Source organism: Pseudocercospora fijiensis (assembly GCF_000340215.1).
Source record: "Pseudocercospora fijiensis CIRAD86 unplaced genomic scaffold MYCFIscaffold_1, whole genome shotgun sequence".
NCBI lineage: Eukaryota > Fungi > Ascomycota > Dothideomycetes > Mycosphaerellales > Mycosphaerellaceae > Pseudocercospora > Pseudocercospora fijiensis.
The window spans coordinates 4,950,961-5,012,614 of record NW_006921532.1 but is presented as its reverse complement, the minus strand read 5'-3'; the positions used below and the strand labels follow the sequence as shown (position 1 = coordinate 5,012,614).

The 61,654-nt window shown below is 42.8% G+C and overlaps 6 protein-coding genes across 6 annotated transcripts; 3 read left to right on the top strand and 3 right to left on the bottom strand.

Moving 5' to 3' along the window:
• Positions 1–26,532: 26,532 nt before the first annotated feature.
• MYCFIDRAFT_26823 (uncharacterized protein) lies at positions 26,533–27,740 on the bottom strand (the record flags this gene model as incomplete). The annotated part of the gene is made up of 2 exons (XM_007921591.1): positions 26,533–27,194; positions 27,245–27,740. Coding segments are annotated over 2 exons (1,158 nt in total), but the record flags the coding sequence as incomplete, so codon positions are not given.
• A 527-nt stretch (positions 27,741–28,267) lies between these two features.
• MYCFIDRAFT_28264 (uncharacterized protein) lies at positions 28,268–30,315 on the top strand (the record flags this gene model as incomplete). Its single annotated transcript, XM_007921665.1, has 4 exons — positions 28,268–28,498; positions 28,569–29,333; positions 29,406–29,968; positions 30,024–30,315. The coding sequence occupies 4 exons, from the start codon at positions 28,268–28,270 to the stop codon at positions 30,313–30,315; spliced, it is 1,851 nt and encodes a 616-aa protein (XP_007919856.1).
• A 114-nt stretch (positions 30,316–30,429) lies between these two features.
• On the bottom strand, positions 30,430–31,418 carry MYCFIDRAFT_192553 (uncharacterized protein; the record flags this gene model as incomplete). Its single annotated transcript, XM_007923246.1, has 4 exons — positions 30,430–30,534; positions 30,608–30,813; positions 30,947–30,969; positions 31,024–31,418. 4 exons carry the CDS (start codon positions 31,416–31,418, stop codon positions 30,430–30,432), a joined length of 729 nt encoding a protein of 242 aa, XP_007921437.1.
• Positions 31,419–32,077: 659 nt separating this feature from the next.
• MYCFIDRAFT_185079 (uncharacterized protein) lies at positions 32,078–34,480 on the top strand (the record flags this gene model as incomplete). The annotated part of the gene is made up of 5 exons (XM_007923245.1): positions 32,078–32,093; positions 32,158–32,283; positions 32,343–33,247; positions 33,314–34,061; positions 34,275–34,480. 5 exons carry the CDS (start codon positions 32,078–32,080, stop codon positions 34,478–34,480), a joined length of 2,001 nt encoding a protein of 666 aa, XP_007921436.1.
• Positions 34,481–34,660: 180 nt separating this feature from the next.
• On the bottom strand, positions 34,661–36,138 carry MYCFIDRAFT_149024 (glycoside hydrolase family 16 protein; the record flags this gene model as incomplete). The annotated part of the gene is made up of 2 exons (XM_007923244.1): positions 35,648–36,138; positions 34,661–35,591 (listed from the first exon to the last, which is right to left on the bottom strand). The coding sequence occupies exons 1-2, from the start codon at positions 36,079–36,081 to the stop codon at positions 34,661–34,663; spliced, it is 1,365 nt and encodes a 454-aa protein (XP_007921435.1). The 5' UTR covers positions 36,082–36,138.
• A 14-nt stretch (positions 36,139–36,152) lies between these two features.
• On the top strand, positions 36,153–56,839 carry MYCFIDRAFT_169986 (uncharacterized protein; the record flags this gene model as incomplete). The annotated part of the gene is made up of 16 exons (XM_007923243.1): positions 36,153–36,187; positions 36,250–36,262; positions 36,293–36,363; positions 36,392–36,446; positions 36,480–36,570; positions 40,078–40,110; positions 40,150–40,164; positions 40,204–40,224; positions 40,264–40,485; positions 40,514–40,549; positions 40,583–40,741; positions 40,779–40,832; positions 40,876–40,904; positions 46,916–47,078; positions 47,121–47,126; positions 56,829–56,839. 16 exons carry the CDS (start codon positions 36,153–36,155, stop codon positions 56,837–56,839), a joined length of 1,014 nt encoding a protein of 337 aa, XP_007921434.1.
• Positions 56,840–61,654: the final 4,815 nt, after the last annotated feature.

Here is a 61,654-nt window from a genome sequence, read left to right as displayed (position 1 = left end):
TATCCGTACTAATAGATCTTAGTAAGTATAAGTAGTACTACTTTAGAATACTCTATCGAAGTATCTTAACGTTTCGAGACCAAACTACGCGCCTAGCTTCTAAGTCGTATAGTTTGTATTGTTTAGTACTAAAACCGATTAGTATAGCTCTTCGTACTCTAGATTCTAGCTTTTTCGGCGTCTTGTTCGTATAGTAAGTAATAGAACCGAACGTTCTCACATTACTTAGGTCGGGTTTCTCCTTATATTTTAGCTCGTAAGGCGTTTTAAAACCGAGGGCACTATGCGGTGTCCTAACATAGATATATTCCGCGGTTTCTAAAGCGAATTGCTAAAATCTTTTGCTTAGTCCGGATTGAATTAGTAACGCCCGTACTCTATATAGTAGAGTTCGATTAGGTCTTTCGATTAGGCCGTTTTGTTCCGGGGTATAAGGAGCCGATAGTTCGTGTCTAATACCGGAGTTCTTTAAGAATTCGGTTGTAGGTTTATTAACGAATTCCGTACCGTTATCGGTTTTAAATCTTTTAAGGCTCGGGCGTTGCATATTATTACTAAACTCGTTTTCGGAGTGTAGTTTATAATGTTTAATAGTAGAGAGTACTTCGGTTTTAAAGCGTAAAGTATACGTAGTAATAAAACGACTATAACTATCTAGAAAAGATATAAAGTAACGAAAGCCGTCTATAGAGATAGGTTCTATAGGGCCGCAGAGATCTGCAGTTACTTTATCTAGATAGCTATTAGCCGGTTTACTTATTTCTCGACTTATAGTCTTAGAGAATTTCGCTTTAAGACATACCTCGCAAGTAAGATTCTTATTACTAGTAAGATCTTCTTTTATAATCGAGGTTCCGGTAGTATTTTCTATTATTTTAGATATAGCAGGATATCCTATATATCCTAAGCGTATATGTAACTCTCGATAAGGATCTCGATAGACGTAAGCTTTGGGATTTATATCGGTAGTTGTCGCTATAGCGGCTAGTTCTCCGGCTTCTATTAGTATCGTATAAATTAACCGGTATAGGTTCCCGATACGTCGTCCGATAGTAAGGGATCTTGCTCGCTTATTATTAACCTCTAATAGGTAGGCTTAACCGTCTTGAAGATGTACTTAGACTCCGGCGGCGTCTAATTTTGCTACAGATACGAGGTTTACTTCGAAATCCGGTATATAAAGGCAATCCTTTAAGATATACGGTTCTTCCGTATCCGTAAAGGTTAATTGTACGTCTCCGTATCCGGGTGATATTATAGTTTCCTTACTACCCTATTTAACGGGTGTATTCCGGGTAGTATAGGTCTTAAAATAAGCCCTTTCGTTTATAATATGCGAGGTACAAGCCGAATCTAATAGAAACTGGACGGTTCGATTCGTGTTTTTAGCTAATATATCGCGAATATAAGACGTTAGGTTCGTATTCGAGTCCTTAGGTTGTTCGTTAGTAGCCTCGTTACTAGCGTAGAGTACTACTTCTTCGTTTAGGTCTCGGTCGGTATCGAGTATATCTATATCGGGATAGCTTTGATTCCTACTAGATAACTCGATATTATACGCGTCCTTAGTCGTATTTAGGTCCCTCGTATAGTAGGCTTCTTGTTCGGTAGCTCCTAAGTCCTTATTCTTAAGGTAGCTTAGTTTTTTCTCTAGGTATTTAATCTAACACTTATTTTCTAAGTGTCCTATACCCGTACGACCTTTTCCGATATAGTAGGTGCATTTTAAATGCGGATTCCTTAATTTGCTAACTCGATTATTACTAATAGGGGCTGCCGGAGTAGTCCGAAAACCGCTATTAGTATAAAGGACCCTAGCAGTTTTATAGGTTTCTAACCGTCGAGATTGGTCTAAGAGGCCGTTTACTATATCGTCTAGGTATAGTATATCTTGGCCATCGTCTCTAGATCGATTCGTAATCGTAGTAATAAAGGTAGAGTAGTTTTCGTCGACTCCGTTTAGTAGTAGCGAAATCAATAGCTTTTCGGGCATAGCTATTCCTCTAGCTTCTAGGGCACTTATAAGCCTAGTATATTCGTTTACGTAGGTCTCTATAGTGCCAGCAATAGCTAGGTTATAATTAAATAGCTTGCAGAATAGTTAGTATTCGGCGGCGAATCCCTTCGGAGATTACCGTTTTTCTAAGATATTCTAAGCTTCAGCCGGCGTCGTAGCGGTTTTTACTTGTAATAGAGGCCCGTCTTTAAGGGTTAACCCTAGTATAGAGAGTGCCGATCTTAGGGTTAACTCGTTATTACTAGGATTCTCTTCTAGGGCCCCTTCGTATCCTTTATAAGTTAAGATATTCTTAACTTTTTCGGACTAGATCTTGTAGTTACTACTACCGACTAGCTTATCGGATTCCGGTATAAGTCGGTTGGCCATTTTGATAGATATAGGTTGTCTTTTTCTAATGATTATAGTTTAATTACTAGTTTAATCTGTAGCTGTTTATCCTAAACCGTATATTCTTACTTAAGAAGCTATCTTAAGTAGAGTAAGTATAAGGAGTAGGTTAATTCTTTAGATTAAGACTAGTAGCGTAGGTCTTTCTTATAGATTAATAGATTAATCTATCGGTTTTTACTACCTTAGGTAGCTTAAGTTTCTCTTCGAGGGTCTTTTGAAACTACAATAGTTTTAATAGTAACCGTTGTAATTACGAAAGAGTCGTTTGTTTCGATTTTTAATAGTAGTCGGGTATCCGTATTTAGAGTATTTGATTAGTATTGTTCTTGTCCGCCGTTATTGTCTTCGTGTAGTAGTATACTCGGGGATTGGTTATATAAGTCGTTTATATATCGATAGTCGTCTAGATTAAAAGTATCCGTTATCGATATATAGTAAGATCGGTAGGGTATTTCGAATAGTAGTCGATAGCGAGTAAGGCTTAGTATCTTAGGTTAAGAGCTAGCCGGGCTTATAACCTCTTGAATTGTATAGTAGTAGTGTAGGCTGAACTGTGTTGTATTCGTTATGTTCTGTCTAAACTAGTAACTATCCTATATATATATATATATTTAGTCCTTCCTATTATCGAGTATCCTTACTATTATCGGCTACTCCGATAATAGTATTAGTATATCCGATAGTTCTAGAGGCGCCATATTACGCCTCGTAATCTTATTTCTTTATATATAAAGGCTGTATATATATAAAGAAGGATATAAGGACAAAGCAGCCTAAAATTATTATTTACTCGCTTTAAGGCTAACAAAGCTTATTTCTAAGAGAAAAGCTAGTACTTCGTCGTAGTTCTACCTTGCGTTAGCGTTAATAATTCCCCGCGCTACCGAGCTCTAATAGGACTGTTACTTAGGCTACTACGGACGATAACGATAATAATAACAACGAGGAAGAAGAGGAGGAAGAGGAAGATTCTAGCAGCTCCTTCCCCTTCCCGACCTCCTCTAGCGGCTCTAGCGGCTTTAGTAACTCTACTACTTCATCTTCTAGTAGTACGTTATATCCGCTATAAGCGTCTCTAACGCGAGCTTAGCCTCTTCTAGTAGCAGCCTCCTAGCCTTATCTAGTTCCTCTACTCTCGATGCCGTCTAGACTATTACCGCTAGCTAGTCTTTCGATAGTAGTATAGTTATATACGACAGCGGTGTCGAGTGTACTAGCTAGGCTAAGGGTAGTAGTAGCGATACTGTCTTCTACCTTAAAGCCGGTACTAGCATTTCTAACGTTATTATCGGTAAGGACAGACTACTTTAGTAGCGAATTTACGCTAATACCTACGCAGGTCTAAACTAGGCCGAGGAAATCTACTACTTCGGCGAATGCACCCTAACTAGTAACTAACGTAGCGGTAATAGTCTATTATAGTAGTCTACCTAAGGCGGAGGTCCTTATCTTAGTCGATAAATCGAGCTAGCTAGTAGACGCTAATAGGAGGTATTATAAGAGGGTTATAATCCGGATCTATAGCTAGTATCTACTCCGCCTATCTACGAATAGTCTTATATTTTAAGTTAGGTAGAAACCCTATTCTAATTATTCTTATAATTATCTCTTTTAATATAGCTTATTATATACTATTTAACTGCTTCTAACCCTCTATAAACTCGAGTATACTGCCGTAGAGTCTACGGACTCGATCGTTAAAGGTTATATATAGTATGTCGAAGTCCTAATAATAGGCTACTTTAGTATCGTATTCGCCGGCGTAGAAGCGTTTAATAGCCCTTCGAAGCTTAGCGTTTTGTTAATAGTTAATAGCGCATTCTATAATAGATATTTAGACCTTATAATAGCGGTAGTTATAGTAGTTTATCTTAGAAGAGAAGAATTCTAATAATATAGTATAGTAAGTATATTGTATACGACCGAGGGAATATTAGCTATCGAGATTCGCGGAAGTTGCCGCTTTCTAATTAATACTAAACTAACTACTAATCGATTAGTATCTGCTAGAAACAGCTAGCGGCGGCCCTTCCTACCGCGCTAACGAAGTAGGTAGTATTACAAAAGCCTCCCTATATACCGTATACGTTAAACGCCGATATACTAGTGCCGTATACTCTTAGTAACGCTATTCGCGGCGCCTTACGTAGTAAGAAGGAGTTTATCTATATAGTTAAGTATATCGGTATTAGTAAATATATAGAATACGAGTATAAGCTTATTATAGTTCGAAACGTGGTTTTGAAGTGTAATAATTTATCTTAAGTCTATCTAGCTACGGAGGAAGTATATACCTATAGTAGGCAGCTAGTAGCAGCGGCTAGGTATCCCCTTCCTCCTATAGCTTCGTAATAAAGCTAGACTTAAAGGATATAGCGGAATACGCTATTACCGACTAGTATTATAATAACCCGCGTATAGATAGCCTACTACGAGGATAGAAGAAGCCGGGAGATTAGGGGCCCGTTACGTTGCCCTGTTTTCGTAGACTAGTTTTCTAGAAATATACGAAAATCGGGTATATTAACTCGGCCGTAGTTTTCGTATCTAATTTTTATCCTATTTTTCTAGCTATCTACGTCTCTCGCTTATATACCTATATAAGGTATAAACTACGAAAATTCGAACTCTTAATACCTCGTAGACTAGATCTACTCTCGTCTTAAGAGTCGGAAAGACGCTCCTAGTTTTCGTCCTTCTTTAGCTTTATATTAGATTACTTAGTATATAGTAAGATACCTATAGCCTACGAAAATTAAGTAGCCTAATACAACCTGTTTTCGTAGCAATATTAGCGCTTTCTAGATACGATAAATAATAGAGACTATCGTCTAGACTTTTAAAGCTATAGGCTTAAAATAACTATAAAAAAGACGACAAAAATCGAGTAACGTAATAGGCCCTAGATACTAAACGAGCCTATTAAACGTACGCTAATACCGATATACCTTATATAATCTCGGTTAGTAGTATAGGACGTTAACCGCACGGCCGAAGTATTAAACTATCGCCGGTATAGCCTCTTATTACTATTTAGAAATATATATATATAAAGGTACCGACTACGAGAACTATATATACCGCTCGAGCCCTATTAGCGTAAGTACCTTCCTACTACCGTACTATCGCTAATAACGGCCTCTATTACTACGGTATACTTAACGACTAGTTCGAAGATTTATAATAAAGATATAGTTTATTATTATTTGTTTTAGCGATTATTATAGCGCTTATAGGCGTAGAGTGTATTTAGAGGGAGGGAGGGAGGGAGGGGGGGGGTTATAGCCTTATAGGTAGACCCGGGCCTTAACTTGTATATAATTAATGCCTACTAAGGTATTAAGGCTTAGCGCGATATAGCTTCTTAGTCTTAGCTTCGCGTATTTCTCTTTTTTACTTCTATATAGACGTACTTAATATAAGAGTTACTTATATACTTGCCGTCCCTATATTACTAAGTACTATAGGTAGTACGTAAAATAACACCTATTATCTATTATAGTTTATTAGTATAGGATTTTTTATAGCTAGTATATAACGTAGCTCGTATTAGCTACGACTAGTACTAATACCTCTAAAATGAAATATTATTAGCTATATTATCGTAGATAGACGATATAAGTCGACTATCGTATTTTATACTATCGACTTTACTACTATCGTCGCTATAAAACTTTTAAATAGAAAGGAAATAAGAGGTTACTTCCTAGCTACCTTCCTCTAGTATATCTAGGCCTTAAAATAGTATATTCTAAACCGTGCACAAAGGGGTTGCGTGCTAACTAAATAATTAGCGCGCAAATGCGCGCTAAGAATAGTAAAGCGCATGCGTGCTGCCTGGGATTAAAGTTCCCTAGTCGGGGTAACCTACCGACCAACCCCGCATAATAGAAACGCTAAGCATAGAGAGGCACTATCTATACGGCTGTTGCAGATCTTTAACACTACCCTACGCATAACCCCTAACGACTGCTCGTAATAGTAGGAGACTAAGCTATACGCAATCGACGGACAAAGGAGCGCTAGAGGGCAAAGGCCGACCGCCTAAAGCAATAAGTAGACAATATCGAGGAACAGTTGCTTAGCCTCAATATTCTAATTCTAGAACGCAACTAGCGCGAGGTTGCAAACTATAGAAATAACTAGAATAAGGCCGGTTGGTTTGAGGATACTAAAAGTCACATTAAGGCTCTAGAGTAGTCACTTTCGAAAGCTACTACGAAGTTACGCACGTCGTAGACGGGAAGCATACGTACTAGCGGAAAGAAGGTTAGTAGCACTTAGGGAGTTAGTATACCCGCTTACTAACACACGGAAGACTAGGCCTACTACGGACGTATAGCGTAATACGCTACCTCTATCTACCGAACTAAAGTAACGAGCTCGAGAGTTAGAACCTACCTAGCCTACCTAGTTACGTAGTACAAACTTTAGGGCACCTATTCGTAAGAATGTTAGTAATGCGGTAGCAGAAGAATACCTAGAATAGTACGGCCCTAATACCGATAAAGAGGAAGAGCAGGCGCCGAGGCCGTCGAGAAAACAGTAGGCGCTAAGGCCGTCGAGAAAAGAGCAGGCGCCGAAACTATCGAGAAGAGAGCAGCTTCCTCTCTAGCAGTCGAAGCGCTACTAAGATTTGCTAGCTGCTCAAGATTTGCTAGCTCGTTAAGACTTTGATGCTCCTTAAGATTTGCTAGCTGCTTAAGATTTGCTAGCTCGTTAAGACTTTAATGCTCCTTAAGATTTGCTAGCTGCTTAAGGTTTGCAGCCTCCTCGACGTTTAGCAGCTCGTTAAGACTTTGATGCTCGTTAAGATTTGTTAGCTGCTTAAGGTTTATAGCCTCCTCGACGTTTAGCAGCTCGTTAAGACTTTAATGCTCGTTAAGATTTGTTAGCTACTTAAGGTTTGTAGCCTCCTCGACGTTTAGCAGCTCGTTAAGACTTTAATACTCGCTAAGATTTGTCGGCTGCTTAAGATTTGCAGCCTCCTCGACGTTTAGCAGCTCGTTAAGACTTTAATGCTCGTTAAGATTTGCTAACTCCTTACGGTAGTACGTTAGCTGCTTACCTTCTAACATCTAGAGTACAAGATGAAATTCCTCGACGCCTACTATTTACCTCTAGTCCTCGTAACGGACCCTCTCTAGTGTCTGCTTACGGTTAGCAGCCGAAGCGATCGCTAGACGGTATAGAACCCGTCTCCCTAACTCGACCTAATATAGAGTTATATCTTAGTTCCGATATAACCGCCCTAATAACAAAATGTCAACCCGTAGTAGCTCTTATACGGACGATTACAGATGAAGTTATAGAGTTGTTAAGCCGCGAAAGTCCCTCTAGTTTATTGTTAGACAACACTAGAGGCATCGATGCCGGTCCCGAAGCTTAAGAGCAGAATTATAGAATAACACTACGAGGTCGCTAGACAAAGGACCTAAAGCCTCCTCTATTACTAGCACTAGAAGTCGCCCTTGATTTGCGGGACAGTCTAAAATTCTAGCCGCCCCCGTTATTCTAGAGACTACGTATCGCTAACACAAACGCCGAGCAAGTTAGCGGCATACTACAAGCTAGTACAAGAGTTCGAAATAATAACTAGTCTTACATTCTATACCTAAAGTAGTAGTAGTCTTATACAACGGTACGAGGTAGGAAACGCGATGTAAACACTTATAGCGAATTGTAGACACCTCCTATAAAGAAGCACAAACAGGATAGCGCTATCTAGGATTGGCTTTACGACGTAAGTCTGTTATCCCTATCCTAGCCGTATAACGAGAATAATAGCGGCCCGTATACTTCCTCTCTCTATAGAGCTACCTATATTCCTCCGTTAATGAAAAACTTAGAGTAGTCTATAACTAACCCTTATATCTTTAGAGTCCTACAACCTCCGCCGCGGAGGCTAGCACGAAAGCCTATAGTAAAACCCTTTTAAACTGCTTACAGAACATCTACTATAGTTAGTAATATACTAGATGTACTAACGAGCTTGCGCATTGCTCCTAGCCGTAGTCGCATTACTATCGGCGGGCATTAGTCCGCTTAACTATCCTTCGGCGTAGCCGCTCGGGTATCCGCTCGGGCATTAATTGCATCTATACAAGCTTACTACTCTAAGCAAAAGATGCATTACAACCGGGCTAGTAGCGATAGTGTCGCTACAATTACTGTACCTACGGAACATTCTCGATAGCACGAGCGACGTAATTATACTACGAGGCTCTTCGTACCCTCTATAGATAATGCAACGCTCCTCGGCGAAGACGTGAATTAGCGACCCGTCTATCCCTCCCGGTACCGCACTCTATAGGTATAGTACCTCGGATATCACTTCTCTAGATTGGGCCTTAATCTGCAATATCGTAGTAAGTATGCGATTGCAGATACCGACTTCGAAAAGATCCAAACCTTCTGTTACGAATTTAGTTTTATACTACTATTAAAAGCGAACGGAGAAGCCTCTATATATATTTCAAGCTGCAGGTAGCAACTATATTCGTAGTGTGCTTTCTAGCTACAGTCACTTAATCTAATACGTATCTGTCGCATTTTCAATATGTCTCTTTATACCTATATAGGAACAATTCTTGTAAGAATCTATTTTATATTGTAAGAGAATCTTATACCGAAAAGCTAGATCGGAAGTACTATTATAATAGAAAGGGTCGCTCTCGTAAAGGAAAGGACTGTCCCTATAACACTCTCTATCTAGACCTATTATAGACAGGGGATAATAAACGCAATAATGTCTATACGCAATTCAACCTTATTGTTATATAGCGTAAACTAGACTACCTCGAGTGCCGAGAGGAGGGCTGCGACTTTAAAGGAGATAGGCCAGCATTTATTCGATATATAGTTATTAATTATATTATATCGGATGAAAGAGCAATATATAATCGCAAGGCATTGTTATACGATAGACGATGCAGTATTAACCTATACGATTGTCTGCCGAGAAGTTGAGGAAGTACTATACTATACGTACTAGTATATATAGAAAGCATCGAGAGCCTAATTGCGAGGTAGACTTAGTATTTAGAAAGGGTAAGGAGTAATATCCAAGGTCTAAAATGCTTATAGTTGTAATGAGGATCTGTTCGTAGTAGTTCTTAGCAGTAAGGCGAAAAAGAAAAAAACTTTTACTCAAGGTTTGAGTAAGGGGAAAAAACCTTGAGTAAAAGGTTTGAGTAAGGGGAAAAAACCTTAAGTAAAAGGTTTAAGTAAGGGGAAAAAACTTTAAGTAAAATGTTTAAGTAAGGGGAAAAAACTTTAAGTAAAATGTTTAAGTAAGGGGGAAGAAACTTTGAGTAAAATGTTTAAGTAAGGGGGAAGAAACTTTAAGTAAAAATTTGAAGTGAAAGTTAGGTAGGGCAAGAACTTTTTTAGTCGCAGCTTCTTATAAGTTAGTAGCTCCAATTAGGATACTGTTACGCCGCTACTAGCTGCAATACCTTAGCGCCGTAACTTTATAGAGGACGATGTCGACATACTCGTCGTATAGTTATTTGTTCCTAATAACGACGCGCTACCCGCAAATCATTCCGACTATACAGTAGGAAATAGCATAACAAAGCATTACATAGATTTACAGCTAATAGGATTCTATAGGTTAGTAGAACAAGCCTACAAAGGAAGCGAAAATTCTCAATCGCTATATAAGAAATTGGGGCCCTTAGAAGGATAATAACAATAAGAAGGAGCAGTATCGCGCCGCCGTAGAATTTTGCCTCCGCTACCTAAGCAGCGCTGTTAGTACAGATGTATCGGAATCTTTAATCCGCAAAGGGTAGTCTGTCTTAATTAAGCAACAATAGACTAATAAAGATACGCCTAAGCGCGAGCCTACTTAAACACCTGCGCTATCGTCTAGCCGCCGCCTAAGACCTATAACATTGCTAGCGAGCGCATTAAAGACAACATCAAATAATTAGGCGGCGAGTGAAGTCTTTCTAACAAAAGCAAACCCTAGCGGCGGGATATAGAGAGCGTGCAGAATTAGGGTAGTTAAGACTTTTCTACTAGTCGAAACTTCTAAACACAGTAGCCGGGATCTATATTCCCTGCATCTACTAGAAGACTCTAGACGCCCTAGGCTAGGAATACCTATACTATTACGCTAGCCGTAGTCGATCGGTTAGACATAGTGCTTGTCGCATAGCTATTCTATAGACCATTTGCGATGCTAGAGGTAGCAAATCTTAGGCAAGCGCCTTCTACGACTCTTAAGACATTTATACCTTTATATAATCGTGGATCGCTGTACGCAAATTTGTCGCACAACAGCCTCCGGTATTAGTTAGAGTCTAAATTTCACATTACTAACTAGTTAGACATCGTAATACTAGTAGTAAACCTAGGCGAGGACGATACGAATAAGATTACCGATAACGGTAAGTTCGAAGCCGCCGTCTCTAAGTATAGCAGATACGATACCGCTACTATTGAAATTCTGCTATTTATCGGTTAGGAGGCGGAGCTATAAGAATACGAGACAGATTTTGTCGAGTAGATAAGCAAGAAATTCGAGAACAAGGCTCGCGCGACATTTAGTCGAGACATTAATAGGCATATCGAGAAGAAGCGGAAAACGAATACGAGCAGTCCGATCGCTATAACTACTAGAGCTTTAGTAGAGTCGGAAGACTTATAGCTAAGAGAGAAGCTGCTATTTAGCCTAGAGATATCGCAAGCTTTACGATAGCAGTATACCGGCTCGCAATCGAGGGCATCGATACCGTCGCCTAACGATAAGCCTCCTATTCTATTCGGTATAGCTCTACTAGGATTCGGCTTAGAGATCTTAAGTTACCGCCTGCCCCTACGCTAGTATCTTTATAGTAGGCTTAAGGTTCTAGACTTAATGTAAACAGTTATACGTCGACTATAGACGCTGCCGCGCTAGATGCTCTAGCCGTGCCCTCTACGCCTTAAGAGAATCCTTAAGAGAATGCTTAAGAGAACCGTTAAAGGAATTATTAAGAGAATCCTTACGGTTCTAGACTTAATGCAAACAGTTATACGTCGACTGCAGACGCTGCCGCGCTAGATGCTCTAGCTGTGCCCTCTACGCCTTAAGAGAATGCTTAAGAGAATGCTTAAGAGAATGCTTAAGAGAATGCTTAAGAGAATCCTAAAGGTTCTAGACTTAAGGAAAATAGTTAAGGGTCGACTGCAGACGCTACCGCGCCGAATGCTCTAGCCGTACCCTCTACGCCTTAAGAGAATTATTAAGAGAATTATTAAGAGAATTATTAAGACAGTTATTAAGAGAATGCTTAAAAGAATGCTTAAGAGAATCCTCAAGAGAAGCCTCAAGGTTCTAGACTTAAGGAAAATAGTTAAGAGTCGACTATAGACACTGCCGCGCCGGCAGCTTTACGTAGGATCGTCGCTCCTCGAGAAAATCATCCAATTCCTCTAGGTTCTTAGCGTTCTATAGATAACATGTCGATGCAAATATATAGAATAAGTAAAGGTCTTAATAATAGTCTAACGAGAAACCGAAGAGGGTTAGGCAGTAGAGAACGTATACGAGATCCTTATACTCGTATTAGGCGGCGCGACTCTAATACTGAATCGGAGCCTATAAGAGATGGTAGGACTGCTAGACGCACTTCGCCTAAGTTTACTTTATAGGTTAACGGTTCGGACGTAGCCCTAAGCCTTTTGTTCTAAGTTGCACCTATTAATAGCTCCTCGACCGTATTAAGCAAACCTAGTCGTCGGACCTCAATTGCAGTTATACTACGAGGCTAGAGCAGATAAAGGGACCGTATATTAAACATATCTGCCCGTGTCTGCAACTAGCACCGCATCTTTTCGCAGATCTGTATATACGTATTCCCCTACCGGGCTTCGAGGTAAAGCTATGCGCCTAGTATGTGCCTAGAGCTGCTTAGCTTGTGTTCTGCCGACCGCAGTATGCTCGAGAAGCCTAGGCAATCTTAGGCGACATTATAGGTCTCGGCAAGACTATAGAGCAACTTATAGTCTTCGTTTTCTATAGGCAGATTGCCGATATAATTAAAGACTACGATTGGAAGAAAATAATAGAGACACACCCTATAACGGGTATAGAAAGTTCGTAATGCCTATCTGCGAATAAGTTCTCTGTCCCCTACAGATGTAAGTAGCGCGACCTATAGCGTAGTCTTAGGCTTCGTAGAGGCATTATAGCTATGTACCTAACTGTCGTGTTAAAACCCGACGCTATAGGGAAATTCCTTACTTATACGGACTTCGAGGAGCTAGGTATTAAACTGTACGGCTTCGGCCCGCCTAATATAGATAATGCGAAACAGGAAATGGATAGTGTTAAGCTTATTAAAACGGCAGACGTAATAGGCTTTAGGCCTAATCGCGTCGCTACTCCTAAGGTAGACGAGTACCCGTATAGAGTTAGCTATCCGGGCTATTCGGTAAACACACCTATTGCGGAAGCGCCTCTCGGTCTATATACGAGGCTCGTAATAGTGTCGGGGAGGGGGGGTTATATTAGAGATTTCTACGAACTCGCGAATTGCCGTATCGTAGCAGTGTAGCTAGCGAGGACCTAAGAAGGCAGGCCTTGCAAGCATAGCTCGATCGAATATAAAACCGCGATCTGTAACGCTCCTCTAGTTGTAGCTATCGCAGTAGACGAGGCTAGCGAGGAGTATAGACAGGGCACGCAGCTTACAACTACGATTCGTAGGTTATAGCAGACACGAAATGTGCGGTGTATTTCGTAATAGGCACCCTAATCGCTAGAATATAGAAGCCGATTATTAAACAGTTTAGAGTCTTCGACATTTTAGGTCGTTATAGTAACAAGGAGAGTCTAAAATCCCTACCTAGGAAAAGAAGTTGAAGCATATAACGAGTTTAGAGGTAAGACTCTAGGCGAGGGCTTTAAGAGGATAATCGGTCGCTACGAGAAAGCTTTAGGCGGAGAGCCTTAGAAAATGATTCCTTTAAGGAACCTAAAATCCTTGTAGCTAAATTACCTATACTAGTGTTAAGGGACCTTCTTATACTGCGGACATGCAAATTAGCCTAGCTATCTAACGCAACAAAACCCTAACAGAAGAAGTAACCCTTAGAGGATGCAGCGGATAACCTTGTAAATACCTAGCTGCCTCGAGATAATATCGATGAATTGACTATACGGATATAGAAGCTAGAGTGAAACATTGCCTAGGGGATCGATTTAGAAATAAACATTGCTAGGGGTTTTAAAAGAATCAAATTCCTCGGCTCTTATAGGACACGAATTAGAACTACCCTATCGACTCTGCTATCTAGAGATAAGCGCGGCCTTACCTTGCCGACTCGGATAAGCGACTAGGTACGGAAGAACTATAGCAAGGCCCTTAACAAGTTTATTAAGGCAAAGAACAATAATCTAGAGCGTAAAGGCTACGCGCCGTTATCTACTAAGGAGTAGGAAATAGAATTTACGATAAAGGAGATTAAGGGTTTCTACTAGCTAACCAAGCCCGATAACGACCTATATACTTACTTCCTTAGTAAGCTTATAGAAAGCCTACGCATTAAGGACATTATCTCGGAGCTTAAGAAGCAGGCGGCTAACACCGTTAAAGATAATAAGGGCCGCAAGGCCGTAGTAATAAGCTATTCCAACGTAGTAGCTTACACTAGTAATCTAGTAAGCTCTGCCTTCGTAAACAAGAGTTGAAGCAATATACTAACATTGAAGTGTCTATATATACTATACTACACCCTACTTAATGTCTCCTAGATATAAGTAAGTGTAAACCGCAATAATGCCGAAGTTCAATAAGTCCTAAGAGTCGTGCCTAGACACCCTCGGCTGCTCTGTATATATAGCTAGGCGTGTTCGTAACGTAATCTAAGCGAACCTAATAATTGTAGCGGGCCTTGATTGTAACATTATAGGGGTTAGCGGGCAAGTGCTAAGGCGACTTAGGAAAACTAAAAGCGCTTAGTAAGAATAGCTCGATACTACCCCTACGGTATATAGATCGAACATTGGATGTTAGTAAAAGAGGAGCTAGGCAATAGGGGTCTAGAATCCTTTAGTGTAAAGGTTAATAAGATGTAGGAGAGCGAAAGAAAAGTAGTAGTAATAGGGGTCGGGAAAAAGTGGGTCTTGTTCATTCTTCTATGTGCTCTACGTGCCCTTAGTCCTGCTAGTCTCGGTCTTCTACTATAGAGCAATGTACGAGGCAAGGCTATAAAGGTCTAAGATTTTTAAAGGTCAAGATTTTTGAAGGTCAAGATTTTTGAAGGTCAAGATTTTTGAAGGTTAAGATTTTTGAAGGTTAAGATTTTTGAAGGTTAAGATTTTTGAAGGTCAAGATTTTTGAAGGTTAAGATTTTTAAAGGTTAAGATTTTTGAAGGTCAAGATTTTTGAAGGTTAAGATTTTTAAAGGTTAAGATTTTTGAAGGTTAAGATTTTTGAAGGTTAAGATTTTTAAAGGTTAAGATTTTTGAAGGTCAAGATTTTTGAAGGTTAAGATTTTTAAAGGTTAAGATTTTTGAAGGTTAAGATTTTTGAAGTCCTTTTTTTTTTTTTTTTTTAAAGGTTAAGATTTTTGAAGTCCATTTTTTTTAAAGGTTAAGATTTTCGAAGGTTAAGATTTTTAAAGGTTAAGATTTTTGAAGGTCTAAGATTTTGAGATTTTTGCTAATGTAACTCCGAGTAAATACGGAAGCTATGTTTGCTATATAGGCTAGCAGGTCTTAGTTTCGCTTTCGCTACTTACACCGCGCACCGCGTAAAGGTGCCTACTGTTCGCGCGGCCTACGCAAGATCTACGAGGAGTTAGGCGGGATATATATAGGGTATGATTTGAGCGTGCTAGGCACGACTTTTAGCAAGATCTATAAGGAGTTAGGCCGAGTATATGCAGGGCATAGTTTGAGCGTGCTAGGCACGACTTTCAGCGATAGCGAGATCTACGAGGAGTTAGGCCGAGTATATACAGGGCATAGTTTAAGCGTGCTAGGTACGACTTTCAGCGACAGCGAGATCTACGAGGAGTTAGGCCGAGTATATATAGGGCATAGTTTAAGCGTGCTAGGTACGACTTTCAGCGACAGCGAGATCTACGAGGAGTTAGGCCGAGTATATATAGGGCATAGTTTAAGCGTGCTAGGCACGACTTTCAGCGACAGCGAGATCTACGAGGAGTCAGGCCGAGTATATGTAGGGCATGGTTTAAGCGTGCTAGGTACGACTTTTAGCGATAGCGAGATCTACGAGGAGTTAGGCCGAGTATATGCAGGGCATGATTTAAGCGTGCTAGGCACGACTTTTAGCGAGATCTACGAGGAGTTAGGCCGAGTATATATAGGGCATGATTTAAGCGTGCTAGGTACGACTTTTAGCAAGATCTATAAGGAGTTAGGCCGAGTATATGTAGGGCATAGTTTGAGCGTGCTAGGCACGACTTTTAGCGATAGCGAGATCTACGAGGAGTTAGGCCGAGTACATACAGGGCATGATTTGAGCGTGCTAGGCACGACTTTTAGCAAGATCTATAAGGAGTCGAGTGCTATATAGACAGTATTCGGCGCGATAAAGAAGGAAAGAAAGAAAGGTGTTTTAGCGGGAGTGGAGGCGGGAGCGGAAGCGCGCAAGGGGTTCCAATAACAAACCCCTATATACTTTTAGTACATTCTTACAGTAATTTGAAATCTATCTGCTATAGCTCTAATCTTAGATTAACTGATATTAAAAAGTGTATATTGATTAAGCTTTAAGCTAGCTATATTTTCTTTAATTTTCTTATATTTAAACCCTAATATTTATAGAATTTCGTCTTATATTACGATTAGTTATACCTTAAAGCAGCTTATACCTAGAATATAGTACTACTATATTACTATATTATAATAGCTCTTTTATAGCCTTAAGAAGTTAAAGCTATATAGCTAGCTACTAGACTAGGGGCTAAGCTAGATTTTATTAGAGAGCGCTCTTTTAATATATTAACTCTTATCTAAGGTAGAGTTATAGCTATTATCTCGTACTCGCTTTAAATATATTCTACTAGTATAACTCTTATCGTATACTTTTTAAGTTTATCTTAAATATCTTCTATCTTACTAAAACTAGCCTAATACTAGTATATAGTATATGCTAGATAAGTAATAAGTTATTATATAGTTCTACTAGTATCTAGAAATAGAAGAAGGCCTGTAGGAAAGTATTATCGCTAAGATTTAGCATCTAAATTAGTTTAGGACCCTATACTAGATTACTAATATAGTAGTATTATAGATTAAAACTTAGGTTACTACTTCGTAATGCTTAGTAGTAGTAATATGCTACTATATATCGCTATAACTATTTCTTATTAAGATCTCTTTTACTATAGAGCCTTCTATAGCGATAATAGTTTTTTAACCTAAATTAGTTTTTTAGTAAAACAAAATACTTCTATAGGTTTATATACTTTAAACGACTTACTACTAAAACAACTAGAACTTAGCTTCTAGTATTTAAGTTATATTATTACTATCTATAAATATAGTACTAGGGTTAGTTTCGTATACGCTATATAAATTATTAAGATTAGAAATTAGATTACTTTAGTTAGGTAAATTATTATTAGGGATATCTATAGAATTTATATTAGATAATAATAATTTAGATGTATAGAAGGCGCTCTAGAATAGTTATTACAAAGTTAAAGAATATAGTAGTGCTGAAACCGAAAACGGACAACCCTAGATTCTAATAGCTAGAGTATAGGTAGTAGGACGGATTACACTAAATTAGGTAGGATCGTAATTAGACTTCCCACACTCCGCCGCTAGCAGTATTACTAGGTATGAATCTCTAAACTGATCTTCCGGAGGATTACAACCGCAACTACCGACAATAACTTCTACGCTGTTTGCGAGCTAGAAGAGATTAACGAGACGTCGTTTAATCCGTAGCTATTAGCTCGCGTAGGACATCGCTAAGCTCCGAGAGCAAGTTAGAGCCTACGGACAGCACATTCCTAGTGCTAGTCAGTACCCACTTATAGAAACAGAACTCGCGTAATAGATCGATAGCGGAATTTAGTTAGCACGTTACGACGATCTAAAGGATGAGTTCGCGAATCTCAAATACCTTAAGGAGTCACTTTCGAAAGCTACTACGAAGCTACGCACGTCGCAGACGGGAAGCATACGTACTAGCGGAAAGAAGGTTAGTAGCACTTAGGGAGTTAGCATACCCGCTTACTAACATACGGAAGACTAGGCCTACTACGGACGTATAGCGTAATACGCTACCTCTATCTACCGAACTAAAGCAACGAGCTCGAGAGTTAGAACCTACCTAGCCTGCCTAGTTACGTAGTATAAACTTTGGCGCACCTATTCGTAAGAATGTTAGTAATGCGGTAGCAGAAGAATACCTAGAATAGTACGGCTTCGATACCGAGGAAGAGGAAGAGTAGGAGCCGAGGCCGTCGAGAAAACAGTAGGCGCCGAAACTATCGAGAAGAGAGCAGCTTCCTCTCTAGTAGTCGAAGCGCTACCTAGAGTTAGAGTACTCCTAAGATCTGCTAGCTGCTTAAGATTTGTAGCCTCCTCGACGTTTAGTAGCTCGTTAAGACTTTAATGCTCCTTAAGATTTGTTAGCTACTTAAGATTTGCTAGCTGCTCTAGGTTTGTAGCCTCCTCGACGGTTAGCAGCTCGTTAAGACTTTAATGCTCGTTAAGATTTGTCGGCTGCTTAAGATTTGCTAGCTGCTTAAGATTTTAATACTCCTCTAGACTTTAATGCTCGTTAGGATTCCGATGCTCGTTAGGATTCCGATACTCGTTAGGATTCCGATACTCCTCTAGACTTTAATGCTCGTTAGGATTCCGATACTCGTTAGGATTCCGATACTCGTTAGGATTCCGATGCTCCTCTAGACTTTAATGCTCGTTAAGACTTTGATGCTCGTTAAGACTTTAATGCTCCTCTAGACGTTAATGCTTATTAAGACTTTAATGCTCGTTAAGACCCTAATACTCCTTAAGGCAGTACGTTAGCTGCTTACTATACAATATCTAGAGAGCGAGATAGCCCCTCTTAGATTACCTATACACTAAGTCCTTATAATAACAGACGCCGCGATATTAGCATGCATAGCAGAGACTCTCTAGTATCTGCTTATAGTTAGCAGCCGAAGCGATCGCTAGACGATGCGGAGCCCGTCTCTCTACCTCGACCTAATACAGAGTTATATCGGGGCTCCGATATAGCCTCTCTAATAATAAAACGTGAACCCGCTATAGCTCTTATATATACGATTATCGATATCTTAGAGCGATGTAAGGACAAGCACGTACAGCTTAGCGAGCTTACGAGGCTCTTAAAGTGCAACTATGCCGCCTAATTCTCGCTATCGAATTTTGTATCCGCTATAAGAGTACTCCGAAGGCATAGGAGAGTAAGAATAACGAGAGAGGATCTTATCTATCTTACGGGAGTTGCTCTAGTTGCTAATAACAGCCTAGAATCTACGACTCCTAAGCTACTCTAAGATACGCATACCGCTAACATTAACGCCGAGCAAACTAGCGGCAGACTACGAGCTAGCATAATAGCTCCAAATAATAACCAGTCTTACATTCTACGCCTAACGCAGTAGTAGTCTTATACAACGGTACGAGGTAGGAAACGCGATACAGAGATTTAGGGCGAATTGCAGACACCTCCTAGAAAGAGGCAGAGGAGATTTATAATATACGAGACATAGAGCCTATTAACACTTCCACCTAACATCCTAGGCATTATTACCTCGTCTAACTATAGTACCTTGCTAGAGATTCTATAGAGCTCGCTAGATTAGATCTAGGAAACCCCGCCGTAGAAGCTAATACGAAAACCCGCGGTAAAACCCTCTTAACCTGCTTATAGAATATCTGCTATAGCTAGCAGTATACTAAATGTGCCGACGAGCGTGCCTATCGCTCCTAGTCCTAATCGCACTACTATAGGCGGGCGTTAGTCTACTCGAGCATTATCCGATATAGTCGCTTAAGCACTCGCTCGGGCATTAATTGTACCTACGTAAGCTTATCGCTCTAATCTAAAGGCGCATAGCAATCAGGCTAAGGGGGATGGTATCGCTACAATTACTGCACCTACGGAACATTCTATATAGCACGAGCGACGTAAGCATATTAATACATTAGCGCTAGGCGAGATATACGGGGAAGAGTTCGCAAGACTCAACAACGCCCCGAAGTATATAATATAGATGTTCTCGTAAGACATCGTACAACGGCGCTATAGAAGCTTCGTCTAGCAATACTTCACTAATCTAGGCCTTAATCTGTAATAGCGTAGAGAGCATACGATTATAGAGGCCGACTTCGAAAAGATCTAAACCTTCTATTACGAATTTGGCTATATACTACTACTTAAAAGGGATAGGAAAGCCGGCAAACGCTTTACAAGCAATTCCGGATCTTTCACGTTTTACGACTTCTAGGTATAGCCGTTCGACCTAAAATGCATTTATAGTAGTTTTTATATACTAACCGCTCCGATACTTAAGATGTTCTATATAGGGCTGTCCCTATATATAGCTATAGAAGTCTAGGACCATCGTGAGCATTTATACCTATATAGGAACAATTCTTATACGAATCTATTCTATATTAAGAGAGAGAGTTATGCCGAAAACTTGGATCGGAAGTACTATTATAGTAGAAAAGGTCGCTCTAGTAAAGGAAAGGACTGTCCCTATAACCCTCCCTATCTAGAACTACTATAGTCAGGAGATAAGGAACGCAATAATGTCTGTACGTAGATAAACCTTATTATTGTATAGCGTAGACTAGACTACCTCGAGTGCCGAGAGGAGGGTTGCGACTTTAAAGGAGATCGGCTAGCATTTATTCGATATATAGTTATTAATTACATTGTGTCGGATAAAAGAGCAATCTATAATCGCAAAGTAGTGTTTTGCGACAAACGATATAGTATCAACCTTATACGATTGTCTGCCGAGCAGTTAAGGAAGCACTTCACTATAGGTACTACTAGTATATACAGAAAACAGCGAGAGTCCGAGTACGAGGTAGACTTGGTATTTAGAAAGGGTAAGGAGTAACATTAAAGGTCTAAAATACTTGTAGTTATAGTCAGCATTTATTCGCGATAGTTCTTAGTAGTATAAGGGAGGGTATCGAATAAGAGGCATAGACAGGGAGCAGCTAGCGGTAATAGATTAGAGTCCTGCTAGCGCGCATATGCAATACGAACCCCTGTTACTAAGCAAACGGTTTCGCAACGGCTTTACTTGCGTAGATGCCAAATTGACGAAAGCTTACCTCGCTAATTTAGAAGCTTAAAACAACACTAGGTCGCTACAACCGCGACAACTATACCTTCGCTTTAACAACTATATACTACGGCCGCCGCCGCTATGTCGGCGCCCGCTACGCCGCTACTAGCTCTAATACCTTAGCGCCGTAACTTTACAGATAACGAAATCGATACACTCGTCGTATAGCTATTTGTTCCTAATAACGACGCGCTAGCCGCAAATCATAGCGACTATACAGTAGGAAATAGCAAGGCAAAGCGTTACGTCTACGAATGGTAGGGTCTCCTAGACGGCAAGCTTAAGGACGAGTAGAAAATTCTCAATCGCTATATAAGAAATTAGGGCCCTTAGAAGGATAATAATAATAAGAAGGAGCAGCATCGCGCCGCCGTAGAATTCTGCCTCCGCTACCTAAGTAGCGCTATTAGTATAGATGTATCGGAATCTTTAATCCGCAAAGGGTAGTCTGTCTTTATTAAGCAATAATAGACTAATAAGGATGCGTAGAAGCGCGAGCCTACTTAAACACCTGCGCTATTATCTAGTCGCCGCTCGAGACCCGCAATATTGCTACCGAGCGCATTAAAGACAATATTAAATAATTAGGCGGCGAGTGAAGTCCTTCTAACAGAAGTAAACCCTAGCGGCGGGGATATAGACACCGTCTAGGATTAGGGTAGTTAAGACTTTGCTACTCGTCGAAACTTCTAAATATAGTAGCCGGGATCTATATTCGCTGCACCTACTAGAAGACTTAAGACGCCCTAGGCTAGGAATACCTACACTATTACGCTAACCGCAGTCGATCGGTTAGATATAGTACTTGTCGCACAGCTATTCGGCTAATTATTTTCGATACTACTAGTAGGATGTCTTAGGCAAGCGCCCTCTGCGACTCTAAAGAAATTTGTATATAACTATAATCTTCGATCGTTATACGCAAATTTGTCGTATAACCTCCTAGAGGATTGGTTAGAGTCTAAGTTTAACATCCGCAGCTAGTTAAATATAGTAATAGTAGTAGTAAACCTAGGCGAGGACGATACGAATAAGATTACCGATAACGGTAAGTTCGAAGCCGCCGTTACTAAATATAGCGTAGCCGGCAGATACGGTACGGGGAGTGTTGAAATACTACTATTTATCGGCTACTAAACAGAGCTATAAGAATACGAGCTAGATTTTGTCGAGTAGGCAGAGAAGAAATTCGAGAATAAGGCTCGCGCGACATTTAGTCGAGACATTAATAGGCATATCGAGAAGAAGCGGAAAACGAATGCGAGCAGTCCAATCGCTATAACTGCTATAGCTTTAGTAGAGTCGGAAGACTTATAGCTAAGAGAGAAGCTACTATTTAGCCTAGAGATATAGCAACGTCGTTATAAGCAGCGCCGATAGCGGCTAGGTCTCTAATCTAGCCAACTCCTACGCAGCGCCGCAGTTAGTATCCCTCTATCCTCGAGGGTATCGACACCGTCGCCTATAGATAAGCCCCTCTTTCTATTTAGTACAGCTCTACCTAGGATTCGGCTTAGAGATCCTAAGTCACCGCCTGCCCCTACGCCGGTATCTTTATAGCAGGCTCAAGGTTCTAGACTTAATGTACACAGTTATACGTCGACTAGAAACGCTACCGCGCCGAATGCTCTAGCCGTGCCCTCTACGGCTTAAGAGAATGCTTAAGAGAATGCTTAAGAGAATGCTTAAGAGAATGCTTAAGAGAATGCTTAAGAGAATGCTTAAGAGAATGCTTAAGAGAATGCTTAAGAGAATGCTTAAGAGAATCCTAAAGGTTCTAGACTTAAGGAAAATAGTTAAGGATCGACTATAGACGCTACCGCGCCGAATGCTCTAGCCGTGCCCTCTACGCCTTAAGAGAATTATTAAGAGAATCATCAAGAGAATTATTAAGAGAATCATTAAGAGAATGCTTAAAAGAATGCTTAAAAGAATGCTTAAGAGAATCCTCAAGAGAAGCCTTAAGGTTCTAGACTTAAGGAAAATAGTTAAGAGTCGACTATAGATACTGCCGCGCCGGCAGCTTTACGCAGGATCTTTACTCCTCTAGAAAGTCATCTAAATGCTTTAGGTTCTTAGCGTTCTATAAATAACAAGTCGATACAAATGTATAGATTAAGTAGGGGTCTTAGTAATAGTCTAACGAGAAACCGAAGAGGATTAGGTAGTAGTAAACGTATACGGGATCCTTATGCTCGTACTAGGCGGCGCGACTCTAATACTAAATCGGAGCCTGTAAGAGATAGCAGGACTGCTAGACGCGCTAGGCCTATCGTTAATGTAGATACGGACACTCCGGAGCCGGACGACCTAGAGGAGTAGGCAGAGTCGACCCCGTATATTCTAAGTCAAACCTATTAATAGCTCCTCGACCGTATTAAGCAAACCTAGTTAGGGGATCTCAATTAGAGTTATACTACCGAGCTAGAGTAGATAACGCACGAGTACGTTAAACGCATCTGCCTCTATCTACGCCTGTCGCCTAATCTTTTTATAGATCCCGAAACACCTATCGCCCTAACGGGCTTCAAGATAAAGCTATACGCCTACTAAGTGTTCGGAGCTGCTTAGCTTATATTCTGCCGACCGTAGCATACTCGAGAAGCCGGAGGAATCTTAGGCGACATTATAGGTCTCGGCAAGACTATAGAGTAACTTATAATCTTTGTTTTTTATAAGTAGATTACCGATATGCTTAAAGACTACGCTGAAAACAGAAATGATGTAGAGAAACACCTTCTATAGGATACGGAAAATTCGCAACTTGAATGCCTATCTACGAACAAGTTCTCTATCCCCTATAGATACGAGCAGCGCGACCTATAGCGTAGGTTTAGGCTTCGCAAGGGCATTATAGTTCTGTACCTAACTACCGGTTTGAAACCCGATACTATTAAGAAATTCCTCGCTTATACGGACTTTAAGGAGCTAGGTATTAAACTATACAACTTCAACCCGCCTAATATAGACAATACGAAAGAGGAAATGGATAGTATTAAGATCCTAAAAAGGGCAGACGTAATAGGCTTTAGGCCTGATCGCGTCGCTGCTCCTAAGGTAGATAAATACCCGAAAGGAGTTAGCTATCCGGGCTCTACGCAAAATCCAATCATTACTAAGGCGCCTCTCGGTCTATATAAGAAGCTCGTATTCGTACTAAAGGGTCGTTTGCACGTATTCTACGAGAGCTAGAACTGCTCTGTTAAGAGCGTATAGTATAAGAGGACCTAACTAGGCGAGCCTTACGTAAACGGCTCGATCGAGTAGAGAACCGCGTCCTATAACACTCTTCTAGTTAGAGCTATCGCAATAGACGAGGCTAACGAGGAGCATAGAATATACACGAATAGCATAAGTACGCTTCGCAAGCTAAGCGTAAACTATAATACGAAATGTGCGGTATATTTCGTAATAGGTACCCTAATTACTAGAACGTAGAAGCCGATAATTGAATAGTTTAGAGTCTTCGACGCCTTAGCTCGCCGTAATAACAGGGGGCGATCCGAATCTAGCTACTAGAAGGACTTTAAAGCATAGAACGAGTTCAGAAGTAAGCCTCTAGGCGAGGGCTTTAAGAGGATTATCGGTCGCTACGAGAAAGCTTTAAGCGGAGAGCCTTAGAAAAAGGGTTCTATTAAGGAACCTAACACCCTAATAGCCGACTTACTTATACTAGTATTAAGGGAGTTTCTTATACTACGGATATACAAAACGGTCTAGCCGTTTAACGCAAAAAAACCCTAATAGAAGATACGACTATTAGATAATGCAAATAAGGAGCTAAAGAACATTAAGCTACCTTAGGATATAATTAACGAATTGAATGATTAGGTAGAAAAGCTAAAGCGGAGCATTAACTAGAAGATCCGTATAGGAAAGATTAACGGCAAGGGTAAAGCGTAGTAGCAATTTTTCCTCGGCTCTTATAGGATACGAATTAGAACTACCCTATCGACTCTGCTATCTAAAGATAAGCGCGGCCTTACCTTGCCGACTCGGATAAGCGACTAGGTACGGAAGAACTATAGCAAGGCCCTTAACAAGTTCATTAAGGCAAGGAACAATAATCTAGAGCGCAAAGGCTACGCGCCGTTGTCTACTAAGGAGTAGGAAATAGACTTTACGATAAAGGAGATTAAGTCTTTCGGCTAGCTTTTTAAGCCCGATAAGGACCTATATACTCACTTCCTTAACGAGCTTATAGAAAGCCTATATATTAAGGATATTATCTCGGAGCTTAAGAAGCAGACGGCTAACACCGTTAAAGATAATAAGGGCCGGAAGGCCGTAGTAATAAGCTATTCTAACGTAGTAGCTTACACTATTAATCTAGTAAGCTCTACCTTCGTAAATAAGAATTGAAGTAATATACTAACACTTCTATCTAGGCGTGCAAGAAGGCTAGTCTAAATTCGCAGCTTTTTAACTCTAGGGTGCCTAAGGACGCTAGCTAGCGAACAGAATTAATCGTAGAGTTCAATCGCTCCTAGACGTCGGGCGTAGACATTCTCGTCTACTCTATAAGCGTAGCTAAGCGTAGCTATAATATAGTCGAAGCGAACTTATTGCTTATAGCCGACCTTGACTAGAACCTTATAGCAAGTAAATAGGCGAAGACGAGGGAGAATCGGGTAGGCTAGAAGCGCAAAGTAAGAATAGTTCGATACTACTCCTATAGCGTACAGATCGAGCATTAGATATTAGACAAAGAAGAGCTAGGCAATGCGGCTCTAAGATCCTTTAGTACGAAGGTTGATGAGATAAGAGAGAAACGAGCAAAGAAGGGTACGGGTAAAGAGAAGGAAGATGCTATTGTGCTTAACGATTCGGATGACTTCGGTACGGGCTTCGTCGGAGACCAGGATGATGAGCTTTAGTGTAGTAATGCCGGCATAGGCTTGTCGTTATCGTACCAAATAGCCACGGTGGTCTGCTGTTGGTCGGGACAGGGTCGCGAAGTGTGAGAGACTGGCACGAGATCTGTGTGTGAGTGCTAAGCTGAATTTCTTCTTCAAGAAGTGCTGCGCAGCACAAACGATTCCAAATTCGGAGCACTATGCGAGCGAGTACGAATCCCACCCATCATAACATCGTCCTGTGCGCCTTGCCGAAAATGCTTCCCAACCATCATCCATTCTAACCAACCGACGCCGGATAAGGAAATTCGACTACGGGATGTATGTACTCGTGCAAATGTCCGGTCATCGCTTCTTGACGAATGGACTTGGCATTTCCTCGCCGTGCACGTTTGCATTCCATTTGGCCGGGCTTTGCGACAGTTCGACCAGCGTGCGACCGCGAATGGGTGGTCTGTTCTCTTTCTCAGCGGCCACGGAGAAAATGTTTCTCTTCAGAGGCTCAGCCGTAAGGCGCTCCTGCGCGCCATTCCGACGGGGCGACAGTCCTAAGTTCTTGAACTCTGCGCGCATGGGACTTGGATCCGCCATGTGGACGTCCATCGGAGAGTCTCTCACATGCAAATTGCAGTTGGCAAATGTCTTTGCGCGCATCATTGGCTTACGTGCAGTCTTCTTCGGTGGAGCCTTTGTTCGGCGTGCGAGTGGTGACACTTCGTCAGGCTCTTCTGCAGCGATGTCTCCGAGCGAAAGGGACGTCAGCTCCTGCTCAATCTGCGATTCGTCGAGGTCTGGCAATGATGACGCATCAGTCTCTGGCAGCCTGCTCGAGAAAGACGTAAAAGCAGAATGATCTCTCTTGGCTGGCGGTGGAGTGCTGGACCGCACGTGTACCGATGCATCGCTCGACCGAGAGCTGTGGCTAGCTGGCAAAGACGCAAGATGCAGAGACAGCTTCTCCTCTGCTCGTTGCTCAACGGCCGTCTCGAATTGGGCCAGTAATTCAACCCTGCTCTTTTCCGATGCCTCGTGAACCTTTTGATCGATAGCCAAGGTTGCTCGCGCATGCCACTCCATCTCGACCTTTTTGTTCGATTCTCGCAACTTGGCAATCTCTGCCTGCAGCTCCTGCACCTGCCTCTGCGCCGCAGCAAGCTTGTTCAGGGCAGAGTCGCGTTCAGCCTGCACCTTGTCGAATTGGCCAAGTGCTGTTTGCTGTTCCAGCTTGGTTCGGGCAACCTTGATATTGGCGACAGTCAATAGTTGCGCACAATCTGGTCGTTGACGTGGATCGGTCTTCAAGCACCACGCAATTGCATCCGACAGGTCTTGGCTGTACTGCGGCGGAAGAGGCTTGATGTAGCCTTTCTTGATCTTCAACACCAGCTCCATATGGCTGCGTGCCTCGAAAGGCACATTTCTAGTCGCAAGTTCGTAAATGATGCATCCCAGGGACCAGATGTCAGAATGGTGTGAGTAACGCTCTGCTGCACAGATTTCTGGACTCATATAGAATGGTGTGCCCACGTACGTGCTCGCAAAGTCGTGCGCAGCGATGATCTTGGACAGCCCGAAATCTCCCAGCTTCACGCTGTTGTTCTCACCCAAGAACACTGAATCGTTAGCAAATTATCGATCAATGGCCGTAGCGAAAGAAGCTTACCATTCTCCGGCTTGAGATCGCGGTGCAAGATGACGGTGTGGCCCTGCTTGCTCACAAGCGCTTTGCCCTTCCGCACGTTACCCTCTTTCCCAGCTGGCGGTGGGTCCTCGCCATAGTGGCAGCGATAAAGCGCTCCGACAAGTTGCGCAAATATCGTCCATACGAACTCCTCGTCCGCCATCTTGTTCCTCTCTTTCAGCTTTCGGATGTATCCGCCGAGATCGCCGTTGCCACAATACTCCATGTATAAGTGCAAGTCATGAGACGCTTTTAGGTGCTGTCGGTGGTAGTACTGCACAATGTTGGGATGTCGCAGGCTTTCGAGGATGCGTAATTCTGCGTGTAGCTGTTCCTTCTCCCGCTCGGACATGCGCGTGTAGGAGATCTCCTTGCGGCATATAACCTGTCCATCTGCCTTGCGTCTGACTTTTCGGATGATGCCAAAGCTTCCTTGGCCAATCTTCTCCAGCACATCGTAGTCGAGGTCGGAGGCCATGTTTGCTGTATGGTTTTGCTCGGCGTGTGGTGTTCTATGTCGGGTTATGCCGGGTGGTAGTGAAGGACTGAATGTATGAAAGAAAGGACTAGAGTAGTATGTTGAGCATTAACGAGGTGCTCTGTGTGTACAGTGGGTACATGTGCAAGGTACAATGTTAGACAAAAGAGCACTCGAACGTCCAAACGATCCCCCAGTGCAGCAATCTCTGCTGTCGGTAGTAAGTGCTTCGTAGCGGTGCGGTGCGGTGCGGTGGTGGAGCTCGAATGGCAGCTGGTGATGATGAAGCCGCGCTGTCCCGGTGTTGATCTGGAGCTCGAGCTTGGTTGACAGGCCAACAGTCATGCGGCATCCGTCTCAGCCACCAGGGTCCATTCGTGTGGCGGACCACCGCCGCACCGCGTCAATCGTTCACTTATACGCTTGCGCTTCTTCAATTTGAACTTTGAAGATGTGAACCTCTGCAGACTGCACATCCGCTGTCGGACCTTGTAACTCCCTAGGCACATCTAATCCCCTCCAACGAGATGGCTGGCACGATCCTGGGAAAACATCAGATCGAGAAGGCCCTGTATGACGAGAAGAAGGAGATCTCGGCAGGTCGCCTGAAGGAAGAGAATCCATTAGACTCCAGCGACGAGTTTAGGAAATTCTGTGAGGCGTGCCGGCGAGGAGATCTCAAGGCGTGTCAAGAGGCCATCAGTACGGGCATTAATATCAATGCGCGAGACGCCTACGATTACACGCCACTAATCCTTGTGAGTCGGCTCCTTTTCCTCGCTATATGGGTGATGTCTTGCTCAGAGCTGATGCTGATGCGATAGGTAGGCGAGCCTCTGTGGCCATTATGAAGTTGCGCAAATGCTGCTTGAGCAGGGTGCGCTCTGCGAACGAGACACTTTCCAAGGCGAAAGATGCCTCTACAATGCGTTAAACGATCGAATCAGGAATCTGCTGCTCCAATACGATTATAGCAAGTCGACTGACCCTCTACAGCCATGGGCTGCGCACATCACGAGTCTACTCACGAGGGAAACGCCGAAAACAGCCGACATCACGGTGCAGGCCGGCGAAGACAACTTCGAATTGAACAAGTTTGTGCTCGCCGCACGCAGTCCTTACTTTGCGCAGAAGCTTGCTGCCGCTCCCGAGACCACACACTGGAAGCTATCAAACAACATTGCTCCTCAGGCATTTGACATTTGTATCCGATACCTCTACATGGGTGAAGTTGGCGCAGACTTGGGTGACGGCGAGGAGGCGCAAATTATCCTGACCGGTATCGATAAGCTCAGCCGTCAATTGGAGATTCAGCAGCTCTTTCAGGATATCTTGGCTTCGGGCGACAGGCGACAAGCGAGGCAAAGAAGACAGGAAGAAGTTTCCAGAGGTCGGGGTCAGGTTGAGCAATGGTTCAAGAGCAATGTTCTGCAAAACAAGATGACCGTGGACAGCGACAAAGCAGATGGCGTCAAGTGGGATCGAGACAATGGTATATTTGCGGATGTTCTACTTCGTGCCGATGACGAAGATAGTGAGGAAAGCGAGGAACCCGCTGATGCGACTGGGACTGTGCGACGAGCTGACGGGCCTGTCGATGGCGTCCCGATAGGACACTTCCAAAACCAGGCTTCACGGTCTCCTTCACGACAACGGAAGCCGAAGCGCTCGGTGCTCTTCCCTTGTCATCGAGCTATGCTATTGCGGTCTGAGGTCTTCGCCACCATGTTTGCATCGCCATTTCGCGAAGGCCAGGAGTCGAAACACCTTCGAATTGTGCCTGTTGATTGCTCACCCGAAGTTCTCAAGATCATTCTGACCTTCCTCTATACCGATCAGGCTGATTTCCCTTTGACAATAGCATTAGAAGTGCTGCAGGCCGCCGACATGCTGTTTATTGAGAAGCTGAAGCAGAGAGCGGCACTGCTCATCAGCACGTTGGGCAACGGTAGCGCCAGTGTTGTTGAGGCCGAAAATCCAAGGGGCGATGTTGATGTCGAAGATGTGATTGACATTTATGATGTCCTTCGCGCTGGGTGGGATATGCGAGTCCAGCGTCTTGAAGAGTTTGCAGCCAGATTCATAGCCCACAGGCTAGAGCGATATATTGACGAGCCAGAGTTCAAGGAGTTAGTAAGGGAGTCTGCGGCGCGAGTTCACGCGCGTCAAGAGACGGACACAGTTGAGCTCGTTGATGATATCCGCTACTATCTCAGCGAAAGATTCAGGTAAGTGCTCTGATTCTTGGTCGTAAGAAGAATGCCTCGTTTTGACATTTCGCAGACTACGCTTCGAAGACTCTGGAATTGACGAAATGATGGATGAATCCATGAATGACGAACTTGCGGGACACGCGAAGCCAGACGAAGAGGACGACGAAGGCGTTGATGTGACCTCGGAAGATATGCCTAGGCAGGAACAGCTCCCGACAGATCTGGAATTGATAGAAGGAGGCGTTGTACGCACATTAGACGGCGACATTGCGGGCGATGAATTCCAGCAGGATGCACAGAACTACAAGATATTACTCGCCAAGATAGATAATATGATGGAAGAGCTAGGACTGGACGGATAGACCTAGATTGATCAATGCAGCATGCAGTAAATTCAATGTCTCGATATACAGGACATCGACACCATTCTCGTCCATTGGATGACACAACCTCTGTCCCGATGCATCCTTTGCACTTTATCCAACAACAGCAGAGGGGCCAGGCTTCTTTAGCACACCTTCGAGAATGGCCATGAACTCAGACTCAGCCGAAAGCCAGGGCGTATGATCGCAATCAAGTACCTACGAAAAGCGAAGGGTACAAGGTCAGCAAAAGACACAAAAATGAGGTGCGCCTTGAAGCCATCGGACTTACTGGTGTTGCAAGGTCGCGCACGCCAGCTTCCTTCAATCTTGTCGAGAATTTGAGGAGGTCCGGATCATACACAAGAGCTTTATCTTGCTTGGCGGCGAGATAAGTTACAGGAATGTCATAGTCGGCCCATCCCCTCCATTGAGTCTTGGTCGCGAAGCTCTCTATCGCTTGAGCCTTGAGAATTTGAATTGCCTTGTGAGCTTTGTCTACGGGTGTGGTGTTGTAAAACCGATGATATGGCTCGAGGTGGTGCGCCAGGCCATCTGAGGCAAGTCAATTGGCAGTCCTGGAGTATGGTATAGAATTGTATGCCTCGAGGTTTGCTCCTGGAAGACGTACTCTCATCAATGTACATCACATGTCTGGCGAAAACTGGTCAGTAGAGATGAAGGACTAAGCAGGGCTGGCATGCTCACGAGGTATTCCCATCCTCTATCAGGTGTCGACCTTTCGGCAAGATGAATGCGCTGATGTACAGGAGATGAATGATTGTGCCGTATTGACTGTCAGCGTGAGCCTTATGATGTTCCATAAATTCGGCGACAGCCTCGCTTCCACAGATGCCACCATAGCTATGCATAACAACGACGACGTCCTTTCCCGTCGACGCAATTTTGTCGATGGACTTAATGATGGTCTCAACATCCTTCGCCAGAGGACTCTCGACAGCAACCGTACTGGAAGAAGGAGATTGAGGCGCCTCCACTTGGTAAGCCTGGCCTTCTAATATGCGTTTCACGTTCGAGTAGTGGGCGGGTGTGTGCCACGCTCCGTGGACGAGGATCACACCTGGCTTTTCGTCGAGACCCATTCTCAATGGTAGAGGTAGCGTCCCGAGTGATGGATTGCGAGGGGCTTCAAGTCCTTGCGTCCTGCGTGAGAGAAGCGTCTTTTAAAGGCAGCCCGCTGAACAATAACAATCAGCAGAAACCCATGCTGTAGAGCCTACATGTGAGACAGCGCTGATGGCATGGCCAAAGGATGAGCCGCCTCGTCCAACTTAGGTCTCGAGTTCAGCTGTCGCGCAGCTATCGTGAGCCCTGCTGCACGTGCGTGATGGGCAGCAGCGAGCTCAAAATGTTCCAGTCTGGAAGAATGTCACAGACAACCGTCAGTGCTCTCCGAGAGTCAAATACGCTTTGCATAATAAGTTGGCACTGTGGCACAGACGCATTTTGTGTAAAGAATCCCTGGGCTACTGAGAATCCTAGTTTTGCTGACGAACGCCGAGCGAAACTGCCGCACACGGACACCGTACCGCAGTTCCCCGAGGTCCTCCGTACCATCAACCGATACGAAGCAGACGCAGGCGCAGACGCAGACACGCCTCGCAGCGTTCATGACATCGATAGGCCCTGAGTGAGTGAGTGTATAAGTTAGATTATCAGAGTACCATCCTGCACACAGCCAGTCTTCTCTGGCAGTCTCTGCATGGCATTCCTCCCCACAGTTTTGGCTTGAGACGGCGTCATGGCATTGAATGCAAGTGAGTACATCCACCTGCAGTCCAACAAGCTGCCACACATTAGCTGATGAATGATGTACATCAGCGACTGGCATTGCCATTGCTGGCGCGACTGCGGCCGCAGCTTACATCGATGCCAAATTCCACATCGCGAAAGACGTTGCTACACTTCGAGAACAGCGAGAGGTCCGCAAGACAGCCGAACGGCGAGGTTGGTCGCTCGCAAGCCACGATGCTGTGCGACGAAGCTGATTTGAAATGGCACCGCAGCCAAGCAAAACAAGAGGTCGGCATGGTATACATTTGAAGAACAGGCACGTTTGAGAAAGGATGGGCCTTGCATATGGTACCGAACAGAGCCTGGGCATCAACCAACGATTCATAGCTGGACAGACGTGCTCTCAAATGCTACGCAACTCGGCCGATTCTTGCTTGAGAATGGTGTCAGACCTGGCGAGTTAGTGGGCAGTTACTTGATGAACTCGCCCGATTTTGTAGTCAGCATGCTCGGCAGCTGGGCCATAGGCTCTGGCCTGGCTATGATGAATTACAACTTGGGCGGCGATGGCTTGCTTCACTGCCTGAAAGTAGCCAACGGCAAGGTACTGTTGGTCGAAGATGATGACGGCTGTCGTGATCGCATAGAACCTATCAGGCAGCAGATCGAAGCACTGAACATACGCGTAATCGTTCTGGATGCTGCTACGAAGAGCAAGATCCTGAGCAAGGATACAACTCAACTGGGCCACGAGTACAGGCAGGAGGTCACCCCTGGTCATCCACTCTTCATCTTCTTCACGAGCGGGACTACAGGTCTTCCAAAAGCGTGTGCGTTCCCAACTGTCGCACATCACGGTCTGACCTCTCCACGACTGCGATCAACGGGGCTCCGTCCGGGAGACGTGTGGTATGACTGCATGCCCTTCTACCATGGCACTGGCTGCACGGTTGCAATGGGCTGCATGATGAGCGGCGTGACTTTGGCCATCGGGCGGAAGTTCAGCGTGCGCAATTTTTGGAAGGACGTACACGATTCCGAAGCCAATGCTTTTGTGTATGTTGGCGAAACAGCTCGCTACCTGCTAGCTGCACCTCCGTCACCGCTTGACAAGGATCATAAGCTGAAAGCGATGTATGGCAACGGTATGAGGCCCGACATCTGGCTGAGATTTCAGGTGAGTCCAGGCACATGTCGTTAATGACCGGAATATCCGCTGACTCCAAGCGATTGGGCTTGACAGGAGCGTTTTAACATTCCTGTGGTCAATGAGTTCTTCAATTCTACAGAAGGCATGTTATCTCTGCTGAATGTTTGTCGAGGGCAATTCCACGCTGCGCATGTTGGTCATCATGGAGCGATACAGAGGTGGCTTCTACGCAATAAGATAATTCCGGTCCAAATTGACTACGAGCGAGGCGACACAATCTGGCGAGATCCAAAGACCGGCTTTGCTCGGCGGACGCCGTACGAGGAAGGCGGCGAAATCATCATTGCCTGCCAGACTGAGAAGGACTTTGTTGGATATTGGAACAATCCAGATGCAACCCAAAAACGCTTTGAGCGTGATGTGTTTAAGAAAGGCGATCTGTACTACCGGACGGGAGACGCCCTGCGTCGTGATGCGGACGGGCGTTGGTATTTCATGGATCGATTGGGCGACACGTATAGATGGAAGTCCGAGAATGTTTCGACTGCGGAAGTAGCTGAGGTGCTTGGCCGATTCCCGGGCATTGTCGAGGCAAACGTCTACGGAGTCGAAGTTCCTGGACACGATGGCAGGGCAGGCTGTGCTGCAGTGTTCATTCTACCTCAAGACCGGGCTACCTTTGACTTCGCAGGACTATTAGCACATGCGAGGAAAGGCCTGCCTGGGTACGCAGTGCCGATCTTCCTCCGCTTGATCCAGAGTCCAACGCCCATGCACAATAATAAACAGAACAAGGTTCCGTTGAGGAAGGAAGGCATAGATCTGGACAAGATCGCTACGGGTGATGCGGGGAAAGACGACATGCTTCTGTGGGCAACGCCAAAATCGACAAGCTACTTGCCTTTCTCCAAACATGATTTAAGCGCGCTCGCTGGAGGCAAAGTCCGTTTGTGATGGTATTCCGAGTAAGAATGTCGTCGGCCTACTCTGCTCTCATACGCGAGCTGAGCAGCTGGGAGGTTCGGGGGAATCATAGCTTGACTGCATATGGCAGGCTTTCGCGGATGGGGCAGAGCACTGAGGCCAAGAAATATCCTTTTCAAGAAGAAGAAAAAGAATCCTGTGAGCCTTGACCTGACTCCACGCAACGAGACGCGGAAGCAATGTGCATACTGCTTCATGCTGGTGGGCCTGGAACTCCACTTCAGACATGCAGCAATGCCAAAAAAGTCATTCCATCGACATGTGAAGATGCAGTAGTCAATTCTCATTTGACACTGCCAGACCGACTTAACGAATTAGTTGACCGATGGCGCTGCATCCTATCCTCTAGATTGGTTCTCACTCATATTCTCGTAGCTTTACAACCAAAGGCTCATCTACCCTGCATGACTTGCATTGTCCCACCAAAAACGCCCATGCGACTCAATGAAGGAAATTCTAGCAACCATTGTAGCCCTGCTGCTGCCACATCTTAACACTCTTGATGTTCATTTGTCCTTGCTTCTCCCATGTTGGGTACCACTGGTCACGTGCGTTCCAGAAGTCATGCTTGGCAGTGTCCGAAGCATCGACCCAAGGCTTGCCTGCGACGCCGTCGTCGAACCAGCCGTTCGTACCTCCAACGGCGACATTGAGAATCAAGTAAAAGTCCTGATCGAAGGGAGTGCTGTCACGGCCTGTCTGGCTCCACGGGTCGACGAGTCTGGTCCCGTTCGAATCCGAGGCGGGGAAATCACCCTTTTGCCAGAAAGGCTTGTTGAAGTTGGTGTAGAGGACCTGTAGGAGACGTGTGTCGATGTAGGTGAAAATGTACTTCTCGCTCCATTCCAAGCCAAATGTGTGGAAGCCTGCGGAGTATGTGGTGTGCAGCGATTCACGCTTGACGTTGTTTTGCCACCAGGCATCATTTGCTGCATCCGGACCCCAGTGCAATGCCGAAGAGACAATATTGTTGCCGCCTTGTGGGTAGGAGTAGTTGTTGCCACGGGATTCCATGATGTCAATTTCGCCGGAATTTGGCCACGGCCCGTAGGTGTCGTTGACCGGCAACATCCAGATTGCAGGCCACAACCAGTCTCCCGCTGGTAGCTCGGCGACAACCTCAACACGACCGAACTTGATGCTAGCGCCTTTCTTGGTGCTGATGCGAGCGGACTTGACGGGGTTGACGATCGTTCCGTTTGTGGTATTGGTCACGGCCACACAGTTGGACCAGAGATCAGAAGAGCAAATGCCATCCTTGAGAAGGTTGATTACGTTGTTGGACTCAACCAATTTCTCGTCTTGTAGACTCGGCTTGATTACGAGCATTCCATCCTGGACGAATGCGTTCTCGTCTGTGTTCGTAGTCATCTCGAATTGGCCATTGCTGCGGGGTTTGCGTTAGCGACAGGATGGACAAGAACTATGCATATGGTATCTCACCCAAAGCCTCCCACTTCGACCTCCTTTGTCCAAACTTTGCCATTGAGCCCAGCAGAGAAGTCGTCATCGAGGACTGGGCAGTAAGTGTGGTTTTGGACGGTCTGCAGACCTTCGTAGATCAGGAATGCGGAAAGTGCAAGACCGATGAAAATGCCAATGATTGGAATTATGGTCACCCATTTCTCTTTCGGATCCTTCTTCTCCAACCAAGGCTTTTCCACTTCTTCTTTGTTTATTCGGCGAGAGTGAAAGTATCTCGGTGGTGGGAGTGCTTGAATGGCAGTAGAAGATGCCATAGTTGATGCTGGCATGGATGCATAAGGTGAAGCGAATGGGTTCTGTCGATGCACAGGTTCGATGGGGTCGCTTTCTGGGGTGCCAGGCCTTGGGGTGTTGGTGGCCGTTGTGGTGGCCGTCCCATGGAAGGACTCCATGGCGGGAGGGGATTTGCTCACAAGCAAGCGACGGCAGTAGCGAAATCGGTGTGTTCAATAGCAAATCGTATATGGAGCGGCGAAGAGCAAAGGTGCTTGAAGAGACGTGTCTTTCGTAACTTACGCATCCGAGAGTCGTTCCGATTATAAGGGAAACTCACATATTAGGCCAGCGGCGTCGGTGAATAATGGCTCGATGGAAGGCTTGTAGGGCTCTGAGTTCGCTGGCTCAGAAGGAATCCAGGTTTGGGCACACATGGCGCTCGGCAGCACTCCTGCTGGGTCAACGTCTCGACGGATCGTGTTTGAGACAAACGCAAGAAGGCGGCGGCACTGCGCATGTCGCTAGAGGTGATGCTACGGGAGTCATGCAGCCACCATCCAAATTCTAACCCTAGCAGTACCGTCTTGGGCCAGATCCACTGAAAGCAGCGGCACTAAAGCATCATATTACCAGACCTGGCCATAGAAGATTACGAGCTAGGACGGGTCAGCATTTAACGAGACACTAGAGACCTTTAGTAGGAGGTGTCGCTGTCCACCTCCGACAACAACTTCTAACTAATAGTTTACTACCTGTATCTACTATATCTACTATACTATATATAGCTAATCGATTGTAATGCCGTAGGTCGTAATGCAATGAGTCTATTACTAAAGGAGGTAGATATAGAAGCGGTATAGTAGCCTTAGCGATAGTAACTACCTTCCCCTATAATATTAAACCTTCTATCGATCGCTCTATAGTATACTAAATAACACCTTCGGAGGCTCTATACTACTAGTAGTATGTCTATTATAATATATTACAAGCTCTTAATAATAGTTAAGGTCGTACGAATAATGTAGATAGTGTGTAATAGTATAGAAGGTAACGTTATTAGATAGAAAATTCGAGTAGAAATCGGGCTTTATAAGGGACTCGGAGGGATAGTAATAAGGCGGCTAGAGGACTCGAAGGCAGGTAGTAGATCGCTCGTCTTCCTATCCTATTAATTTGTTAGCGAATCGAGATTATTATAGCCTTCCGTAATACCTTCGTAGGTCGCTATCTCCCCTCCCCCTACCTACTACCTAGAGTTATCGATATAGCGACTAGATCTAGTAAATACGCCTCTCTATTATTATCTATGCCGCTACTAACTACTCTAGCAAGTCAATTACAGCTATCTCTATTACCTAGACCTTCGCTATTAATTAAGACCGTAGAAACACTATCTTAGAAGGGCAGTAGTAATATAGCTTACCTATTAAAGCTAGGCAAGCTATCGGCTCGAATAGAGTTAGTTATCTTCTAGCAAATAAATAATATAAAGTATGCCTATAAGAAGGGCAATATTACTAACTTCTATCGGCTTGTTAGAGGTCGTATGAATGCGTAGGCTCGTACTAATAGTAAGAAGGAGTTTAGTAGTAATTCTAGCTTCTGATAGAGCTACAACGTTAAGTTAGTTAAGAGGGTAAAGGAATAGGCCGCTAAAGAGCGCTCTACTAGTATAGCGCCTAGTAACGATAACCTCTCGTAAGCGAAGGACTTCTTTATTAAACACGCTATATATATAAACCCTTAGCTCTTCGATAAGGTAGCGATAAAGGAATAGAAGGAGGCGGCTCGGCGTAAGGAGATCGTTGTCCGCGATAGTCTAATAGACAGGTTAGGCTCGAAGCGACGTCGATTGAATAGTAGCGGCTCTTCTTAGGCGACCTCTACTAAGCCGGAAGAATCTACGCCTTCTATACCATCGACGACTTAGCGGATGCGACTACGCCGCCGTAAGCGTAACAATAACGCCTCGATTAATAGAGCGTTCTCGAAACTAAACGAATTGCTAAAACCGCACTTCGAGAAGATTAAGGAGGGCCTAACTGCCCTTAATTAGCACTATATTCGAGGCCTAACTAATAGTTAGAAGAACGAATTATAGCACCTTAATACTACTATTATAAGTGCTATTATCTCTCTCTTAACTAGCAACTTACTAATATTAGCTAGACGGTAATAGGTATATATCCGAATTGCACTTAAGTGCTATTATAGGTTATCTACCGTAGGAAGAGCAAGATACTAATACTAGAGCTATTCGAGCGCTTACCGAAACTAGGCTTCTTATAGCAGATAGGGTAGTTAGATCGCTACGATTAGGATTAGAATATAGACGATATTAAGGTCCCCGAGGACTTTTTCGACTCGGAGGAGTAGGTAGTAGTTATTATAGTATAGAGTTTGTTTTATAGGATTAGTTAAAGCAAATCCCTACTTATTTGTTAGCAATATTGCTCTTTAGTATCGATTTAGCGAACTAGTTGCTCCTGCCGTTGCCTTGTTGTTCTCTTAATCGCGAGATTATCGCTAGAAATTTAGGAAATAGGAGGAGGGATAGGGTTAGTAGTATATAACTATTACTTAGTAATAGGTTAACAACATCGCCGAGATATTACGAGAATCGCGTACAGACGCTCTAGTTACCTATTTTCGCTGCTTTCTAGATATACACTAATAGCTCGAAATATACTCGCTCCTATAGTACGAGTGCTAAGAATACCGTTAGAATTGTAAAGCTATACTTTAACTTCTCGACATTATCGTCGTTCTTCTATTACTATTACTATCGCTACCCTCGTCTTCTATCGCCGGCGACGTATACCTATCTCCTTTATCGCCCTTATTACCTCGCTCTAGTTATAGCGGTCGCTATCCTAGCGGTAGAACCGTCTTAACTAAGGCTCTAATCTCGTTACTAATTTAAGCATTAGTCGCCCTCGAATAGAGGTATTCTTCTAATAATAGTAGATCTATACGACCTATAGATACCTAATTACTATAATAGCAGGTATAGCAGTTAGTAAGAAGAACGCACGCTCGATAGATAGATCTAATAGCCTATAAGTCCGCCTTCTGCTTAACTAAGTTAATCCGCTACAGATTAGATATCTGTCCGAATACATACTCTATAGCAACCCTTAACGCCGACATCTCTTAGTCTATCTGCCTCTATAGCGGCGTACGAGGCTAACTATTCTAACCTTTAAAAGCAGATATAATACTATCCGCTACTACGTACGCCGAGTCTCTATAAATAAACACCTTGTCGTCTAATCCGTACCTATCGAATAACGCATACCAAATCCACTAAATGTTAGATTTATATACTATCTAAGAATCTTCGAAAGAGCTAGGTTTAGGACTATACAGCGACGACAATAGACCGTTAGGAGTAATAATAGCCTAGAATTTAATGCTATATACTCTCTTATATCCGCTATAGTATAGCTTTTAGTCGTACTTAGGCCTATAGTAAGGACGAAGGGTACTATTAATAAATCCATATACTTTAGCAAGACTAATGTCCGGTTCTAGTGCCTCTATATACCTCCGCAAATACTAAGGAGTTAACCGACGAGTATTAAATAATAATCTGTCGCTAAAGAAGTCGTCTAAGTGCTTAAGAACAGTATTAAATATAATACTAATCTAGGTCGGCCCTCTACTAAACTCGTACGCTAGCGACTGCTAAGTAGCACTACTTGCGAGTTGCTATAGAAGTACTAGTAACGCCTCTTCCTTAGTAGGTTCTATACGGTATAAATACTTAATCTAGTCTAATTTAAGCAACCTTACGAGCCTATATAGATCCTGCTTTTAGAAGCGAAATCTACGCTTACACTAATCGTTAGTTAGGTCCTATAACCTCGTCCTTTTAAGCCGGTTATAATCGTTAGAATATAGGCTCTTTATTTAATCGCCTTCGTACGCCTCGTCGGCCTTATTATCTACGATAATATCGACTACTAACTCGAGATAGGCGCTAGCCGCTTGTCCGACAACTACCTAATAGTCTAGCAATAACTGTCTTACTTAAGCGTCTATTAAGCCTACGGTTATAGCGATAATACTACTAGCTAAGGTCTATATTAAAGAGCTAGGTTACATTACTATAGATACGATAACTAAGCAGCCAAGAGGTAGCAAAAGGAGGTTGCTAAACCACTCGGAAGAGCCGTCTCAAATAGGCCTAGTTACCAACCCTGGTGAACACTACTAAATTCTGACACTCGAGATTGCTAAAGGTCTCTACTCATTGGGTCAGCAGCGCGCCCACAACAACGAGAGCTTGGTTTGAGGCACCGAACAATTTGGAACGCGTGCAGCTTGGCTTGGCTTGGCTTGGCATGTTGATTGAGTTGATACGAGTGTGACCGTGACCGTGACCGCGACCGTGACCGTGACCGTGACCGCGACCGCGACCGTGACCGTGTATCCCGCCGGCACCTGGGAGGCTCCCGACACCACCTGCGCCTCCGTGAAGTCATTGCCGTGTCTTCACACTGCAACGACCCGTTCTCCGAAGCCACTGCCACTGCCATCCCGCGGAAAGGAGGCCGAGACAACAACATTACTAGTAGGTGAGAGCGGGCATGTCTCACCAATGAGTCACCATTATTATGCTTCCGAAATCTTGGTCTTTGAGTCAATAGAACTGACCGGGCACTCTCCCCGAAGAGAATATCCCAGTCTGCGAGCATCTGGACATGTCCTCAGCAATGCTTGTCGCTAGACGGATAATGCGACGAGACCTTCCGAACGTTCATGCGATCCCCATGAATCAACAGCTTGGAGAGAAGCTCTTCGCACGCATCGAGATCACGCATCATTACGCCGGTCGAAGCTGCATTCTAGCGTGTTGAGAGCACTCAAGTCTATTCTAAAGCCAGAAATCTAAAATCCTGTCAAGGAAACCGTTCCTGGTGGCGTCAAGCTAGTCTTACGCTCCCGGCGAAACGGCAAAACTGCAGGGGTCGACAAACCTCATTCGGTCGCGCGCGTGCGACTATTAATAATACACAATATAGTGCGACTATTATTAACTCGCAAGGCATAACTCGCAGGCACCAAATATATAGATATTGCTATATAGACCTTAAAGACCTTACTATCGCTTTAGGTTAGTAGATCTTAGATATCTACCTTTCTAAATACTATCTCTAGCTCCGCCTCTTCTATATACTCGTTATAGGTAGGCAGATTGCTATTTAAACTGTCGCTTATAGCGTCGTAGACTGCACCTTATAATAGTACTATCGTATTAGTAATAGCGGCTACTTCTTCTTCGTCTATTTGTCTATTCTATTCTAGTATAAACGTATTACCTTTTAAGGGAGTTGTCCGCTTCCGCTTCTTACTCTATAGCTCCTACTCTCTATATAGGACTCGATAGTTAAAGTAGATAAAGATTAGCTAGTTAAGTCGCTCTATTATTAGACGAGAATAAAGCCTCGTTTATATTAGCTTAAAAGCTAAGAAGGTCCGCTTAGTAGTAACTATATTAGTAGTAGTCTAACAAAGCCGCAAGGTATAGGCTACTAGTAATAGTAAGGTAGCGGCCTTATAGCTCTAGAATAGCTTTATATTGCTATAGCGTATCTAGTAGTCGTTAGAGGCAATAAAGCTACCTCTTCTATAGATATAGTCGTAGAAATTAGTCTTAATTAATAGTAGGTTATCTATATTAGAGGTTGTTAACTATAAGGCGTTAAGAATAAGAGCCTATTTAGTTAGTAACGGTTTAATTCCTTTATTAACCGTATATTAGGGCTAAAGAGGCTATACGTAATTAGTATATAACTAGGCTAAGTAAAGCTAGGGTCTTAGTGCCTTAGGCAGGGCTTGGCGCTTAGTAATAGGCTAACTTGCCTGCCTTCCTCCCTCTCCTCTTAGATCTCTATCGAATACTACCTATACCTACTACTACCCTATCTACCTACTAATATACCCTTCTTATATAGTATTCGATCTACCCTTTAAGGGTAGCAGCTACGTTACGAAAACTTTTTTTCTAATCGCGTCGATCCTATCGATCCTATCGATCCTAAGCGATCCTAAGCGATCCTAAGCGATCCTAAGCGATCCTAAGCGATCCTAAGCGATCCTAAGCGATCCTAAGCGACCGAGTTGCGACCTAACTTATACCCGGATCGCTTAGGATCGATAGGATCGATAGGATCGACGCGATCGATAGGATCGATATAGTAAATTTTTATATATATAGGATCGCTCTAGGTCGCTCGTAGTCGTAGTCGTTAGTAGTGTTTATACTATTCGTATAGTACTATATTAATACTTATCGACTCGTCGACTCGGTCGTATTAGTCGACTCGGTCTAAACTAGAATATACTAGTAGTACTATAGTTTTAAGTATATTACTATTATATTAACCGTCGTTACTATATATCGCTACATCCTGTCTTATATGTTCTCTATAAACTATAAAATTATTCTTCGCCGCCTTAGTATTATTGTCCTCTATATTTCGGAGATACGATTTCTATATACTCTATACGGCACGTTGCCTTTTTATTACTCGCTCGTAAGCCTTTATAGCTCGCATTTCCTTATCCTTCTATTCCTCGTCGTAAATTGTGTTATACGTCTCGAAATCAACTATACTATTAATATAGCGAGTCCTATATAGGGCGCCTTCGTCTATAGGTACGGTATATAATATATAATAGACTAGTAGTAGGCTATATACCCGTCGCCCTTTAAGTCTACTATAGTACGGTAAAAGACGCTATAGCCGGATTGTCGTTAGACTATACGCATCCTTATACTCGCTCTTATCGTTAACATAGTCGTAAAGCTTAATAAAAACGCCTATAACGGGCCTCCGTTTCGTCCTAAGCCCCTTCCTATATTTAATTCCTATTTCTATGTTAATCGAGATTACGTACTTTAGTTAAGCTAGTAGGCGACCGCCGAATCGAACCGCTAATTTATTAGGTGTTTCTATACAATTAACGTTGTATTCCTATACCTATATAAAATTATAACGTCTATTGCCGTAGAGCCCCTCCTAGTTTAGTATATATCTCGCGAAGTCGGCTGCTACTACGTTAGGATGTTCTATATCCTTACCCGTAGGCTTCTAGTATCGGATTCTACCGTAGAAGCAGATCTCTATATCTAGGACATATATATAGTTCGTTATAATATCGTTAGGGTCGGCTGCGGTGCTTAATGCGCTATTCTTATCGTAGGCACCCTATTGCCGTACGAATACTGCAATCGCTTGTTAGAAGTCGCGACCTAAGTTCTCTTCTATTATAGCTATAGCCTCCCTTATCGTAATCTACTTAACCGATTTCTTTCTGTCCCTCTGTTTCTCGGGCTAGTATCCTAGGATGTCCTCTACTAGCCGTACTATAGTTAGCATTATTAGCTATTGCGTATACTCCTTAATAGTGCGAGCATTTATAGGGATTGCTATATATTCTTTGTCGTCTTCGGCCTATATATTTAATCTATTAGTATCGCTATCTAGTATACTTTCTTCCTAGCTAGGCTTCTTGTTTATTAGCCGAAATGCAAGCTTTAGTAGTTTATAGTGTTTGTACTCGAAATAGCTAGTATTTAAGTCTAGAAGATTGCCGAACGTCTTAATATAGCTCGGGGTATATGTTATACCGTAGAATTTCGGTATATTAAAGTGCCCTTCTATTTGTGTTATTATTAGCTCGTTAGCTTCGTCGTCCTCGTCTATTGTAACCGCATCGTCGTTATTTAGGTCGTTCGTTCTTCGCGTAGTAGCCTTCGCCTCCCGCTAGGCCCTCTTCTATACCTTTGTTACCCTATATAGGCGAAATACATTCTTCTATTCGTTTATCCGGTATAATGCTATCCTAAGATACTTAACTGTTTCGTCGTTATAGCATCTATATATCGCTAGAACGGTAAAGTCTACTAGTATACGTAGAAATCTTATCGCCTGCGGTTAATAGATCTCTTCGAGTAGTAGTATAAATACAACTAATAAGACTCGTAGGACGCTTTGCTACTCTTAGCCTATCTACTAAGTAACTGCTAAGTAGTGGCAGAACTTGCGAAGATTAGTATATATAGGCATATACGCGAACCGTCTGTCTAGTATTATGTCGATAATCCCTTATACTACTATTTTCCCTAGCTTTCTTGTTTTAGTAGATAGGCCCCTATTCGGGGTCGAGTCGGCAACTAGTCGGTATCTCCTCGTTTTTATATAGCTTATCTTGTCTACTAGTAGGTCCGTAGTCTATTAGATTGCGTATATTAGCACTCCTTTTAGTAGCTAGTATAGTGTGTCTACTACTAAAGACCGGTATATGTCGACGTGTTTCTAGCGCTATATAAAGCAATCGATGTCGTAGACGTTCTACGGATCCTTCGCTATATATTCGCCTTTGCGTTGCCTTAGATGTCGCTGCTTCGTAGATTCGTATAACCGCTATTTTACTATAATATCGAGGTGCTCTCGTTCTATCGGGTATACTAGGCAACTTAGGTAATGCATGTTTGTCTTAACTCCGGTAATTGCAACTTGCTCTTTATAGTCTACTAACATTACTGCTAAGATTAGAAAGCACCTGCGCGTCGCGCTATCTACGTATATAATGTCCTAGCCCTCGCCGTCGGCCGCTTTTATAGCGGAGCGAAATATATATACTATCGATATATAATATATACTGTTTTTAGTAAAACTATCGCTATCCTTAACGACCGGTAGTAGTCCTAGTAAGATCGTACCGGGTCTATTGTTCGCGTTGCGTGCTCGTACGTATAGGTTTCCGATAGTAAGGTATATAGGGTATGCTATTAAGTTACCTTAGTAGTTAGTTATCTGCGTTTTATCGGTTAATACGATTAGAGGTACGATCGTTGCGCCGTCTATATCTATCTTGCTCTAGGTATCTTACTACTAGTCTGCTAACGCTATATTAGAGTAGATTCGCCGTAGTAGGTCGTTAGTCGTCTACGCTCGATATAGCTTATATACTAGATTATTCCTAAAGCTACTATAACCTATTAAGAACATTACTGCTTTCTTAACGGATCGGTATCGTAGCACTAGCTCCGTACTACCGCAACCCGTTCGACTTATCGGAAGGTATAGCTTTCGAACCTTTATTTAACCTAATACCCTCGATAGTAGTATACCGCCGGCTCGCAGTTTCGACGTTATAGCCTTTATGCTTTTCCAGCTTAGTAGATCGTATAGTAGTACTAGCCTCTCGTCTTCGAAAAGCCTTGCAATTACATATCCGGATATTCTCTCTCTCTTTAAGAATTACGTAAAGCTTATGTCGAATAGTAACTTAAATGTTCCGTACTCGCCCGAAGTATCTTGTGTTCGTATTTTAACGCTGCTTATAGATTAGGCGCTTGTATTCACTCTACTATACCAAACTGTAATTATGCTATACCTAGCTATAGGCTTGCTAGCGGTACGGCTAGTGTATTCGGTAAATACATCGATATTATCCGCGGTATAGTAGCCTTTTAGTGTTAGCCGTAATCTTATTAACTTCTAGCTTCCTAGCGTTATTATCGTTCCGGCGGTAGTTGCCTATACGCTTTCTATTTCGTCTTCGTCCGCTAGGCTATCCTATATATCGAATTCCGGTAATTTAAGATATCTATCCTATTTAATGCTATCTATACTTCCCTTATCTTCCTATAGCACTAGTACTGTTAGCGTTAATGTCGTTACTAGAACAGCTTCTATTATGCCTTCTTTATTTACGTCTTGCTATATACCTTCTAGTGTCGATCTATCGTCGGCTTGTTCGGCGCTCTAGTTACTACCTTAGATCGTATATAAGTTAAGTCGGGCTCGCTTCGCGGCATTATTTGTAGTAGAATCGTGCTCGGCAAATTCTTTTAGTACGACGCGTTTCTCGCACTTGTTTCTATATTGCTTATAGCCGTAGGAGCTTTTAAGTAGCCGGTTGCATAACCTGCATTCGATATAGTAAGACATTACTATATATATAGTTAGCTTTCGATAATAGGCGCTAGTACTATAGCTACTATAGGGTTGCCGTATGTCGACGTATACGAAGTTACTAAGGCTCTACTACTACGAAGTTAGGTATAAGTCGGGGTCCGACTCGATATCGATTCGTAGCCCGCGGATTCGGCAAAATCTCGGATTTATCCCGTTCGATTATACTAACTTAATGTCACTCTACTAGCGCCTCTTGCGATAATATTTAAATACTAATTTGTATACCGACTCGCCGTCCGACTCGGCTACTAGTTAGAACTAATCAGAAAATTAATACTAAATATAAACGACTGTACTACACTTCGACTAGACTTCTACGTTACTTCTAACGCCCTAAGGCCTATATATTATACCGTAAAATGCGTTATATATGTTCAATTCTATATACGTGTAGGAGTAGCATTGCTCCGGTTTAATACTGCCCTGTAGCATTATTAATTACGTTAAATTCGCCCGGTACTACTAAGGCTTGCTCTAGTTATGTTATAGCTAGGTTGTATTCCTAAGCAAAGTAAACGAATAGCGCTCGAGTAACTGCTAGTAAGTATTGCTTAGCCGACTTAGTAACGACGTCGTTTAAGGCGGCATCTAATAAGCAGTTTATATTAAATCTAAGGCCTCTAAGACTCGTAGCAGTTACGACTATCCTGTCGGTGCGCCTATTAGATAGAAGTATAAAGCCTTATCCTGTCGACTCTATTTGATTTTTATATATACGCTATTATAGATACGCTATTATATATACGCTATTATATAGACCTATACGCCGACTTATTAATATTAACCTATATCTCAACCTCTAGCGCAGCTAAGTATCGGGTCTTGCGTCGCTCTAGGGATAGTGCGCTAGTTATCCGCTCCCTAGCTAATAGCACTATTCTATTAGCTAGAGCCTGCGGCTCTAACCCGCTTTAGGGTTCTAGGTGTTAAGGTCGGCTAGGTATATTTCCGATCGGGGTCGAATTGCCCTTATACTAGACTGTATCTTCGACGTAGCGAGTCCAGGCTGTTGAAGCAATTCTTCCCTACGATCAAGGGTTTGGCGCAGAATCAAGGCTCGATGCAGAACTTACCTGATGGACATACCTTGGTGAGCTGGGGTCTCATTGCTGAATTCTCTGAATTCGATCAGCAGGGAAAGACTGTCTTGGATGTTGCTTTTGCGGAGACGACGACTCGTGCATATCGGGTTCGGAAATTCGATTGGATTGGAAGACCAGATGAGAGTGAAATTGCTCTATATCTTTATGCGAGGACTAACAGTAGTAGTGTCTATTTCTCCTATACGATCTAGTTCTAGCTAATACTAAGCTCGCCGACTATATTATGTTTCCGGACGGCAGTATATTAGACTAGGACGCTAGTAAGGATCGTACTATTGCTTTAGTCCGCGGCGTAGATAAGTAGTATATCGATAGTGTCTAGAGAAGTACGTTTTACTATAACTCGAATATTTAGCTACTGCTAACTCTAAGTAGCACGATAAACGTTTGCTACGGTCGGCTTAAGGCAGTATTATATGCTATCGCAGGATAGCGTGCGAGCACTGCTAGTCTAGTATAGACATATGCATTATTTATATATAGGGTTGCTAAGTTCGGGGTCGATTAATAATTTAGGGGCGGATTAATACTACGACTCGGTATCTTAGAGTTAGCCTGCACTTTTCGGTAATACTATTAATATATCAAACTTATATCCTACTATATTACGATGCTATTTTCTAGTATTACTGTCTTCGTGTTAGACGCTCGGTTAGCGCTAGACTAACCTATATCCTATATGCTAGCGGCAACTACGCCTTCGCGGATTGTCGAATTACCTAGAAGTAACTTGAAACATTCCGGTATATATAGCGACTAATTTGATTATAGATACGTATGCCTATGCATTTTATCGCGATAGGCCTTAATATAGATTAATGCAGTACCGAAGAGTTTAGCTACTACTAGTTGAAATTATTGTCCTAGCTACTATCCTAGCATTCTACTACTACTACTACTACTACCGACTCGCTATAGATGGCCTACTTAGTCTCGATTCGTATAAGTTCCGTACTACTTAACTTTCCGACATCTAGTTTCCTTATCCGATCTAGCCTCCCGGCTACTAGATCTATATCCTATTGCTACTATTACTACTACCGACTTACTATAGATGCCCTACTCGGCCTAGAGTCGCATAAGTTCCGCACTGCTTTACTTCCCGCTATCTAGTTTCCTTGTCTTATCTAGTCTCCCGGCTACTAGATCTATATCCTATTGCTACTATTACTACTACCGACTCGCGGCGGATAGCCTACTCGGCCTAGAGTCGTACGAGTTCCGCACTACTTTACTTCCCGCTATCTAGTTTCCTTGTCCTATCTAGCCTCTCGGCTACTAGATCTATATCCTATTGCTACTGTTACTACTACCGACTCGCGGCGGATAGCCTAATTAGTCTCGACTCGTACGAGTTCCGCACTACTTTAGGTTCCGCTATATAGTTTCTTGTCTTTTATAGTATCTCGTTGTAATTCTCGGTAGAAGTACTATAGGATTTTCGTCGCCGTCGTAGTTATGCCGTAGTTAACGAAGGTCGAGGCTAATAACGCCGCAGGCTCGGATCTAGCACCGGTATATTAAAAGGGCATACAAGGCTGCAATTATTATTAAGCAGCTAACCTCTTCGTTATAGGTAGAGCTATTTGCCTTCGCCTATAACGAAGGGATTAGCTGCTTAATAATAATTGTAGCCTTATACGCCCTTTTAATATGCCGGTGCTAGATCCGAGCCTACGGCGTTATTAGCCTTATATCGAGTCCGGGCGCTAGATTGCTAAGGTGCATATCTAGTATAGGTAAACACGGCCTTAGTCGTATAGCTAAAGATGTAGTAGTAGTAGTATATAAATTGCTAAAGTTTATTCTCCTAATATTGAATTCTTCTTCTTCTTCTTCTTTATCCTCTAGACGAGACTACTCTTGTCTAGCGTTAAAGACTAAAGAATTACTGCTATAACTCTTAGCTAGGACGCTAAACAAATAGGCACGGCTACGCTCGCAAAGAAGGTCTACGTAGTATGCTAGTAGGTAGATAGACACAGCCTTTGTCGTACGGCTAAAGAAGTAGCAGAGGTAGTGTATAAATTGCTAAAGTTTATCCGCCTTAAACTTGATTTCGTCCTTAGTAACTACGTAGTAAGCGGGTCGTGCTGTGCCTTAAAGTCCTAAATGTGCCTATAGCCCGACCCTATATAGATCTTGTCGGCGATACTATAGTCGACGACTGTACCTACGAGTAGGTTCTAATAGTTATTATATATATCCTGCCTACGAGTCGGGTAGAAACGAGTGTAGTAACGCTTACTAACGATAATTACGGTTATCTTCGGATACTTCTCTTTGCTACCGTAGAGCTTTGTAAAGGCCTTTTTAGGACTACCTAGGTTACTATATAGTATACTACCTCGATTGCTCTTACGGTTAGTAACTAGAACCAACTACTTATCAAATTTTCTAGGTCTAGTAAACTTAACGCTCTGCAAGTTCTAGCAGTCCTTCTATAGTATACTAGGTTTCGAATTCGAATTATAGCCTACGCGAGGAGTATCTAGGATGCGGCCGGGCACTATAATTATACTAGTACCTACCGAGAAGCTAAATAGCTTTACGGGAGTTAACTAATAATTACCGGTAGGATCGGCAAGACGGAAGAGCCGCGGACTATTCCTAAGCCTAGCACTAGGAGTTCCGGTAATAGATATAGCATCGAGGTTTAGAAATATAGCTGCGAATTTGAGCATCTTAGAAGTCTAGTCGCCTCTAAGCAGGCGTCGATAAGGCTTATTAGTACGGATTGTATACAGCTCGGCAGGTAGGTATTAGGGATTAGCGCGTATACTAACGTTAAGTACCGGACGATCTAGGTATCTAAGGGTAATTCCGTAGTATTAACGGAAGTAATTATTTATAGTAATCTATCGCGTTATAGCATTCGGGATACTGCAGTCGGCAAGGCGGAATCTAACCTAGTTAGTATTACTAAAACGCTAAACCTAGATCTTGTCGGTAGCCTTCGCGAAGCCGATAATAGGCCTAACCTTAACTCTAAACGGCTTTTGCTCCGACGTATGCAACCTAGCGTAATACCGTTAGGTTAGATAATAAGGGACCGTTTGTTCGGCTAGAGGGCTAAAGGCGGCAAGAGCATCGCGGGAGGACAACCGAGTCGCCTTACTTACTCTTAGAGTATCCTATAACTATACCTTTATTATTCTTGCTATACATTGCTCCTTATTGTCTAACCTAACGGCATTACGCTAGGTTATATACGTCGGAGCAATGTATAGCAAGAATAATAAAGGTATAGTTATAGGATACTCTAAGAGTAAGTAAGGCGACTCGGTTGTCCTCCCGCGATGCTCTTGCCGCCTTTAACCTAGCTATAATCTAGCTCCGTAGTATAATAGCGGCGCCGCGTAGTAGATAGGGTTTAGGTTCTTGTTCTACTAGAGGCCCGCAATAGCCGTAGCCGTAGTTCGTGTCTCGAGCTTAACTTTACCTACGCCTTTGCCCTAGCTATAATCTTGCTCCGTAGTATAATAGCGGCGCCGCGTAGTAGATAGGGTTTGGCTTCTTATTCTACTAGAGGCCCGCGATAGCCGTAGCCGTAGCGTCCTCCTCGCGATGCTCCTTGTCGCCGGCTATAGTCTAGCTCCGTACGCATAATAGTAGCGCTATATAGTAAATAGTATCGTAGCGCCGAGTGTAGTTCTAGCTAGCGCGCTAGTTGCTAATCGCTCTAGCTACGGTTGCGGGGTTGTTTAACCGATCGCCTATACTACGTAACCTAGTCGACTATATTCGATTTCCTAGCCTAGGGTCTATACTGTATATGTTCTACTTAACACTAGAACGATAGGGAACTTCGATAATATAGATAAGGTAAAGGACAGTTAAGAATCGTAGTACGCGGTTAAGTCGTTAGCACTTAATCGAGTCGACAAACGTAGTAGCTAGTTAGCCTTTCCTAACGTAGAGAACCCGGTTAGATAGATTAAACGAAGCATTCGAATCTCGGGCAGGGCAGCGCTATATATCCGCAAGAATAGACCGCCGCTATTTATACGATAGAAGACGAATAAAGAACTGCAAGACGAGGTAGAGCGGTTAGTACTAGAGTTAGAGCAATTGCGTAAAAAGGTTGCGTTTCTATTACGAAAACAATAGGTATATAATAACATTATGCTCGATGCGCAAAGAAGGTAGTAACGGAATATAGGGAAACATACTATACGGATATATAGTAAGAGGGGATAGGAAGGGTAGGGCGGTAGGTTAGGTAGCTTCCTAATACGTCGGTTTGCCGATTAGTAACCTAAGCCGGACTAAGTCGGATAGCTAGTCGGTTATCGAGTCGCATCGCTAATTTAAAGGGTAGAGCGGTAGTCTAGGTCGCTTCCTAATATATAGGCTTACCGACTCGTACCCTAAGTCGGTTATCGAGTCGCATCGCTAATTTGTACCTATAGTAGTAGTTATTAACATTAGGCGCGGATAAACACAACGTTAGGCTTGCTTTGCTTATATTAACATTTTATAGCGTATCTGCTATGTCGACGTCGACTCTATATACTACTTCCCTCGCTCGCAATACTAGCGCCGACGTACGCTATAGCTATATCCTATTATACTTTACCCTTTTTCCTCTTTTTTTCCTTCTCGAAGCCGAGCGATTGTTATATATCCTAAGCTCGTACCTGTCTGCTTGTAACCTATACTACCTATATAATTATAACCGATACTATTACAAATCGGTACGACTCTGTAAAATCTGCCCTCTAAACGCCGGCCGCGCGAGATACTCTTCTACCTATTTAAATATTAGCCTCTAGAGTCTAGTAATTGTCGATAATAATAACGGTATCCGCAGGGGGGAGGTTTATACTAGTTATAATCTAGCTTGTATATGCTACTATAAGCCACTTCTCGTCGCTATATCTATTTACCTTGTTCCTCGTAGATACGAACTCTTTAATAAGGTCGGCCCTAGTAGTATCGGTCTAGCTACTCTAAGTATCGATAAGGATTCTATATACTATATTGCTAGTGCTTAGGATGTTATCGTAATACTCGGAGTCTTTTTTCTGTATAGCTAGCTACTAAAGATACTATAAAAATGTTAGTCTTATATGCTTAGTAGATAGGGGGGGGGGGGCAGATAGATACGTACTAAGTCTAAAACGAAGACATTCTACGGCTTAAAGCTAGCTAGCACAATCTTACTTCTATGCCCGTGCTAGCGCTACTTACTACGCTTAATTCGGATAATGTACCGTAGCGATACTATAACCGGCTCGTTATATAGTATTAGTATATAGTCCTAGAGGTAGGGATCCGATAGACCGTAGTCGCGTATCCTAGGAAGCATGTTTTTAATGTCCTATAGTATAAAAGTACTAAGTTCCTTAATTAAGTCCGTATCGCCCCCCCGTAGTACGAGAAGTAGCGATAGAAACATAGTAAAGACCCGTATTATCTTAGACATGTATATGAATTTGGTATCTTCCGCTACCTTCTATTCTTCGACCTACTCGCTTAGTACTAGATCTTCTATAGATTTAAATTGTAAGCTAATATTAAAATAGGAATATAGTAGATAATCGACAGCCGGTACGCGCGGAGCATTAGGTATAGGTTGCTATATTAGCGTCTTCTTAAGGCGAACTATTTTCGTTAGTAACTAAGGGCGAAACTTGTCTAGCGCCCGAGTATCTTTATCTGTAATACTTAGTTCTGTTCGACCTACTATCGCGTTAGAGTATTCGGATTGTAAGTACTTAGAAACCTAATTGCTAATATGCCTAGCCGAGTTAGAGATATTACTATTGTCGCTAAACTAGAAGTTACGTTCTATATCGCGCGTCTCTTTAGTCGATAGCGATTAGTCGACGAAATTAAACTGTACTATAGAAGGCGACTAAACAGGGCAGAGGTACCCCTTTATATCGTAGGCATTAACGTATCTCTATACCGAGGCAGTTGCGATAATAGCTAAATTAGATAGTTTGCTAAAGGGGGTACTACTTAGGCCGAGAACGAAAGGATAGCCTATAAGACTAGCGACGGCAGTCCACTCTTTAGCGCTATATATCTTAGTAATATAAAACTCGTCGACGATAATAGTCGCAGCTAGTATACGAAGTAGCGGCGGTTTCGAATTAGATTTCTCCGACTGTGTCTAGGACTTCTATTTCTTAGCTCGTTCGTACGTTATAAAATCTAGTACGTTAGATATTATAGTCGAGGTAGTAAGGACGATCTATTTATAGTACTATAAATAAGGGGGTACTTCTATATCCTCGTATTCAAGCAATAAGCGCACTAGGACGCCTTTTTTAAACTACTACTTATCTATAACCTTTGTACCGAATACCTGTTCTAGTTCTAGCCGAGTCGGGAGCGCTATATAATCGAGATAAAGAACGTCCTCGATATATACGACCTAGTTGTAGTTCTACGGACTAGCTCTATTGCGTCTCTTATCTTTCGTTAGCTTACTAGAGTCTTTTATAAGATATACGAATATAGCTCCGGGTAGTATAAAGTTGTCGATCTTATATATCTAGTTTTCGGCTAGCTACTTCGGAACACAGACAACGTAAACGCTAGGGCGGATAACCGGCTTTGTACCGCTAGCTAATACCTACAGATCGAACGCAATTTTCTTATTTAGCCGAAGTCCTAGGTTAACCGACGAATTAGATAGCCGAAAGGGATAGGCGTTAGTAGTTAATAGCCCGTTATTACTCTATACCCTCTACTATATCGAGGTTATAGCGACGTACCCTAACGTATATACCGTCTTGCCTATACCTACGTCTATACCGCCGATATAGAAGTCCGCGCTAGCAACGGAAGCTAGAAGCGTCTAGGTAATTATATAGAATTAGTAAGACTTTAACGGACGAGTCGATCTCTAATTAGGCGGAATAACGCCTATACGCAGCGAAGTCTAAGAGGGATCGAGTAGTCTAAAATCGCATATTAACTTGAAGTTCTTAGCGTCGAGATAGGAGTATACGTTACTAGACAACTGCTTCTCGACGTTGGTTTCTATATCTAAATCTATCGACTAGCTAGGTATCGCCGACGAGATCTAATCGACAAAATCTACTAACGTCTAGATCGGTAGAGGGTCGGCTTAGACTTCTACTTGCGTGCCCGGTAGTCGTACGGCGAGTTTAGGCTTATTCGGATCTAGTAGCGATACGATCTAACTCGGTAACGACTCGATCTATTTCTAGCGAATTCGATCTCGCTTCGAGTCGATTACATCTCCGGCCTTCTTGCTATTAGCATTGTCGGCTTTGCTCGGATTAATTTTTCTATTATCCTTAGCATTATTACTAGCATTTGTCTACGCCGGAGGTTGTGCTAGGGATAGTACTAGTCTATTTGAAGCGTGCTATATCTTAGGTAGAGCAGAAGCAATATAGGTCTTTACCGTATACTCTGTCGTATCGGGCTATATAGAACGGACGGCTATTCGAACCGAATCGTCGAGGGCGACTAGAAGTAAAGCAGTATTCCTATTATAACCGTTGTCGCGGAGCACCTCCTTAACTGCCTTATCGATAGCCTACTAAATCGCTATTATATCCGCGGCGACGTCGGCTATAGCTTTTCGCGCGGCTGCCTGCCGAGCTGCCTCCTACTCTTTATATATCCTCTAGAATCTATCCGCGATAAGCTATTTATAGCGCTCGCGATCGGTGCGATCCTTACGAGCGAGTCGGTCGTCCTTAGCTTGCTTAATAGCCGATTTCGTAGGCGACTACGGACCCTAACCGATATTGATTTCGGTAGGATTACTAGCTATAGAAGCACCGTACTAAGCTAGGTCGATAGTTCTAGAAGCCTTAAGTAGGGACGGTCGACGATATATAGAAGGTATCCTAGTATAGTCCGTTATATTTTTGCCGACGAGGAAATCGAGTCTAGTAGAAATCCTAGTATCTAAGCTATTGTATATCTCTATAGCTAGGGAGTGGAATATCGGATTAGTCTTGCATTTAGAAAGACCTTTAGGGCCGCGAGCTAGATCGATTACTACGAAGAATTCGTACTTCTACTATTCGGGCGATAGTAATAACTCTCGTACGAGCTAGAGCTGTAACAAATCCTTTACACTAATATTATTAGAAGTCTTCGATTATAGGACAGACTAATTTAGGCTAAACACGTCGTAGTCTGCCGTTAAAGGTAACCGCTAGTCGATAATACCAAACTATAACGTAATCTTAGCCCGGTCCGGCTTAATAGGGCGTAGCGCGTCGGACATTACTAGATTAGTATCCTTACTACCGTACGAATCTCCTAGCGTTATTCTCTTAAATACCCGACCGGCTCTACTAGTCTTACTAGTAGAGGCAGAACTTGCTCTACGCTTAGGTATAGAGGGCGTAGTTTATCGGGATCTATTAGTCTCGCTCTCGGATACGTCTTCCTCTTTAGTATTATTACCGGCCGGTAGGGTAAACTTGTCCCTTATAACCTTCTATATAAGGCGGCATACTAAGTAGACTGCAGACCTCTAAATTTTATTATTCGGACTATTTGCATTGTCCTATAGAAGCATTCCCCTAACGTACTACTTCGGAGCCTATTTAGGATCTTTAAAGTACTATTCGGGCATTAATAGCGTACGTCTAGGTTTAGTAGGATAGTTAAGGTTGCTAGTAATAGCGTACACTATAGCTTTCTCCTCCTTATAATGCCCCTTAACGGGCTAGCGACTCTACTTCCCCTTTAACTAGTTAAATAAAAAATGTTTCTCTAGATACGGAAGGAGCCTTTTTATTACTAACGTAAGAAGAGGCTTGTCGATGCTATACAGGTTTAGTATAACATATTTAGGGACGTCTTTGCCGCTATTTAAGGCTTTAATTAGTAGCTCGTTGTCCTTTAGCTAGTCCTCGACATTCGTAGAGACTACTATCTCGGCAAAGGTAGTAGGCGACGAGTTTGTAACTAGTATATAGCATTAGTATATAATAGGTCATACTAATTAGTAATACTTATATAACAGAGGTTAGGGACTATAGATCGACAACGACGTACACTATCCGAGAGTAGCAGATAAACTAATAGAGTTAGTAAAATTCGCTATACGTTAGAGTCGGCGGAGGTAAGAATAGGAGCGGAGAGCTGCTTATACCCGCCGACCCTAACGCGAGCCGTTAGAGTTACGTTATGTAACGAGTGTCTATATATACTAGCTTAATACTAGTCGAGCACGACGGCTAAGTTATATAGTGCGGCCTATATACGAGTTAGAATAGGGCATTAGCGAAGGAAATAATATACTATACGTACGATAGGGAGGGTAAGGGGGTATATATACATAGAATAGATATATTAGTACGAGTTAATAGTAAATGTTAAAGAAGGTAGTAATAAGGAAAGGTAACGACCTTAAATGCCTGCCTCGTAACTAGGTCGGTTAGCGAGTCGGGCCTAACTAGCTAATAAATCGACGAAGTAAGGCATCTAGCGCTTAAGCATATAATAGTTTAGTTACGCAACTAGTAACCGAAGTAATAAGGCTATAGATAATCGTTGTAGTATAAACCCCTATACGATAGACGGTTCTAGATACAGGACTAACAAGTCGTAGTAAATATAGTACTACGTAATAAGTAATCGAAAGTTAGTAATGTAAATATAAGCCTATCTATAGCAGAGTTGCGACTGCGATCGCCGGCGCGAGACGCGAGTGCTTATAAGCTACGCAATGCAGCTAAATTAACCGATCTATATCCTTATAGTAACTAACAATTATTATACGATAGCGAGTAGACTAGACCCGCTATAGTACGAGGGTATAGGCTAGTAAGGCGGTTAGTCTTAGGACCCGAGAGTAGGGCATGCAGATAGTTCGAGCTAACGATTAAGATAGCATGTTTTCTATAGATGCTACTAACTCTATCGGCGGCGAAAAGGCATATGTTTAGCTATAACGAGTAGCAAACAAAGGCATAAAACGATCGAAATATTCTATAGATCGTATACTAGAGTAGTAGTCTAAGTAGGAGGCCGAATAAACGACCGTATATGAATCCGCGGCAACATAATACACTAGGCGTAAGGTTAAGAAGCGAGATAATAGATAACGTAATTTGCCGAACCTGCTACCGAAGTTAGTAATAGAGGATATAGAAGTTGCCTAGTAGGCTTAGTACCCGATTCGATACCGAATTAGGGCCCGAGTCGGCATTAGCAAACCCCGCGACTAGAGTAGTTCTAGTTTCTACTGCTAACTAACGTCGACTTTCTACTACGCTATACATACAACTACCGCCTTCGAGAATGCTACGTACTTAACTACCTCGCGATTAATATTTAATAGGCGGTATTACCCGCGGCCTTAGCCTATCGCCGTCGATATACTACGCATTTTACGCTAGCGTCGAGAGGTCAATTTAGGAGTCTAGTTAGATTAGCAGCACGTTCCGATTACTATTATTACCGGAACGCCGAAGGACGCAAGGTTACCTATGCGACCTAGTATTAACAGACGAGAAATACGAAGAAGAGTTCCCTAAGGTAGTAAAGCAGATCCGTACGGTAGAGGGACAGACTGCGTTTAAGTACCTAGTATACGAGATTTGTTCTAATTATCGCCGACGGACGAGACGAAAAACGGTGCGCGTAATAACGCGTAGAGTCGGCGATACTAGCGATTGCGCGGAAATTGCTATATCTACGGATACTAGACTAGCGACACTAGAAGGATCTAGAGCGGTGCCGCCGTACCGCGTACTAAATAATGTGTAGTAGAGCATAGTTATAGTGCAAGAGCAGAACGGGAAGGTAAAACCTATATATCGACTGTATAAACTCGATTATCGCTAGCCTATAGTTAGAGGCCGCGCGTTAGTAGGAGTCGATAATATAGACCTCGAACGATTAGTTAAGATACTGCGGGTAGATTGTAGTTTCGAAGCCAGCGTCGACGTATTGTATTAAATAAGCGACTAATATAGACACGTTCGAATTAATAATAAGCGATAGTAGAGGGCTAGTCTATCCGACATATTAGGCAGAGGCCTACAGCTGCGATTTGCAATCTATAGGCAAATTAAGGAGGTAGAACGAGCGTAAATGTAAACGCAGAAAAGCAAGATAAATAATTAATTTTACTAAGTCCGATATAGAAGTCCTACTCTAATAGTAATAGGCACTAATCTATTTATTAAACGGAAGGCAAGATGCCCCGACTACGATAAGCACTACGCTTTAATCTTAGACATATGCTAATATATAGTAAGTATATTACATATAGCAGTCTTAAGCGCTGCGATCTCTTCCTTTATCTATTTAATCTCGGCTTATATCTAAGCACCCTGATCGCGCTATAGCGATAGCGGACTCGGGGTAGCGCGATAGTTAAGGAAAGGCTAAATCGGCTACGACTAGCAGTCGTCGTACTAGGGTAGATTGCATGCCTCTAGCTAATCTAGTTAGAATTGCATCTGTCGAGTATAGAGCCTCTACGGTGTTATTAACCTCGAATTAGCTAAATACGCCGATAGAGATAGTTCTAACTAACCCGTAATACTACGAGGCGGCTTCGAAGGTATATATTCGACCTAGCGGATTAGCTAACGCCGATTAATTTACCGATAAAGAATATATATCTATATATACCGTAGTAGCGACCGAGCGAGGAATAAATAGTCTAAATGCGCCGATTGCTTTAGTGCAATGTCGATAGTGTTGCTATATACCGTCGGCATAGACTGCAATAATTACCGCTAGACTAATAATAGCGCTAGATTGATAGTTCCCGAATCCGACTCGCGACCGAATCGGGCTAGCGTCGATAAGGTACGAAAATAGCGAATAGTCTATAGGCTACGATTATGCTTTAGCGTTAGCGGGGCATATCCGATAGGACTAATAAGCGATTATAGACAGCGACTCGGGCAGTCTATATAGGAGCAGAAGATAAAACCGCAATTTAATGCCCCCCTTTTCGTAGGGTAAACAAGTACGAAGACGCGTATAGTCTAATGTATACTACGTTAGATTCGCAATAATACTACTACTCGTTATAGTATACTTAGGATAGGTCGCAACTACGAAGAAGATAAATATAGAACTAAGTCGTTATCTAACTCGATAGAGTCAGATAGGGATACTAGATTCGAAGAAGAAAACGGGGAGGATACTCGTTTATATATAGCGACTAGTATTAGATCGAAATTTATAAAGGTAACGTATACTAGAGCACGGTAACAGAGGACTAACGTAACTAGTATAAGGGCAAGAATGGCAAAGATCCGGCAAGGCTAAAACGGAAGCATAGCGACGATAGGGCGGATTAGAGCGACGATGCAAAGCTATTAAAACGGCGTAAGAAGCGAGATAAAGGCTTAACGACTTCTAGTAAAGAACGTTTAAATCGAAAGAAGGGCTTACTCGAAGCAAGGGAGCAAATCTTATATAACGAGACGCGTCGTAAACTATTCGCTATTACGTTAACTAGGGCCCGAGGATGTAAGACGATGTTTCCTACTACCTAAACCCTAGTATAGGTAGACGAAACAATTAAGGAGGTATATAGTAAAAACTACGATCGATTACTAGCTTTACGTATAATAGCGCTATAGCCGGGTAGCTATATACCGTCGAGAGACGTAGTCTAAGCAGTCGGTAGAGATCCCGATATAACAGTATCGAGACTAATATTAGAATAGTTGCGAGAAGCTATACGAAAGGAGCGAGGCTATATTAACACCTATATCCGATTAACCTTAATAAACTAAGCACCGATCGCAATAACCGACACTCTAAAAAGGATAGCATACGCTAAGAGGATGCTCGACAACTAAATCTTCGAGTGCTACGACGAGAAACTAGTAAGACCCTCTCTAAAATAGTATAGTTACTAGATAATAGCTAACGGTCGACATATGCTACGCGCTACCTTAGTAAGCTTATATACAAATGTCTAGCGGGTATACTACTCCGGCAGGATCGGCGAGGCTAGAAGACATATATTAAATAGTACTACTATAAAGTTACTCCTTTTATAATATTGTCTACCGCTACGGTACTCGGTAGAATACTAACCGGATAGTCGATAGAGTCGCATTTAACTAAAGTTAGAGGTAAAGCGATCTAGCTAGCCCTAGATTATAAGTTAATATACTAGCCGTTCCTAGATTAGATAACTACGTAGAATGCGACGGATTAAGCTGCTCGTAACCTTCGGTTATCGAAAGCGTAGAAGATATACGCACGGTATATAGGTAGAGTATAGGATACCCCCAAATTATTAATAAATAACTTCGAGAGCGTACGTAACGATATCGATGCACTTATAGCAATCGACGTCGTTTTAGATTCCGACGATAAAGGCGGATCGATCGAGCGCTATAGTAAGAGTAGTCTACGAGCGCCGTATTTCTCTTACCTACTAATATAAGACAGGTCCTAAAGCGTCTACCGGGCAACAATTAAGTAAACAACTTAAAGCCGGCGACAATACGATAGATAGGTTAGCGGAGGCGGAGGCCCTGCCTAAGAAAAACGATATTAGACTGCCTATACTATAGAGCAGTTTCTAAGCGATAGATTAGGAGCCGACGGGGGCTGCTAATCCGTTTGCTTCGGTATAGGGAGGCAACGGTATAAGTGCAACCGAGACAATAGAATACAATAGAACCGAAGACAATTAATACTAAAGGTATAGATACACCGCGGTAATAGCAATAGGGAAGGATTGCGCGCTAATTACTATAAGAATAGTAGGTATTCCGACTAGTCTTATATAACAGATAAGACTTCATTCGCGGCGGTAAGTGATCGCGTTAGGGATGTATTAGGGCTAGAAGAGGGGGAGTAGATATAGTAGGCGGATATAGAGGCGGACGGCGGCAAAGTTAAGGAGATAGCATTTAACGAGGAGACGTAGGATCGAAGAATTAGGAGATATATAGTAAAAGAGAAGAAGAAGTTGAAAGGAAATAAACGAAAGAAGGTAGAGGTATATCGCTTTAATATAGCCGTAGAGGACGAATAGAATACATTCTTATTAACCGTAATAAATAGATGCCCTATACAACATAACGAAATCTATTAATACTATACGAGTCGGTCGCTAAGTCGGTACTAACTTAGTGTACGTAGTAGACGTATGCAAATGCTAGTAGTTACCCGAGTATGCGTATAAACGTTAGATGTTAGTAGAAGCAACAATCGTATAATATGCAGATCCGATAGAAAATGTAATTTAAATGCTAGTACTAGTATATACGACGACTCGAGCCTAACTCGATATACGAGTCGGATAGTAAAGAATAAAATTCTTACTACGAACAGATTTGCTAGAATTTCTAGATCGCGACGATCCTATTAGACAAGATCTTTAACGTGCGATCCTAAGGATCCTAAGGATCCTAAGAATCCTAAGGATCCTAAGCGATCCTATCGATAGGATCGTCGCGATCGGTAAAAAAGTTTCTATAACGTAGATAGTCCTTATTTCAAGCTTTTAGCGGTATAGCTACGAACAAGACTAATCTAACTATATTGCGCCTAAAGAATAGGACCTATATATACTATTCTATCGAAACAACCGTACTAATTATTAAGCAAGGCCTTCTATACGGCCTATTATACTAAGTTAATGTAAGAATCTAAGCAAGTAAAGTCTCCTATTATGCCTTAGCAAGCCTATATAACAATTATGTAATATTATT